This window comes from Solanum stenotomum, unplaced genomic scaffold, assembly GCF_019186545.1.
Source record: "Solanum stenotomum isolate F172 unplaced genomic scaffold, ASM1918654v1 scaffold33960, whole genome shotgun sequence".
Lineage (NCBI taxonomy): Eukaryota > Viridiplantae > Streptophyta > Magnoliopsida > Solanales > Solanaceae > Solanum > Solanum stenotomum.
The window spans coordinates 1-59,806 of NW_026032701.1; the positions used below are offsets into that span (position 1 = coordinate 1).

The 59,806-nt window shown below is 35.1% G+C and overlaps 3 protein-coding genes and 1 pseudogene across 4 annotated transcripts; all 4 read left to right on the forward strand.

Annotated features, from left to right (window-relative positions):
- The first annotated feature begins 5,624 nt into the window (after window positions 1–5,624).
- Window positions 5,625–33,818, forward strand: LOC125852333 (disease resistance protein RGA2-like). The gene is given in 4 exon segments (XM_049532083.1): window positions 5,625–5,644; window positions 30,312–30,742; window positions 31,199–32,824; window positions 32,827–33,818. Coding segments are annotated over 3 exon segments (2,883 nt in total). The 5' UTR covers window positions 5,625–5,644; window positions 30,312–30,315; the 3' UTR covers window positions 33,657–33,818.
- On the forward strand, window positions 8,476–11,323 carry LOC125852332 (putative disease resistance protein RGA1; annotated as a pseudogene). The gene has a single exon (XR_007445001.1). The product of XR_007445001.1 is annotated as a putative disease resistance protein RGA1 (transcript).
- Window positions 33,819–37,623: 3,805 nt separating the features above from the next.
- On the forward strand, window positions 37,624–52,495 carry LOC125852334 (putative disease resistance protein RGA1). The gene is made up of 2 exons (XM_049532084.1): window positions 37,624–37,644; window positions 52,050–52,495. The coding sequence occupies exon 2, from the start codon at window positions 52,052–52,054 to the stop codon at window positions 52,478–52,480; it is 429 nt and encodes a 142-aa protein (XP_049388041.1). The 5' UTR covers window positions 37,624–37,644; window positions 52,050–52,051; the 3' UTR covers window positions 52,481–52,495.
- Window positions 52,496–53,157: 662 nt separating this feature from the next.
- On the forward strand, window positions 53,158–59,800 carry LOC125852335 (putative disease resistance protein RGA3). The gene is given in 8 exon segments (XM_049532086.1): window positions 53,158–53,259; window positions 53,919–53,966; window positions 54,075–54,114; window positions 54,247–54,347; window positions 54,993–55,185; window positions 55,278–55,376; window positions 56,626–57,021; window positions 57,302–59,800. Coding segments are annotated over 8 exon segments (3,465 nt in total). The 3' UTR covers window positions 59,788–59,800.
- The last annotated feature ends 6 nt before the right edge of the window (window positions 59,801–59,806 follow it).

Genomic DNA, 59,806 nt, shown 5'->3' on the forward strand with positions numbered 1-59,806 from the left:
CCTAAATGTTGCAGCCTCCCAATTATAAATGTGGCACGCTTCACACCGATAATTAGAACTCTACAGACACGGCTTCATAGACTCCCTAGGACTCTGGAACTTGCTCTGATACCAAGTTTGTCACGCCCCAAGTCTACACCCTGGGCGGGACCAGCACTCGGAGACCATTGCTGGCCCCAAGCGAACCCTTGGCCTAGCTTTCTTAACTTAGCAGAAACTTAACTCAACAGCATAACTCAATGCAATGGAAGGTTAAAAACAACCCAACTGATAAAATCTGGCCAAAACGGCAACTCAAGTCTCAAAATAGAATATTTACATATATATACACAAAAGAGAGACTCAAACTAACTGACTGACTGTCTATGAAGCCTCTATAACACTGAGATGGATGTTGGGACAGACCCCGCAACATCCTAACAAAACAAAACTAAAAGAACAGAACAACCGAGTCCTCCAGAAAACAAGGAGGCTCACTATTGACCAGTGTAGGATTTTTGGCGACCCTGTGCCGTCTTCAACCTCTCTTGAATCACTTTCACCTTCTCCATAGCTTGGTGAACTAAATCTGGTCCTATCAATTGTGCTTCACCAACTTCAAACCATCCAATAGGAGATCTACATTTTCTCCCATAAAGAGCTTCATATGGAGCCATGTGGATGCTAGAGTGATAACTATTGTTGTAGGCAAACTCAATGAGAGGTAGGTGATCATCCCAATTACCTTTGAAATCGATCACACAAGCCCTCAACAAATCTTCCAAAGTCTAAATAGTGTGCTCTGCTTGCCCATCAGTCTGAGGATGAAAGACAATACTTAAGTTCACCCTTGAACCCAAGACTTTCTGAAAAGATTTCCAGAACTGTGCAGTAAACTGTGCACCTCTATCTGAAATAATGGAGACCGGGACTCCATGAAGTCTCACTATCTCTTGAATATATAACTTGGCATAATCTTCTGCTGAATTGGTAGTCTTTACTGGCAGAAAATGAGCCGACTTTGTCATTTTGTCGATAATTACCCAAATAGAATCATGCTGCCTACGAGACCTTGGTAACCCTGTGATGAAATCCATATCGATCATCTCCCACTTCCATTCCGAAAGTTCTATCTTCTGAGCCAAACCACCGGGCCTTTGGTGTTCAACTTTCACTTGCTGGAAATTTGGACATTTAGTAACAAATTCAACAATGCCTTTCTTCATGCCATTCCACCAATAAACTTCTCTCAAGTCACGATACATCTTTGTGGAACCCAGATGAATGGAATATCTGGAGCTATGAGCTTTCTCCATAATTCTCTCCTGGAGTCCATCTACCATAGGTACACACAATCTACCTTGATACATCAATACACCATCTCCCCCTTGTTCAAAAGCTAATACTCTTTGCTTTTGAACATTTGCCTTTAACTCAAGCAAATTGGGATCTTGATCTTGTTTCTCTTTCACTTCTGACACTAATGATGACTCGGCCCTACTCGTCACTTCTATTCCTCCTTCTGCAGAATCTATAAGTCTGACTCCCAGGCGTGCCAGTCTGTGCACATCTTTTGCTAACTCTCACTTTTCTTTTTCAATATGGGCGGTGCTATCCATAGACAACCTGCTTAAAGAATCAACAACAACATTAGCCTTACCTAGGTGATAAAGAATACTCAGGTCATAATCCTTGAGTAATTCTAACCACCTCCTCTGTCTGAGATTAAGCTCTTTCTGAGTAAGCACATATTGAAGGCTCTTGTGATCAGTGAATATGTTAACATGCACACCATACAAGTAATGACGCCCTATCTTCAAAGCGAACACTACATTAGCCAACTCTAAGTCATGGGTTGGGTAGTTCTTCTCATGAACTTTCAACTGTCTGGAGGCATAAGCTATAACTTTGCCATTCTGCATTAAGACACAACCCAAACCAACTCTAGATGCATCACAATACACCACAAAACCGTGAGTACCTTCTGGTAACGTCAAAACTGGAGCTGTAATCAATCTCTTTTTCAATTCCTGAAAGCTTTTCTCACAAGCTTCAGACCATTGAAATTTCACTGTCTTCTGAGTCAACTTTGTCAAAGGAGATGCAATAGTCGAGAACCCTTCAACAAACCTTCTATAATAGCCAGCTAATCCCAAGAAACTCCTAATTTCAGTTGGAGATGTGGGTCTAGGCCAATTCTGCACTGCCTCAATTTTCCGAGTATCAACTTTAATTCCATCACCAGATATAATGTGGCCTAGGAATGCCACCGACTCAAGCCAAAACTCACACTTAGAGAACTTGGCATACAACTCTTTATCTTTCAAAGTCTGAAGAACTATTCTGAGATGACTAGCATGATCTTCTTCATTCCTTGAATAGATTAGTATGTCATCAATGAAGACAATAACAAACATATCTAAATAAGGTTTGAAGACTCTATTCATCAAGTCCATTAAAGTTGCCGGTGCATTGGTCAAACCAAAGGACATGACCAAAAACTCGAAATGACCATATCTAGTCCTGAATGCTGTCTTTGGAATACCACATTCCCTTACTCTTAACTGGTGATAGCCTGATCTGAGGTCAATCTTCGAAAAACAAGTGGCACCCTGAAGCTGATCGAAAAGATCATCAATCCTCGGAAGAGGGTACTTATTCTTGATGGTAACCTTATTCAACTGGCGGTAATCTATATACATTCTAAGGGAACCATCTTTCTTTCTCACAAACAAGATCGGAGCGCCCCAAGGTGAGACACTTGGTCGAATGAAACCCTTATCTAGGAGATCTCTCAACTACTCTTTCAAATCTTTCAACTCTTCTGGTGCCATTCTATAAGGCGGAATAGAGATAGGACGAGTATCTGGAATGAGATCTATGCCGAACTCTATTTCTCTCTCAGGAGGAATTTCGGGTAGATTATCAGAAAAAACTTCTGGAAACTCTCTTACTATAGGAACTGACTGAATATGAGGTATCTCAACACTAGAGTCATTAACTCGGACTAAGTGATAGATACAACCCTTAGAAACTAACTCTCTCACCTTAAGGTACGAAATGAAACGACCCTTAGGCCCTGCTGAACTACAACTCCACTTTATAACTGGCTCATTCGGAAACTGAAACTTGACCACTCAAGTTCTACAGTCTAATGATGTATAACAAGCATGAAGTCAATCCATACCTAAAATGACATCGAAATCTGCCATGTCTAACTCAACCAAATCAGCCATGGTGCTCTTGTGATTAATAGAATCAGGACAATCACGATAAACTCTTTCTGCTAGAATAGACTCCCCAACAGGTGTAGAAACACAACCTCAAACTTATTTGCAACATATGGAGTTACAAAAGATAAACTTGCTCCTGGGTCTAGCAAAGCATACACATCAAAAGAAAAGACTTTGATGATACCAGTGACAACATTTAGAAAGTTCTCTTGCTCATGGCGACTGGTGATTGCATAGAGGCGGTTTGCTCCTCCACCGGTACTAGAAATAGCTCCTCTAGGTGCCGTCCTGTCTGGTGGAACAACTAAAGAAGACTGTGCTCTATTGCCCCCATTACCCTGCATGTTCTTAGGACACTCCTTCATGAAGTGACCTTCTTGTCCACACTTAAAACAACCTGTCTGGTCATCACGACATTTCCCCCAAAGGCACCAACACATAATTAATAAACGTGTATTATGTCACATAGAGTGCATGTGTCTACTTATTTAATTTTATATAAATTTTAGTATTTTCTTCTATACAGCCAAAATTGGAGAGCATAAATATTATTTAAACTAAATTATATGGTAGAAGCTTTCCTTCAAGAGAAGGCCATCTTCAAGGAAGAACGCTGCTCAACTCAATAGAGGAACCTAATAGAGTGAAGAAGAGTCTTTGTTATATTTTGAGCTTTGTGTCTTATGTGCTTACACTGTAAATTTACTCCTAAGTTATAAAGGATAGTAGATCATTTGCTTGTCTAAGTATTTAGTTTGAGTCGTATTAACTAGGGTTAGTTAGTTGAATCATCTAAGTTTTGGTCAAGCCTTGTTACATCATTGTTTGATGTTCTCTTGGGTATAGTGACATATCGTGGTTTTACTCCCTTGAGCAAGGTGGTTTTCACGTAAAATCATTATGCTCAATTTATTTTCTGCACTTTTACTTCAACTATTGTTCTTCCTGAGTCAAGGGACTTGATCCGTTGACTGATAGTGGATACATACATTCCAAGAGAGAGAGAGAGAGAGATGGGGCCATGGTGGAATAATTGAGTTTCAGCTTTCCATATTTCATTCCAACATCTTACTTAGATTCATTGCTAACTTGCAACAATTCCAGTAATCAACACATATATCTAATTTTAAGTTCAACATATATATGGCTGAAGCTTTCCTTCAAATTCTGCTAGAAAATATCACTTCTTTCATCCAAGGGGAACTTGGATTGCTTCTCGGTTTTGAAAAGACGTAAACAATAGTAAAACTGAATAAATCATCTACATTTATACATAAAAATTGCAAGTTATAGTTTTAATATGTATGCAATTTTATAAATTGTTCAAAAACAAATAATTTGAAACCACACGATATATATAATACCATGTAGGAGCTATAACTAATCCATGGATTAGTAATATATAGGCCCAAATTCCTACCAAACATAGTACTAAATAATATCATACATAATATATAAATTATTTATTTTAATATGGCCTACCAAACGACCGCTAAAAGAAATGAATATTCAACTACCACACAAGAAAAATGTAGGTGGTGGGCAGCTGTGGGCAATCAATAAGGGAAAGAAAATACACGGAATGAGCTAGCAGCCTAGCAGTACTGCAGAAAGCGTGTCTTATGGTTCTGTGGAAGACATTGACAAAGAAAAGTCTTTGTGGTGGGCAGCAATGAAAGCTTTACATGACCCCATGGCCATGTGCAGTAGTTTCCCTCAAATGCACCAACACATAATTCATAAACGTGTATTATGTCACATAGAGTGCATGTGTCTATTTATTTAGTTTTATATAAATTTTAGTATTTTCTTCTATACACCCAAAATTGGAGAGCATAAATATTATTTAAAACTAAATTATATGGCAGAAGCTTTCCTTCAAGAGAAGGCCATCTTCAAGGAAGAACACTGCTCAACTCAATAGAGGAACCTAATAGAGTGAAGAAGAGTCTTTGTTATATTTTGAGCTTTGTGTCTTATGTGCTTACACTGTAAATTTACTCCTAAGTTATAAAGGATAGTAGATCATTTGCTTGTCTAAGTATGTAGTTTGAGTCGTATTAACTAGGGTTAGTTAGTCGAATCATCTAAGTTTTGGTCAAGCCTTGTTACATCATTGTTTGATGTTCTCTTGGGTATAGTGACATATCGTGGTTTTACTCCCTTGAGCAAGGTGATTTTCACGTAAAATCATTTTGCTCAATTTATTTTCTGCACTTTTACTTCAACTATTGTTCTTCCTGAGTCAAGGGACTTGATCCGTTGACTGATAGTGGATACATACATTCCAAGAGAGAGAGAGAGAGAGATGGGGCCATGGTGGAATAATTGAGTTTCAGCTTTCCATATTTCATTCCAACATCTTACTTAGATTCATTGCTAACTTGCAACAATTCCAGTAATCAACACATATATCTAATTTTAAGTTCAACATATATATGGCTGAAGCTTTCCTTCAAATTCTGCTAGAAAATATCACTTCTTTCATCCAAGGGGAACTTGGATTGCTTCTCGGTTTTGAAAAGACGTAAACAATAGTAAAACTGAATAAATCATCTACATTTATACATAAAAATTGCAAGTTATAGTTTTAATATGTATGCAATTTTATAAATTGTTCAAAAACAAATAATTTGAAACCACACGATATATATAATACCATGTAGGAGCTATAACTAATCCATGGATTAGTAATATATAGGCCCAAATTCCTACCAAACATAGTACTAAATAATATCATACATAATATATAAATTATTTATTTTAATATGGCCTACCAAACGACCGCTAAAAGAAATGAATATTCAACTACCACACAAGAAAAATGTAGGTGGTGGGCAGCTGTGGGCAATCAATAAGGGAAAGAAAATACACGGAATGAGCTAGCAGCCTAGCAGTACTGCAGAAAGCGTGTCTTATGGTTCTGTGGAAGACATTGACAAAGAAAAGTCTTTGTGGTGGGCAGCAATGAAAGCTTTACATGACCCCATGGCCATGTGCAGTAGTTTCCCTCAAATGCACCAACACATAATTCATAAACGTGTATTATGTCACATAGAGTGCATGTGTCTATTTATTTAGTTTTATATAAATTTTAGTATTTTCTTCTATACACCCAAAATTGGAGAGCATAAATATTATTTAAAACTAAATTATATGGCAGAAGCTTTCCTTCAAGAGAAGGCCATCTTCAAGGAAGAACACTGCTCAANAGAGTCAAACAGTTTAAGTTTGACCGGAAATTTGCGCATGGGATCTTCAATTTTTATGAAATGAAATTTATATATTTGTAAACTACGTAAAAAGTACTATAAGTCACAATAATTGATAATTCAAAATGTTTAAAAGATCTATAAAAAATTCACGGTCAAAAATAGACTTGTTTGAATTTTGAAATCTGAAAAGTGCCACATAAAATGGGACGAAGGCAGTATAAAAATATTATAAAAGTACATTAAAAAATGAATACAAGTCATGAATGACTAATTTCAGCACAAATAAAAATAGACTTACAACATTTAGCATGGAAGATTAAATTAAAGAAGTATAATAGATAGAGAATATAAAAAAAGGTATAATACATAAATATAAGTCATTTCACATTTAGGTATTTCAACTTTGGGTGTGCACATGTTGATACTTAAACTTGCAAAAAGTTAAACAAATAGACGCACACGTCCTATGTGGCATCCTACATGGCAATTTGCATTCTACACGGTGTCCTATGTGTATTATGTCATATAGGACTCATCTGTCTACCTGTTCAACTTTATATAAGTTTAAGTGTCTACTTGTGCACACCAAAGTTGGATAAATGAGGCCAAGTTAAAAGACAAATTTATGTATTATGCCAAAAAAAAGATAGATAAGAACAAATACAACATTCATATCCGTGTTACGACTTTAATTATAACAATATAATGGTAAAAGAAACACATAATTAATACATGATTTTTTGAGTTCTTGACGATACCTTCTATAATCAATCAAAATTCAAAAGCCTTAATAATGATTCAAGCGCTTTGCTACTTTAACTGTACAATAAAGTGGAAAACCTTGGGTAGAGATTCTTTTCATGAAATAAATAAAAAAGATGATTTGTATTGATAAAAGTAGAAAAATATCAAAAGACATCTTAAAGTTTTAAATTAAATATTTGAAAGTTATGAATATTAAGAGTAACAATTGAATAGTAATTAGATATGAACTATGATAGTGAATATTTAAAACAAAGAAAGAAGAAGAAAAACAATAAATAAGTAATTAAAAGAGAGTAAAACATTACGACAAATGATATTTAAATAAATAGTGTTATCATATTATTATGAGCAACTTTCACATACAACAAACATAAAAATCATATTTGTATGTTATAGCTATAGTTTGCATAATTGCGCTCCATATCAAATTAAATATTTGTTATGGAGCTTTTGATTTGTATAATTCGCTAGATACATCCAATTTTATACAAATTATTTAGTTTTGTATAAATTCATTTATACATTGTAATTTGTATAATAAAATTTGTATTTGTATAATTATAAGTGTATAGGACGAAAATATATGTACGTGTATTTGTATATACACGTTTCTCTCGCTTTATGTAAACACAAATACATTTTATACATTTGTATACCGAATGGGTAATTGTATACCGAATCAGATGACAAAAAAATGGGTTGTTTGCTACGAATTACAAATAAAATAAACAATGCTTACAACATTTAATTTGAATTAATAATTTGCTATTTCATACAATTTTTCCTATTATTCATAGTGAACAAAAAATAACTACATCATAATAATAAAATTTCAAATACAATTCTTTGGTTTTTCCTATACATGAAAGTAATAATTACTTTTATGAACTTTATAATACAAAATGCACATAAATTTTCATAAAGTTAAATACTACAACATTAATTAAGTTATTCAAATTAATTTAGAGAAGGGGAAAAGGTTTAGTTAAGTATTTAGATACATGTTTTCATGTACCAAATAAATGCACATACTTTTATGGATTTTTTCATCTTTTAGTTATTTATTTTACACCTTGTCACCTGTATTATTTATCATAATATTAATAATATAGTAATATGATTATTATTTAATATTTAATTAGTTAAATATTTTATAATATTTGGAATTAATGTAGGGTAAAATGCTACTCTTTATCTCTTTATTGTGAAAAAATCTTCTCTGGTTTTTGCTACAGAGCTTGAATTTTGTAACAATATTCTCATGTGAACATTACTTGTACCAGGTTCTGTATTAACTGAAAAACAAGTTTATGGAAGGGGCAAAGAGGAAGATGAGATAGTGAAAATCTTGATAAACAATGCCCAAGAACTTTCAGTCCTCCCAATACTTGGTTTGGGGGGACTAGGAAAGACGACTCTTGCCCAAATGGTCTTCAATGATCCGAGAGTAACTGATCATTTCCATCCCAAAATATGGATTTGTGTCTCGGAAGATTTTGATGAGAAGAGATTGATAAAGGCAATTGTAGAATCTATTGAAGAAAGGCCACTACTTGGCGACATGGACTTGGCTCCACTTCAAAAGAAGCTTCAGAAGTTGCTGAATAGAGAAAGATACTTTCTTGTCTTAGATGATGTTTGGAATGAAGATCAACAGAAGTGGGATAATTTAAGAGCAGTCTTGAAGGTTGGAGCAAGTGGTGCTTCTGTTCTAACCACTACTCGTCTTCAAAAGGTTTGTTCAATTATGCAAACTTTGCACCCATATGAATTGTCAAATCTGTCTCAAGAAGATTGTTGGTTGTTGTTCAAGCAACGTGCATTTGAGCACCCAGAAGAAATAAATCCTAAACTTGAGGCTATCGGAAAGGAGATTGTGAAAAAATGTGGTGGTGTACCTCTAGCTGCCAAGACTCTCGGAGGTATTTTGCTCTCCGAGAAAGAAGAAAGAAAGTGGAAAAATGTGAGAGATAGTGAGATTTGGAATTTGGCTCAAGATGAAAGTTCTATTCTGCCTACCCTGAGGCTGAGTTATCATCATCTTCCACTTGATTTGAGACAATGCATTTGTGTATTCTGCGGTGTTCCCAAAGGACACCAAAATGGAAAAGGAAAATCTAATCTCTCTTTGGATGGCACACGGTTTTCTTTCATCGAAAGGAAACTTGGAGCTAGAGGATGTGGGTAATGAAGTATGGAATGAATTATATTTGAGGTCTTTCTTCCAAGAGATTGAAGTTAAATCTGGTAAAACTTATTTCAAGATGCATGATCTCATCCATGATTTGGCTACATCTCTGTTTTCAGCAAGAGCATCAAGCAGCAATATCCGTGAAATAAGTGTAAAAAAATACTCACATATGATGTCCATTGGTTTTGCTAAAGTGGAGTCTTCCTACTCTCATTTGCTCGTGAAGAACTTTGTCTCGTTGAGGGTGCTTAATCTGAGTAATTTAAGACTTGAGCAGTTACCGTCTTCCATTGGAGATCTATTACATTTAAGATACCTGGACCTCTCTTACAATAGAGAAATGCGTAGTCTTCCAAAGCAGTTATGCAAGCTTCAAAATCTGCTGACTCTTGATCTACAGTATTGCACCTCACTTTGCTGTTTGCCAAAAGAAACAGGTAAACTTGGTAGTCTCCGAAATCTTTTACTTGCTGGTTGCATTAAATTGAATTCTATACCACCAAGGATAGGATCTTTGACATGCCTTAAGACTCTAGATTTCTATTTTGTGGGAAGGAAGAAAGCTTCTCAACTTGGGGAACTACGAAACCTGAATCTCTATGGCTCAATTGAAATTAGACATCTTGAGAGAGTGAAGAATGATAAGGATGCAAAAGAAGCCAATTTATCTGCAAAAGAGAATCTGCAATCTTTAATCATAAATTGGGATTGGTTTGAACCACGTAGATATGAATCAGAAGAAGTTGAAGTGCTTGAAGCCCTCAAACCACACTCCAATCTGACTTCTTTAAAAATCACTGGCTTCAAAGGAATCCGTTTCCCATATTGGATGAATCACTCAGTTTTGAAAAATGTTGTCTCTATTGTAATTGAAGGTTGCTTAAACTGCTCATGCTTACCACCCTTTGGTGAGCTGCCTTGTCTAGAAAGTCTAGACTTACAATCTGGGTGTGTGGAGTATGTTGATGTTGATGTTGATGTTGATTCTGGGAGGTTTCCATCCTTGAGGAAACTTGTTATATGGGGCTTTAGTAATCTAAAAAGAGTGCTAAAAAAGGAAGGAGAAGAGCAATTCCTTGTGCTTGAAGAGATGACAATTCACCGGTGCCCTGTGTTTGTTATTCCGACCCTCCCTTCATTGAAAGTTTATGAGACAGATGCCTCAAGTTTGTGGTCCACATCTAATCTTAGTGCTCTTACTTCCCTCAACATAAGCAATAACTATGAAGCTACTTCACTACCAGAAGAGATGTTCAAAAGCCTTGCAAATCTCAAATACTTGGAAATCTCTTTCTTTAAGAATCTCAAAGAGCTGCCTAGCAGCTTGGCTAGTCTCAATGCTTTGAAGCATCTGGCTATTTATTATTGTGACGCACTAGAGAGTCTCCCCGAGGAAGGGGTGAAATGTTTAACTTCACTCACACAGTTATCCATAACATACTGTGAGATGCTAAAATGTTTACCGGAAGGATTGCAGCACCTAACAGCCCTCACAACTTTAACAATTAGTGAATGTCCAACACTGGAAAAGCGGTGCGAGAAGGGAATAGGAGAAGACTGGCACAAAATTGCTCACATTCCTAATCTGAACATATATTCCTAGTATTATTATTTGTAATTTTTTCTTTGTTTGTGACTTCTGAGTCTCCCACACAGGTAGCATTCCGTATCTGAGTATATATTCCTAAGTATTATTTGTTTCTTTGTTTGTGGGTCTTTTTGGTTCCTCCCATTAGATGTAATTGTTTGTAGGGTTGTTTGTTTGTGAATCTCTCTCTCATTGGATGTAATTTTCTTTTTGAAACAAATCAATAATCTATTTGTATTATCCGCTTTGAGAATGTATTAGTTATTTGTAAATTGTCAGTCTCTCTGGTTCCTGTCATTGGATGTAATTTTCTGATTTTTCTTTTGAAAACAAATCAACCATTTCTAAGATCCATTTGTGTTAATGTTGTAATTATTGGCTAACATTAATGTTGAATTTCTTTTCAGATCCTTGTACAACCTTATAGCTAATGAGAAGTTCGTTTCCTTTTTCATAAACAACAAAGGTGCCTCAGAGTAACAATTTAAGCTATGTTGATAATGACATTGTTATATTCAGCAATGGTAAAATCAAATTTGTCAAATTAGCAAATATGATGCATATGTAGGGACTCCACATAGGATGCATGTATTATTTGTTCAATTTTATGCAAGTTTAAGTGTCACTTGCAGAGGCTAATCCAGAATTTGAGAATTGCGGGTGCCACTACATTTAATATAAACTTAGTGATGGACATCGAATTTGGGCATACATTCATCCAGTTCGATCCATTTTGAGTTGATATACGAATTTTTTGGTACGTAAATAAATATACGATTATCTAACCATAATGAGTTTTATACAATTCAAAATTCTATTGCAAAAATTAAATGAGAAAAATATAAACAAGAAAAAACTAAAACCTTTGAATAGGCAATTACACCCTCTTTTTTTTTTTTATACGATTCAAAATTCTATTGCAAAAATTAAATGAGAAAAATATAAACAAGAAAAAACTAAAACTTTTTAATAGGCAATTACACCCTCTTTTTTTTTTTTTTTAGATCGAAACCTGGCTAAAGCCTTTTTACTGATGAATGTAAATAAGAGTTACAAAACTCATTTGGGCCTAGTGCCCAAATCAAATAAACACAACAAAGAGAAAGAAAAAAAAAATGGCAGAGAGAGGACAGTGTAGTAACATAGTCATGTCAATCATTATTTTTTNTTACCTTGCAGACTTATTCAAAATTCAGCCTTCTAAACACTGTTTTGAAAAGTTTTCAAAATGCTTTTTTTTTAAGTAAAAACTCAATGTTGCTTGATATGTTTGAGCCTATGAGGCATGAAGTTTCGAGACGTCTAAGGAGTGAGTATTGTTTAGACTCGTTGAAAATAGTATAAGGAGGTTATATACAAAATTTGAAATCGTTTTGGTGGAGATTTAAATTGGATTTGAAGCAGGGAAGACACTAATAAGTTTGAAAAGAAAAAAAGGCACGTGCCTTAGGCTTTCAAATGTGAAAAGTCCCATTTTAATTTTATCAATAGTATGTTAATAGTTTTATTTTTAAAAAGTGAGCTTTTCATATAAAGGAAAAAAAATTAATAGAAGAAGTTTGACACATTTGGCGTACTATATATGAATCAAGAAAGATTTGAAGGAATTTTTTTGTTTCATTTTTCAAAAGCATATACTCAAAGGAATGGACAGGAAGCACAAAGTTGGCAACTAGAAATATTCTGTGTTCTGAGACTCAGTATGTTATCATCACCGTCCACTTGATTTGAGGCAATGTTTTACTTTCTATGCTATTGATAAAATGAAAAAGAAAAATCGCATCAATCTCTGGATGGCACACGATTTTCTTTTATTATATAAGTGGATAATGAAGTATGAAAATCTATCTATATATAAAAGGAAAAGAAAAAATGACACATGTCAACATCATAAATTTTTAGTATTTAAAATAAATTTTAAATAATTAATAATCAATGATTAAATAAATAAATATAGACACGTGCCAATAATTAGAATTAGAACGACACATGTCAACACAACAATTTTTTTTTAATTTTAAAATTTAACTAATTTTAAAGGGAGAAAGGTCTAAAAAATATTCTAAGTTTGGCCGACCACTATCACACAAACTGATAGTACCATCTCCAATCCTGAATATGAGTTGTGGTTTTGCCAAGACCAACTAATTCAACAGGCAATGATGGCATCCGTTGACCCCACCATTGCTCCCACTGTTGCAACTGCCTATTCGACAAAAATAACTTTGGATCTCCTTCATATAGCTTATGCCAATAGGAGTCACACTCGCATCTTCAGCTTACGAGATCAGTTGCAAAACATGAAAAAGGCCTCCAAGACAGTTGCTACTTATCTATAGGAGATCAGATCAATTGTTGATGCTCTTAAAGTAGCGGGCTCTCCGGTGGCTGATGAACTAGCAGTCAAGATCTTGAGTGGCCTAGGTCATGAGTACCGTGAAATCATTGCCGCTATAAGAGCGCGTGACACAGCCCTAACCTTAGAGGAGCTATTCCAGAAACTCACGGACCATGAACTCTTTCTCAAGCATCAAGATATTGACAGGTCATCCTCCATCATCACGGCTGCAGTTGCACAAAGGACCAACTTCCAGCCCCAACATCAGAAAAATAATCTTCGCTTCCCAAATCAATCTTCAAGACCACAAGCTCCACGATAGGCGGCCCCTGGAAATCAACAGAATGGGAGACTACCCAGGCAAGAGGTAAAATGCCAACTTTGCCAAAAGATCGGTCACACAGCTGATGTGTGTAGCTCAAATCGCACAACCACTTTAAAGCTAAGGTCAACTTTGTGTCAAATTATCACTCAAATGAAAATCCTTGGATCCTTGACTCTGGAGCAACCCATCATGTCACAACCGAGTCAGATAATCTTGAAGAATACACTGGCAATAAGGAAGTGTCCATGGGTGACGGTAAAACTATTCCCATTACTCACACCAGTTTAACTCAAATTAAGGCTTCTAACTCCAATTTCATGCTCTCTAACACTCTTTGTGCTCCAGCTATAAAAAAGAACCTTATTTTTGTTGCTAAGTTTTGCACTGACAATCTGACCTCAATCAAATTTTTTCCACACTTTTTTCTTGTGAAGGATCTCAAAACTCGGAGATTGTTGGTACAAGACCGGAATAAACACGGACTCTATGAGTGGCCACAGAGGGATCATGTGTCACCTTCCGCCAACTTCACCTCCACCAAAGTTTCCCATCAACTGTGGCATCGTTACTTGGGTCACCCTCATCTGAAAATCCTAGACTTAGTACTGAATAAATTTTCACTTCCCTCCACCAAAGAAAAGTTTCATTTTTGTAATTCGTGCTCATCAAATAAAGCTCATCGTTTGCCATTTCAACGACTCACTTTAAATAGTAATGCACCACTTCAAACTTTGTTTAGTGATTTATGGGGTCCATCACCCATTTTATCCATTGATAAAAAGTTGTATTACTGCATTTTTGTTGATCATTACACCAAATACACTTGGTTGTATACAATCAAAAACAAAAGTGAAGTCGCTTCAATTTTTGCCAACTTTCATCCTTTAGTGGAAAAATTTTTCAAACACAAAATTGTCTCACTTTATACCGATGGAGGGGGGTGAATACACAAGTCTTAAACAGTACCTACAATGCCATGGCATTGAACATTTGATCTCCCCACCCTACACGCCCCAACGAGTTGCAATCACTGAACGATGACATCGTCACATTGTCGAAACAACTCGAACTCTTCTCAATGAAGCCTCACTACCATCTGAAATATGGTCCTTTGTCTGTCACCATACTGTCTATCTCATAAATAGACTACCTACACCTGGACTGAATAATGATTCTCCTTATAAAAAATTGTTTGGCGAACCGCCAAAATACTCTTCGCTGAAAATTTTTGGTTGTCTCTGTTATCCGTAGCTTAAGCCATATACAAAAAATAAATTTCAACCTAGATCTACACCGTGTGTCTACTTAGGAGTTTCTATTGTTCATCATGCACACCTCTACTTTAATCCTGTGCACTCAAAAATTTTCGTCAATCGTGTGTTCAATTTTGTGAAGATATTTTTCCTTTCACTCAAATGTTCTCACACTTGAAATATAAGTTTTCCACGTTACAATGAGAAATCATAGAGTCCCAAGTCGGTAAGGATACTCATCCGAAAGTCCAATTAAATTTGGACTCCAATCTTGTTCCAACTCTTCCGCCTCATATTCCTATCACCCTAACATTTCCCTCTCATTCAAACACTCCAGAGTCAATAATTGAAAGACAACTACCAGCAGTCTTCACTTTATCAGGTATGATTCTTATCTCTTCCCAACCTCCTTCACTATTTAATGAAGTAGCCCACAACACCTCTCAACCATTATACTATTCCCATCGGCCACCAATCAACCAGCAGCCACCGAAACAGCCAGCAATTATGTCACCAGCCGATGTCCCTCCACCATCCGGTGTGGTCACAAGGTCCAACAATAATATCCTCACACCAAAGAAAAAATCCAGCTTCTTGGCTCACCTTTCTCCCACTCCAAATACCTTTAAACAAGCAGTTAAGCACATTGAATGGAAGAATGCAATGGATCTGGAATACAAAGCCTTATTGAAAAACCAAATTTGGGAACTAGTACCTAGGGACCCAATAAATAATGTTGTTGATTGTAAGTGGTTATTTCAAATTGAAAGGAAAGATAATGGTTCTATTGACAGGTACAAGGCGCGATTAGTCACAAAAGGTTTCACACAATGTTTAGGATTGGACTTTCATGAAACTTTCAGTCCGGTTGTCAAACCAACCACCATCAGAATTGTACTTTCTATTGCAATTCAAAATAACTGGAAAGTGCAGCAGCTTGACATGAATAATGCATTTTTGCAAGGTAACTTACAGGAGCAAGTATTCATGGCGCAGCCGAAAGGCTATGTCAACCCTGATTTTCCCAATCATGTATGTCGTCTCAAAAAGGCCATTTATGGCCTAACGTGCATGGTATGAAGCTCTCAAATCTCACTTGACTAAAATTGGGTTTGTTAAGTCTGAATCAAATGCTTCTCTGTTTATTTTTACATTTGAAGTTGTCACGATGTAATATCTAGTGTATGTTGATGATATCCTCATTACTGGGAATTACCCAAACTTGGTCACACATGTAATCAACTCTCTGGCTTACAAGTTCTCCCTTAAGAACCTTGTTGAACTCAACTATTTTTTGGGGATCGAAGTCAAATATGTTCCAAATGGGATTGTCTTATCACAATCCAGATACATACTTGAGATTCTCTCAGATGTGGATATGGCCGACTGTACGTAAAGGAGTTACGACACCCATGTGCTCAAGTTTACCACCCAAAGCAGGCGATGGTTCACCTCCTGCCAATGCAACCTTGTATCAACGCACCATTGGTAAATTACAATACTTATCATTCACGCGTCCTGATATTGCCTTTGCAGTTAACAAACTATCACAGTTTATACAATCCCCAAGTCTGGAGCATTGGAAAGCAGTAAAATGGGTGCTTCGATACCTCAAGGCATCATCAACGTCGTGCCTGCAAATCTCTAGCCACTCTGATAGTAATTTCTATATGTACGCCGATGTTGATTGGGCAGGTGATCCTTATGACTGAAACTCTACATCTGGTTACATACTTTTCTTGGGACCAAATCTGATATGTTACTCCTCTAAAAAGCAACAATCAGTTGCTCGGTCCTCTACTGAAGCAGAATACAAATCGGTAGCCAATGCACTCTCTGAACTTACTTGGGTACACAATCTATTGACTGAATTATGATATCAAGTCTCGCAAACGCCAAGCATTTTTTGTGATAATATTGGTGTTTCATATCTCAACAAGAACCCAGTCTTCCATACTAAGATGAAGCACATTGCAGTAGACTTTCACTACCTCCGCAACAGTGTGAACTTAGGTAGAGTGGTAGTCAAATATCTTCCTGCTGGGGATCAAATTGCAGACACTCTCACAAAGTCGCTGCCCAAGCCTGCCTTGCCTCGGTGTTCATCAAAGTTAGGTGTTGTTGCACCACACCTAACTTGAGGGGGTGTGTTGACATACTCACTAGTTTGTTAGTTTGTTATTAATTCTTATCAAGTTGTTAGAGTAGATTTAGATTAAGTTGTTAAAGTAGTTCCATAGTTTTAGTCAACTTAGTTACATATTAAGTTGTTACAATAGTTTCTTAGAATTAGTCAAGTTAGTTACATCTTACGTGTATTTAAGTTGATGTTACATTTGAATAAGATTTATTCAAGTTTGTTTTGATTCTCAATCTCTTTACATAGATCATAAGTCTGAGAAGGTATTTGTAAATTTGACTGAGTAGTATAATAGGGATTTCAATTATTAAAATTAGTTTGTACTAATTTAAGTGATAGATCTTATACATTTTTTGTTTATTCATAATAATCCATATAATTATTCTATCATCTTATGCTATTTTTACGTATTATGAGTTCTCAATTTTGAGTATTCTTACACAGGTTAGAACATCCCTCTTACTCGGACTCATGAATTGATCAACTCACTTGGATAACAATATTCATTTCTTCATCATACACTTGAGTAGATTGAATGAACGCAAATGAACATTTGCATTGGTGAAATCAATGTAGAAAACTAGAAATTGATTGTAGATTATTGTTACTCTAATCAGTATTTGCTATTTTTTAATATACTTGCAATTAATCCAATGCAAAGAAGGCATCGAATTATGAGTAAAATATACTAACATTTTACATTGATTTGTAAATTTGTCTAAAATCAATTAAGACTTTTGAATACTTCATATTCATTGTAATTTAATTATTAGTGTTACATTTAACTTTGTTGCAGCAATGTTATCACAAATTTTGATTATATATAGATGTTCAAGGCTTACACCAGTAAGAGGTATATGATATCAATCCTGCACGAAAAACTTTGGTGTGATTATTGTGCAGATACAACACTTTGTATTAAGAAGCATTTTACTTGATTTTTCTGTAAAAAAAATTTTAAAAAAATTATCACAAAAATAATACAAATTGTATGTTATTTAGAGCTTCAAAATTACTACTAGTTTTCTTTGTATAAGGTAATATTTACATTTGAAGGAATGACCAATGAGATCAAAGTTAATAAATAATATTTAAAAAATGTAAGTAATTAGATGATACAACAATAATGTGCAAAAATCAATTATTTTTTGGGGTTTATTAATCAAATGTTATGCACATGACATGAATAAATGAATTTAAAAAATTATAATTTTAAATTTCATGAAATGCTTGATTTTTTTTTTATTTACAAGTATGTTTTCAAGGCTCATATCAACAAGAGGTTTAAGATAACATAAAATTTATCAAATATGATTTATTTGATTAATTGTTTTTTTCCATGAAATGTTCTCAGTTTTTTTGTTAAAGTTATATCTAAGATTTTGTGTTACTTCGTAGAAGTTAAAAGATATATTATGAAATGTAACAAAATTTATTTAATGTGTTTTGAGTAAATAAAATAGATAAAAATTTGATTTTTGTGAAAATTAAAAGCAATTATTATATGTACAAATTGAAATCGTGTCATGCTTGATTTTCTTTTGATTATAGATAAGTGTTCAAGACTTATATTGATAAGAGGTTTACGATATCAATCCTCCAAGAAATACTTTGACATGATTATTGTGCAGATATAATAACACTTAGTATTCAAGTAAAATTTCACTTACTTTTTCTGATTTTTTTGATAAAAAAAATCATTACAAAAACTAATACAAATCGTATATTATTTAGAGCTTAAAACTTACTATTAGTTTTCTTTGTATAAGGTAATATTTATATTTGAAGAAATGGCCAATGAGATCAAGGTTAATAAATAATATCTTAAAAATTGAAATAATTAGATAATACAACAACAATGTGCAAAAATCGATTCTTTGTTTTAGTTTATTCAAAAGTAATGAGCATGATATTAAACAAAAATATTATAATAATTAGTAATGATGAATTTAGAGAAAAAACCTTTTAAAATGATTATTTTCACCTAAGTGGCTGTCTAATATCAAGTCATTTGGCAGTTTTAGAACAAAACTGAAACAAAAGAAAAAATTTAATAAACAACAACTATTTGGAAATTTTTTTAAAATCTCATGGAAAAATAAAGAAAAAATAAGAAAAGGAAAAACATTAACAAAGACATAGCTATAAATACGTAGATAAATTTTTCCAACAAAAAAAATAATGATAGAAAACAAAAACTAATCTAAAGCATCTCGAAAATTCCTCACCACTTACCTAGCTATCCTTATCTCTCAAAACTCAATTATATACTTTAATCTTCTACCTATATAATAGGAAAGACAAAAGTGTCACACATTACAAAATAATTCAATTCAAATTTTGAGTTTATATAAAATGAATTTAGTATTTCAAATCAATATTTTGTAGTAAGAAAATAGCATCAACATAAAAAAATTTAAATTATAATTTTTTTAAAAGAATAAATTTAAAATATTGTAAATTCGTATTTTGCAAAATATTGCAGCATTCATCATCAGAATAATTCTAAATTTTTTAGTTTGAATATTTATTTAAAAGAATTCTCTCAAAAAAAATATATAATTTTAATTTGATAAATAATTATGTAAAAATTTGTCAAATAAAATTGCCAAAAACAAAAATGGGTAGTTATATTATTTTAACAATTTCGAGATTTTCTCAAAAAAATAAGTCTTAGTTAAAAAATACTAACAAATTACAAAACACCTATATCATGTAGTGTTCTCTTCTATTTATCTCCCACTTCGTATAAACTTTACTTATATTACTTAAATTGTAGATTTATCAAACCTTTTAAGCTTATCATTAAATAATATAATTTCAACTCTTTTTTAGAGATAAGGTGGTTTACACCCTTAATCTCAACTACATTCTTTTTCAGAGATAAATGATTTGCAACTATTCTTAGTAATCTTCAAATTAAATTATATAGAAAAATATTTTTTTAAAATAATTTTAGTATAGTATCTTTTTTTTTAATTGATAAGTGAGCACCATTTTTTTTTATACATTCTAATTTTATGAAATTGTATTTGATTAAATAAAAAACATTTTATTTTGCAAGATTGAACGAGAGAGGAGTGTGCTAAAGAGGTTGCAACTTGTGTTGCAAATTATATAGATTTAGCTAAAACTATCATAAATATTTTTAATACTAGATTTTAAATTGATCTATTAATTAAAAACGTAACCAAGAACCAAAACCTAAAACCCTAGCATATCAGGCGGATGCAATGGTCGTAGACACCGCCGGTGGGAGCAGCCCACCAGAGGAATATCCACCCCTACCTACGCAATCCAATCCAAACGTGCAGCAGACTAATACAGGAGATAAAAATATGCTGCAATATGCACATATTTTAAAACCAAAGAGCATCAACCCTACACATCCTATGATCCCCGCTAAACCAGTGGTCATGCTTCATGGAGAACCAAACATCACTTGGAAGGCATCAGAGGTTAAAGCACTGATCAGACAAGAAAATTTACAATATGCAATTATTGGAAAATTTTCTTATGGTAAACCTGACATCATAGAACTAAGAAGGACAATACCAGGACAATGTGGAATTAAAAGCGAATGCACGATAGGAGTCTTGGATACGAGACATATTTTGATCAGACTCACGAGTCTGGAGGACTATGTGCATCTATTATCCACAACAGCTTTTTATGTAAAGGCTAGAGAGAATTTCTGGCAGATGAGGACGTTTAAATGGGATCCATGGTTTGAACCAGATGCTGAAACAACAATTGGTGTGGCATGGATATCTTTTCCAAATCCACCCCCAAATTTCTTTGCGAAGGAAGCCATATTTTCAATAGCTGCAGCAGTGGGGAAACCATTAACGGTGGACATGGCAACAAAGAATCAAACGAGACCGAGTTGTGCAAAGGTCAAAGTTGAAATAGATCTGACGGCCAAACTACCACAAAGGGTGAGAATTACAGAAGAAGATGATGATACAGGACACACCAAATTTAAATGGATTCAAGTGCAATATGATCATATGCCCAAATATTGTAAGGAATGTTGTCTACAAGGGCATGATGAGAATACATGTTGGTCATTACATCCTGAATTATATGAATCTCGAAGTATTGAAGACAAGAAAGAGACGTGTGAGGAGAAGGATACTACTGCAGGCAGAATGGGAGGGAAAAACAGGGTTCTAACAAGTGGAAAGATAGTGGGGTACAAACAGAATAAACAAGAGTGGATGATAAGGAGAATAAACAAATATAAGAGAGACAGGTATGGGCATATTGAGGGGAAGAATGATGTACAAGATGAAAATCCCTTTGCGGCGTTACAAGATGAAGAAGAACAGCAGACTGAATCAAAAATAATCAAGGAAAAGGAGGAAGCAACAAAAGACTGGGTGAACAGAACCTTCAACGAGAAGGAGAATATTGAGAGGAGCAAGGAGGGATATGAAAAAAATACAAGTGAAGGTAATTTCTATGAGGAGGCAAGCAAAGAGAAGGATATGAGAAATGCTGAAGTTGATCAGCATGAACAATAGCAAAGAGACATACCAGAAAGAGGGGAAAAGAAACATATAGTACATGAAGAAAAGATACAAAAAGAAGAACATTAGGAGAATGAGAAAGCTGTAGTGCCTTATGAAAATAACAATGATGAGGCACTACCACTGGCAATTCATAACGAGGGGCAAGAAGACAATCTAGAGATTGTAAGTGGCGACAAAGAGGACTTGAGGAATAACATTGAGAGTATTGCTTTAGAAGGAGACTTGTCTCCTAAACAGAAAGGAAAATTAAAGGAGTCACTTATCAAACTGAAGAAACAAGGGGGGGTGGATCATGCAGCCCAAGCCTCGTCAAGGTCAAAGAGGACGATCATCAAGAATACTAGGTATCAATGAGAGCTTTAATATGGAATATCCGGTCAGTAAACACCCAAAAATCATTTACTAGGCTGGTAAATTTACATAAAAGATATCAACTTTATTTTATCGGACTTATGGAACCCTTTGAGGAAAAGAAAGAAATGGAGGAGTACAAAAGAAAATTGGGAATGAAATATGCACTGGCAAATGGGAATGGAAAGATTTGGGCCTTTATTGATGAGACTATGAATTACACAGTAATAAGGGATGAAGAGCAGATGTTAACACTCAAGTTACAAAGTCAAGGAATGGATCTCGAGATGGTAGTGTCACTAGTGTATGCTAAATGCACGCAAAGTGAAAGGCTACAATTATGGGATTCGATGGAATCAATAGCCAGCAGTACTAATCTTCCTTGGTTGGTTGGAGGAGACTTCAATGTGATAAGCAATGCGGAAGAAAAGTTAGGAGGAAGGTCTGTCCCAGAAAGTGAAGTTGAAGATTTTAATCATTGCATGAATGTGTGCAACCTTGATGACCAAGGCTTTAAGGGCAGCAAGTATACGTGGTGGAATGGCAGAACAGATGCAAATTGTATTTTCAAAAGACTTGACAGAATTCTGGGCAATGGGATACAAAACATTTTCCCAATTTTGGAAGTGGAGCACTTGGTGCGAAGTGGTTCTGATCATACACCGCTTCTAATTACTTTCAATACCAGTAATGCAAATGTGGTGAGACCATTTAAGTTCTTGAATTTCTGGTTGAAAGAAGAATCATTTATGGAAGTAGTGAAGAAGCATTGGGAAGCTGATTTTGAAGGAGACCCTTTTAGTTTATACCATTATAAATTAAAACGGGTAAAGAAAGCTTTAACGCAATGGAGCAAAGAAACTTTTGGCAATATTTTCCAGGAAATAATCACTTTGGAGGAAGTTATTAAAGTACAGGAAGCAGAGTTTGAGAGAATGCCATCAGAAACCAATAGGGAAAGTCTTCATAAATACCAGGCAGAATTGAAAAAACAATTGCATCGAGAAGAGGAATTCTGGAGACAAAAAGCCGGAATGCNAGAAAGTGAAGTTGAAGATTTTAATCATTGCACAAATGTGTGCAACCTTGATGACGAAGGCTTTAAGGGCAGCAAATATAAGTGGTGGAATGGCAGAACATATGCAAATTGTATTTTCAAAAGACTTGACAGAATTCTGGGCAATGGGATACAAAATATTTTCCCAATTTTGGAAGTGGTGCACTTGATGCGAAGTGGTTCTGATCATACACCGCTTCTAATTACTTTCAATACCAGTAATGCAAATGTGGTGAGACCATTTAAGTTCTTGAATTTCTGGTTGAAAGAAGAATCATTTATGGAAGTAGTGAAGAAGCATTGGGAAAGAGATTTTGAAGGAGACCCTTATAGTTTATACCATTACAAATTAAAATGGGTAAAGAAAGCTTTAACGCAATGGAGCAAAGAAACTTTTGGCAATATTTTCCAGGAAGAAATCACTTTGGAGGAAGTTATTAAAGTACAGGAAGCATAGTTTGAGAGAATGCCGTTAGAAACCAATAGGGAAAGTCTTCATAAATACCAGGCGGAATTGAAAAAACAATTGCATCGAGAAGAGGAATTCTGGAGACAAAAAGCCGAAATGCAGTGGTGTAAGGAAGGGGAGAGGAATACCAATTTTTTTCACACCGTTGTTAAAGGTAGAAGAAATAGATTGAGGGTAAGCAGGATACAAAATGATGAAGGTGAATGGTTAGAAAATCAAGAAGACATAGCGGAAGCAGCAGTTGCATTCTACAAAAATCAGTTCACTCAGCAGACTACAAGTGTTGATTTTGAGATGCTGAATGAACTACCAGTCATGATTACAGAACAGGATAACCAGGAAATACAGGGCTTACCAACGAAGGAAGAGGTTAAAAGGGCTGTTATGGGGTTAAATGGAGATAGTGCAGGAGGACCGGATGGCATGACAGGAGCTTTTTATCAACATACATGGGAAATCATTGGAAATGATATACACAACATGGTCAGAGCCTTTATGGGAGGAGCAGAATTACCACGCTACATCACTCACACCAATTTAGTGTTGCTCCCAAAGAAAGTTCATGTAAATACTTTCTCTGATTTGAGGCCGATCTCGTTGAGTAATTTTGTAAACAAAATATTTTCAAGAATTATGCACGAGAGACTCAAAACTGTATTGCCACACATTATATCACAAGAACAAGCAGGGTTCATTTCGGGAAGAAGTATAGCAGAAAATGTGCTACTGGTTCAAGAAATTGTTACAGAAATTAGAAAAAGGGGAAAACCCCCGAATCTGGTGATTAAATTAGATATGATGAAAGCGTATGATAGAGTGGAGTGGTTATTCCTGACCAAAGTGCTTCGGAGGATTGGTTTTGGAGAAAGAATTATTGATATGGTGTACAGACTGATCAGTAATAACTGGTATTCGATTCTATTGAATGGCCAACCAAAAGGATTCTTTAGATCATCTAGAGGAGTGAAACAAGGAGATCCTCTCTCACCTACCTTATTCATTCTTGCGGCTGAGGTGATGTCAAGAGCTTTAAATGCTCTTATACAAAGAAAGGAGTTTAAATGTTATGGTATGCCGAGAGGAAGTCGCAAAGTGAATCATTTGGCCTTTGCAGATGATATGATTATTCTATGTAAAGCGGAGGTGAGAACAATGCAATTGATCACAGAAACTTTGAAGAAATATGAAGACATATCGGGCCAGAAGGTGAACAAAGAGAAAAGTGCAATTTACTTGCACCATAGTGTTTCTGGAGGAGAGGCAATAGTGGCGGAAGTAGCAACAGGTATTTTAAGAAAGGAATTTCCTTTTACATACCTGGGTTGCCCTATTTTCTACAAGAGGAAGCAGAAGGCATATTATCAGCAAATGATACAAAGGATTGGGTCCAAGATACAAGCCTGGAAAGGCAAACTGTTATCCTTTGGGGGCAGAGCAATTTTAATTAAACATGTATTGCAAAGTACTCCTATACACTGTCTATCAGTCATGAACCCACCAATCAATGTATTAACGCATGTCCAAAAAATGATGGCTCAATTCTTTTGGAGTAGTTGCGTAGGAGGGAGGGGAAGACAGTGGACAAAATGGAGTAACCTATGTTTACCAAAAAAAGAAGGGGGTTTTGGTTTTAGGTTGATGCAAGATCTAGCAATGGCTCTGTTTTGTAAGTTATGGTGGAACTTTAGAACAAAGCCATCGATATGGAGGGAATACATGGAAAACAAGTATTGCAGGAAAACACATGTTACTGAAATTATGTGGAAACCGGGAGGAGGGGGATCACAAGTATGGAAAAAAATGCTTCAAGCTAGAGATCTCATTGAACACCAAATTTTATGGAAAATGGAGAAAGGATCAGTATCAGTCTGGCATGATAACTGGACGGGCCTAGGGGATTTGTACACTATTACTGGAGAAGAATTTCAATGTGATGATACATATAAAACAGTTAGGGATTTAACTAGACAAGGGGAGTGGGATACAGAGGTACTACATGAGATACTCCCACAGGAATTGGTGAACCATATTCTGCAGAATATTCATCCTCCAAAAGAAGAAGCAACAATGGATAAACCTTGTTGGATGCCAGAGACAAAGGGAAGTTTCTCAATTAAATTTGCTTGGCATTATATCAGACATAAGGCGGAGGAAAACAAAATTTATAAATGGATGTGGAGTAAGGGTGTACCATTTAAAATGACTTTCATAATGTGGAGATTATAGAAATTTAAAATCCCCGTTGATGACATAATGAGAAGATGGGGTCTTGAAGGCCCATCCAAATGCTGGTGTTGTGAAAGACCTCAACATGAGACACTTGCCCATGTGTTTCTGAAATTTGATTCAGCTAATAGGACTTGGTCCTATTTTTGTTCTTTTGCAGGTCTTAACATGGAGGGCCTCCAACTAAGAGAAGTTATAATGTTATGGTGGGGGACAAAAATTGGGACAAATATGAGACCTTTTTACAGAGCTCTTCCTAGTTTTATAATATGGGAATTGTGGAGAAAGAGAAACAGGATGAATCATGAAGGAAAAAAGACATCAGTAGCAAGAGTCATTCACAATATCACCAGGAACATGTATATGCTGGTAAGACTCAGGAAACCCGTTATGACATGTCCTGTTAACTGGCCAGATATGCTCTTAGAATGGACAAGCTACAAACCTAAAATGAAAGTGAAAAGGGTCTTATGGGAATTCCCACCGAATGGGTGGGTAAAATACAATACAGATGGAGCTTCTAGAGGAAATCCGGGTCTTAGTTCCTATTCCTTCGTTTTAAGAAATGCTAAAGGAGATGTAGAATACGTGGAAGGAGCAAGTATAGAAAATACTACTAATACAGTCGCGGAAGCTAAAGCTATTCTGGAGGCATCCAAGCATTGCAAGAAGTCACAACATAATCAAATAATCATACAGACTGACTCAATGCTTTTGTACAAGGTATTAGAAAGGAAATGGGCATGTCCATGGATAATTGCAGAAATGGTGACAGGGTTTCAATCATGTCTACAAGATAAACAAGTTATTTTCCAACATATTCTAAGGGAAGGAAACAAGCTAGCAGATCATGTGGCAAACTTTGCTATTGACCAAGGGAGCTGCACATTCACAAATTTTAACAGCATGGAGACACCTGCGAGGAGACTCATAAATAATGACAAATTACTATGCCCATATTTAAGAGTATCATCCTTAAGGGGATAGGGGACAAGGGAAGGCTACAACATATTTTTTCCACAAACATCAAAATTACATAGAAGTTGAAGGCAACAATTTCAGTCAACAAAATGATCTCAGCAAAAGGGAGGATCTGGAGTCAAGATGGAGCTTTTAACCTGGAGATGGAGGAACCCTTGCACTCCATCGCAAAATCACCTGCTGATTGATGGGAATCAGAGACCAAAAGAGGGAGAAAAGAAGAAAAGAAAGCAAGAGGAAGAAACTTTTGAACACAACTGGAAAAAAGCATAAAGGTTAGTAACATGGAGGCAACATTGTTGTTCATGTACAGAAGCAGTGAAGAGAGCTAAGGCGAAGAGGCGGAGATAGCGGCGAAAATCCTATCTTAGAATATTAGGTTTACGAAAGGGCCTGGTCTATTTGTTGTTTTTTCCATTTTTAGTAGTGGGCTTGACAAGGTTGGACACTAGCTGTTGGGGTGTAAGAAGGTGTAATTTCTTGTTTTGATTTTGGAAGCTATGAATAAAATATCCAAAACTTAAACCAAAAAAAAAAGATCTATTAATTTAAGATTTAATTAATTAGCACATGTATCAATTCAACACACGCCACATATGTTATCAATTTTCATTATACTAGAAGAAGAAGAAGAAGAAGAAGAATTGTTAGTATAATGTTTAGTGTCTTTGAAGAAAATACCCTCATTGCACAAAATTATGGTGATTTTTTGTTAGCATAACTGTATATATGAAATGAAAACATTATATATTATTATACATGCACTTTTGTTACTCAATAATAATTTGTATTAATTATTTTAAATCTAAAAAATATTATATTTTAAAATATTCGCGCAACGCGTGGGTACGTATACTAGTAATTATATATACTTGAAATCTTTCTTCCAATAGAAAAAGATTAAAAAAAAGTGCTATTCTTAGAAACTCTTTTTTGTAGACATAGTTGAAAGATTACCCCATCATAAAAGAGATGCCAAAAAAAATGTTTTAAATCAATCCAACGGTCAGTTATTGGATTGAAAAAACAAAGTGTGAACAATTGAGAGAGATGGGTCTATGGTGGAATAATTGAGTTTGTGCTTCTTACTTTCAGCTGTCCATATTTCATTCCAACTAATTTAGATAAATAAACTAACAAATAAAACTAAAAATCAAAAATAAAAACTATAAAGGAAACAAATCTATATCTATCAATATCTATATTTATATACTTCATATACAGCTAGATAAAAGAAAAGTGACGCAACACTTTTCTTTTACCTAGAATCCCATGTCATTTTTTATTTTTTGTTGACAATATTTCTATTTTATTATTGTACAAAAATGAATGTGTCAATTATTACTCTATTTATTCACATTCTTTAATATAAAAAATTAATTGTCTTTATTTCCATAACTCTTATGACTTTTGATAATCATAACTCCTAATGACTTTTGATTATCATAACTCCTAATTCAATACTTCTTCTGTCACTAATTACTTATCCACTTTTGAATTGACACACCTACTAAGAAAACAATTATTGACATAGTGCGTTTACCATTTTACCCATATTAGTTATGAAGTGAATGAATTAAAAATTTAAGATTTTCAAGAAGTTCTACCTTTTTCAAATTAATTAATTGAGGATATAGCAGATAAATTTTTTTGTCCTTTCTTGATTTGTCAAAATAGACAAATAATTAGGAACAACTAAAAAAAGCGAACAAGTGATTATGGACAGAGGAAGTAAATTTCAATAATATCTGCTTTCACCGGTATTAAGAAAATAATGTCATAGAATAAAGTAATTTAGAAAGTATACCTAAAATGATAATATTAATGAGCAGTCAAAATTTGTTGAAGTTTGAAATTTTTCTTAGCAATATTGGAGTGTATTTTACCTAACTTAGTCTTTAACTATGATTAAGAGGATTGTTAAATTAATTTAATCTAGATATTTTAATATTACAAGTGTCATTTAGAAAATTGAGAAAAGGTGTTATGGAGAGGAATCAAATTCCCTTTGACTGATAAATACTCCCCTTGTTCACATTTGGCGTACTACGTATCAAGAAAGATTTAAAAGATTTTTTTTTTTAGAAAATTACCCCAAAATAAAAGAGATGCCAAAAAAAATGTTTGAAAAACAGTTTAAAAGTTTGCAATTATTACAACTCCATCAACTTAAGGTTTGTGCTTCTTCCTTTCAGTTGTCCGTAAAATCCACTTATGTTCGGTAAGTGATTTGTCGGGACTTGATTGTTTGATAGTACTTCACTAAAATGATCATAACTTCTTGATATGGATTCGAATTGAATAACAACTAGATGGTTGACAAGGGCTTTAGTTTGATAGATTATGGTCCACATAATTCTTCATAGCCTAAGAGATATGCTTGTTTGAATTTGACACTTGTATAAACTTATACCAAAACTTGAATTTGTGCTAGAGTTCTTTTATCATGACCTTAATTCACATTCAATACACTTTATGCTCTTAAGCATTGTAAACATTTTAATACAACAAAACATTAATTTAGGTACCACCACGAAATTTACACATTCAATGAGTTGGACTAATTGAGAAATTGGAAAGACAAAAAGTGGTGTTCTTTTGAAAAAATTCTGCAGATAAAGCTAAAAGATTGAATATTGAATTGAAAAAAAAAAACGAAGTGTGACTTTTATTGACAAACCAACCCCACAAGAAAAGACAGATATGAAACTAGCTAACAGTTTCCATGAATATGCATACCATTTCCAATAGGTCGAAAGAAGATAAAATTGATAGGAAAAATCCTTTTGGCCAGAAAATTTGGTCAGAATTTGGCCAGAATGATATTTTATCTATGTTATTTTAACTTTTTAAATATTTTTACCTTTTTAACTTCAATACCTTTTAACTAAAAAATGAAAAAAAGATTAGTTTATTTTAAAATAAAAAAGATATTATATTTTTTTTTAATTTCTGGCCAAAATTTCTGGCAATTTAGCATTACCCTTAAAAATACTTATTTCAAGATGCATGATCTCATCTACGATTTGGTTTTGATGAATTGCTCACATCCAAATGTGTATATCAGTTGATTTTACCAGAGTTGGCCAATTTATTTCACTTTCCCTAAAACAAGCTAAAACCTGGAAAAAAAAAAAAGAAGATATTAATCTCACTGATTTTTAAGTGACAAAAGAATTAAAGAAATGATCATATTGTATGCTGACTTCCTGTAAGAACAACTCTCTTGAACCAGGCATTTTGGATTGGTGTGCTATATATAGCTTGAAGGTATTCTAGTGCCCTCAATAAACCGTTTATTGTGAATATACGTTTATCTCTTAAACTAAACGAATGCTAGCTTAAGAGAACCTTTTATTTTTACCCAAATAATTCAAAAGTGTTTAAAAGTTAATTTAATTTTAACAGGTTCTTAGAAACTTTTTGTAGACATAGTTGAAAGATTACCCCACCATAAAAAAATGTTTTAAATCAAATTCAACAGTTAATTATTGGATTGAAGAAACAAAGTGTGAATAATTGAGAGAGATGGGCCCAATGGTGGAATAATTGAGTTTCAGCTTTCCATATTTCATTCCAACATCTTACTTTGATTCATTGGCTAACTCACAACAATTCCAGTAATCTACACATATATCATCTAATTTTAAGTTCAACATATATATATATATGGCTGAAGCTTTCCTTCAAATTCTGCTAGAAAATATCACTTCTTTCATCCAAGGGGAACTTGGATTGCTTCTCGGTTTTGAAAATGAGTTTGAAAATATTTCGAGCAGGTTTTCTACAATCCAAGCAGTGCTTGAAGATGCTCAGGAGAAGCAACTTAAGGACAAGGCAATTAAAAACTGGTTACAGAAACTCAATGCTGCTGCGTATAAAGTTGATGACCTATTGGACGAATGTAAATATGAGTCAGCAAGACTCAAGCAGTCTCGATTAGGGCGTTATCATCCAAAGACTATTGCTTTCCGTCACAAGATTGGGAAAAGGATAAAAGAGATGATGGAGAAACTAGATGCAATTGCTAAGGAAAGAACGGATTTTCATTTGCACGAAAAGATTATAGAAAGACAAGTTGCTAGACCGGAAACAGGTGCTCATCTTAAATTAGTATTACAACAACTTTGTCTATATTCATTTTTTTGGTAATTATCAAATTCATTTGTGTGTTTGGGGTTAGGGAAAGTTAAGACTTTCCCTATATGTTAGTCTCAAGTGTCTTAACTCTTCACTAACTTTGATGATTGATATATAGCTTATTTTCTAAAACTTCTTAAGATTGTAGAAGAACTTTACTCCTATCAAACACAAACTCAGTAATTACTCTAAGTTTATGTCATAGAAAGTAATTTCATAAGTGAGAAAAGCTAGGAAATCCTCTAGCATTTTTCACTTTTCCAAGTGGAACTCAGCATGATTTTCTCATGTCTCCTGCTCCTCAAACTCATCCATATCTCTTTAAAGCGTGCAAATATCATTATCTATTTTCTGCTGACTCCTAATTATCTTGAATGTAACAATATTCTCGTGTGGACATTGCTTGGACCAGGTTCTGTTTTAACTGAACCACAAGTTTATGGAAGAGACAAAGAGGAAGATGACATAGTGAATATCCTGATAAACAATGTTAATAATGCCCAAGAGCTTTCAGTCCTCCCAATACTTGGTATGGGGGGGCTAGGAAAAACGACTCTTGCCCAGATGGTCTTCAATGATCAGAGAGTAACTGAGCATTTCCATCCCAAAATATGGATTTGTGTCTCAGATGATTTTGATGAGAAGAGATTGATAAAGACAATTATAGGTAATATTGAAAGAAGTTCTCTTGATGTCGAGGACTTGGCTTCATTTCAGAAGAAGCTTCAGGAGTTGTTGAATGGAAAAAGATACTTGCTTGTCTTAGATGATGTTTGGAATGAAGATCAAGATAAGTGGGATAATCTAAGAGCAGTCTTGAAGGTTGGAGCAAGTGGTGCTTCTGTTCTAACTACTACTCGTCTTGAAAAGGTTGGATCAATTATGGGAACATTGCAACCATATGAATTGTCAAATCTGTCTCAAGAAGACTGTTGGTTGTTGTTCATACATCGTGCATTTAGACATCAAGAAGAAATAAGTCCTAACTTTGTGGCTATCGGAAAGGAGATTGTGAAAAAAAGTGGTGGTGTGCCTCTAGCAGCCAAGACTCTTGGAGGTCTTTTGCGCTTCAAGAGAGAAGAAAGAGAATGGGAACATGTGAGAGATAGCGAGATTTGGAATTTACCTCAAGATGAAAGGTCTATTATGCCTGCCCTAAGGCTTAGTTATCATCATCTTCCACTTGATTTGAGACAATGCTTTGTGTATTGTGCAGTTTTCCTAAAGGACACTGAAATGGAAAAAGAAAAGCTAATCTCTCTCTGGATGGCGCACGGTTTTCTTTTATCAAAAGGAAACATGGAGCTAGAGGATGTGGGCAATGAAGTATGGAAAGAATTATGCTTGAGGTCTCTTTTCCAAGAGATTGAAGTTAAAGATGGTAAAACTTATTTCAAGATGCATGATCTCATCCATGATTTGGCTACATCTCTGTTTTCAGCAAGCGCATCAAGCAGCAATATCCGCGAAATAAATGTAAAAGGTTACCCACATAGGATGATGTCCATTGGTTTCGCTGAACTGGTGTCTTCTTACTCTCCTTCTCTCTCGCAAAAGTTTGTCTCATTAAGAGTGCTTAATCTAGGTAACTCAAAATTTAAGAAGTTACCATCTTCCATTGGAGATCTAATACATTTAAGATACTTGAACCTCTCTAGCAATAACATAAGTCTTCCAAAGCAGTTATGCAAGCTTCAAAATCTGCAAACTCTTGATCTACAATATTGCTCCAGAATTTGTTGTTTGCCAAAAGAAACAAGTAAACTTGGTAGTCTCCGAAATCTTTTACTTGATGGTTGCAATAAATTGACTTGTATGCCACCAAGGATAGGATCTTTGACATGCCTTAAGACTCTAGATTGCTTTGTTGTTGGAACGAAGAAAGGTTATCAACTTGGTGAACTAGGAAGCCTAAATCTCTATGGCTCAATTAAAATCTCGCATCTTGAGAGAGTGAAGAAAGATAAGGATGCAAAAGAAGCCAACTTATCTGCAAAAGGGAATCTGCATTCTTTAATCATGAGTTGGGACAGCGGACCACTGAATCAGAAGATGTTAAAGTGCTTGAAGCCCTCAAACCACACCCCAATCTGACTTCTTTAACAATCAATGGCTTCAGAGGATTCCGTCTCCCAGAGTGGATGAATCACTCAGTATTGAAAAATATTGTCTCTATTGTAATTACCGACTGCAGAAACTGCTCGTGCTTACCACCCTTTGGTGATCTGCCTTGTCTAGAAAGTCTAGAGTTACAATATGGGTGTGTGGAGTATGTTGATGTTGATGTTGATTCTGGATTCCCCAGAAGAATAAGGTTTCCATCCCTGAGAAAACTTTGTATAACATATTTTGGTAATCTGAAAGGATTGGTGAAAAAGGAAGGAGGAGAGCAATTCCCTGTGCTTGAAGAGATGGAGATTCGCTATTGCCCTATTCTGACCCTTTCTTCTAATCTTAGGGCTCTTACTTCCCTCAACATTAGCGATAATGAAGAAGATACTTCATTACCAGAAGAGATGTTCAATAGCCTTACAAATCTCAAATACTTGAATATCTCTGACTTCAATAATCTCAAAGAGCTGCCTACCAGCCTGGCTAGTCTCAATGCTTTGAAGAGTCTCCAATTTGAATTTTGTGACGCACTAGAGAGTCTCCCAGAGGAAGGGGTGAAAGGTTTAACTTCACTCACCGAGTTATTTGTTACATCCTGTAAGATGCTAAAATGTTTACCGGAGGGATTGCAGCACCTAACAGCCCTCACAACTTTAACAATTAGGAGATGTCCAACACTGGCCAAGCGGTGTGAGGAGGGAATAGGAGAAGACTGGCACAAAATTGCACACATTCCTAATCTGGAAATATATTCCTAAGTATTATTTGTAATTGTTTCTTTGTTTGCGAGTCTTTTTGGTTCCTGCCATTGTGATTGTATGTAATTTTTTCTACGGTTGTTTGTTTGTGAGTCTCTCTCTCATTGGATGTAATTTTCTTTTGGAAACAAATCAACAATCTATTTGTATTATACGCTTTCAGAATCTATTACTTATTTGTAATTGTTTCTTTGTTTGTAAATTATGAGCATCTTATTGTATGTAATTTTCTGATTTTATTTTGAAAACAAATCAATGATTTGTAAGATCCATATGTATTATACTCTCTCCATCTCATTTTATGTGACATTTTTCGGATTTTGAGATTCAAACAAGTCTATTTTTTACCGTAAATTTTTCATAGATCTTTTAAACATTTTGAATTATCAATTATTGTGACTTTAGTACTTTTTACGTAGTTTACAAATATATAAAATTTATGTTTAAAAAATTGAAGATTCCATGCCCGAATTCTCAATCAAACTATTGTTTGACTCTCAAAAAATGAAAAGTGTCACATAAATTGAGACAGAGGGAGTACTTGTTAATGTTGTAATTATTGGCAAACAATAATGTTGCTGATTATCACTTTCTGAATAAATGTTGTGTCACGTGAAAAAAACACCAAATAGANTTTATTATATATAAACATGACATTTAACTTGATTTCCGCGGACAATCATGATTTTAACTCTGGATGTGCACAAATAGACACTTAAACTTGTATAAAATTGAACAAATTTTATAAAATCATACAATATGACACTGAGAGTAATTGATACCGATTACAGTCGTTGTTGCTTTTCGATTCTCTGTCATTCTCCAATTGATTTTATTTGATTCTCCCTCTCTTTTTGGTTCTGGTTGATTGACATGCTTGCTAATTGGGTGTCTGTTGTAATATTGTATATCCCAAACAAATATTGTGTTATGAAGTTAAATATATTTCTAAAACTATCCTGAAAGTAGTTAATATACTTTTCAGTGTTGTACCATGTTTTTAATAGAAAATATTAAAATTTAGGTGAAATTTACTTTCTAGTTAAATTGGTCAAAGGTGAAAGATTTTCAAGTGAAAAAGTTTTTAATAATTTGACTTTTATGCTATATAATTTAAAGTTGAACAACTTTTTAATAAAAAAATAATAATAAAATATATGATTAATACAATGGCTTTTATCTATCTATCTATCTATATCTATCTATATTACCTTAAAAACATGAACTCTTAACTTGAATGTTAAATTACTATAATATCCCTAACTTAGGTTGTGACTTTTCCAATGAGTTATGACTTTTTTCAAATGGTTAAGTCCTTTTTCGATGAGTTGTGATTTTTTCAAAGTGTTGTGATTTTTCGATGAGTTGTGACTTTTCCAAAGAGTTGTAACTTTATTAATAAGTTGTGACTTTTCTAAAGAGTTGCGACTTTTTCAAAGGGTTGTGACTTCTACGAAAAGTCATGACTTTTTAGATAAGACACAAAAAAACATTTGTTCATATTACCCTTTTTTGACTTTATATAGAGGGGTTTCCTCTCAATTTTCCACCACAATTTCTTTTAATCTTCTACTCTTCTTCTTCTTCTTGCACTTTAAAATTTTGTCTGTGATTTATTGTCGTTGAGTGAGTTCGAAGGTTTGTGGAATATGAGGAACCACTATTCTGATGAAGTAAGTCGATCTATCCTAAGAGGGTATATTTCATAACCTCAAGTACTTGATCAGGAAAATAATTTTGATGATATAATAATTATTTTTTCGCTTAATATATACATTAGTATGTAATGTTCCAATATACAAAGTTAACATGATGTAATCTAAATTCATTTGTTTTTGTTAACAATTTCTCTTGTGATGTAGATATATGCTTATGAATATCTTTTTCCAAAATTTAGAGAATTCTCACGATTTATTTTTGATGCTCTAGAGTCAAGACAAAATAATGACTTTATTTATCAATGTTACTTGTGTGATTTAGACTCTCAAGAAGTTTTCTTCAAAATAGTTATTACAATATAAACATTGCCCTTTTGTTTACTTATTTACTATTTCTTTATATTTCAGTATTTTGGACGAAGAAAAGTTCATATGACTTGTAATAACGCCAATTGAAGTTTGTATTAGTTTAATTTTCATTATTTATTTAATAGCTAATTTTATGAGATAAATATTTTCATTAATGCAAATATATATTTTTATTTGGGTAGGTAGTTGTATTTAAAATTTTAAATTAAAAGTATTATATATGTCACAAATGTATTATCAAGTTAACAAGATCTTTTAACTTCAAAATATATTATTTTAAAATGTTCCGGGTTCTTTTCTTTTCTTTTTTTTAAAAAACTCACAACAAATGTGAAAATATGTGAATATATAAAATGTAGTTGTTCTATTCACATGTTCATATGACATCTAAACAATTTGATGTGAAGTACACATGCAAAGCACATATGGTTAGATGACAATAAAAATACAAAACAAATAATGTCTATAAGGTAATATTAGTGAGATAAGACTAACTACATGATTGAACCTCATCAAATTGAAATAAATATATACATTATTGCAATTAACTAATAAAAATTTTCATTGACCATCTTCATAAATTTGCGTGAATAAAAGATATATATATATATATATATATATATGACGATCCATATTGAACATTCACAAAACAATCTGCAATATTATTTTTTTACAAAGCTTATTATTCAAATATTCGCTTAAATAAGCAACTACTTACTATAACATATATTTTTGAAATTGGTAATCGTGCAACGCACGTGTCAAAAAAACTAGTATCATGAAAAAAGAGAAAGAAAATAGATGACAACAATATCCAAAAATAATATTAAAGAATTATGATTTATATATAATAAAATTAATTTTAAAATTTGATGAAAAAATAGAGAGAAGAAAGAAGATGATGAAGTGAAATGATGTGGTGGTGGGTTCATGGGGACATAATAAAAAAAGAATTCTCTTAAATAATCCTTCCATAACTAATGATAAAAAAAAATTATTTTATTTTACAAATTGCAGATAGAGAAAGAGGAAATGGGGCGGTAATTACAATGTAGGGAATCAAATCTTATCAACAAGTTGGGAGTTCAAGTAATCAACCAATTGAGCTACTAAGATCCCTCTAATTAATGATAATTGTGATTCATTTAGCATAAAAAGTTTCATTGCACTTACTTTTAGAGTTTTGAAAACACTACTTCCTCTATTCTATATTAATTAAATTTGTGAGGCAATGCAGACTAATTAAGAAGAACATTTAAAGACATAATTTAAATTATACTTTTTCACTATTATTTTTTGTGAAATTATAAATATAACTTTGTAAATAGTGCAATTTATCTCCTAGAAGCAAATTTCACTAAAGAAAAGGGCAAATATATATAAAAAAAACTAAATGTTCATTTTGAATTTTGTACGAACCATGAAAAAAAATCCGTAGAGGCAAAAGGTTAGAATCATTTTAGCCGCCAATGACTTGTTTCAGCTTTAATTAATTAGGAAAGAGGAAACTGCCAATGAGGGCAGTAGTTGTTGCCGACGAAAAAAGATAATACTTGCTCGGTTCTATTTTTATTTTTATTTGTCATTTTTAATCTATGACAAATTTTTTTTTTATATTTTATCCTTAGTATTAAATAATTTAATAGGGATAGTTTAGTAAAATATTTATATTAATAATTATTTTCTTAATGAATTTGTCAAATCAAATAATGACAAATAAAAATGAACGGAGAAAATAGAAAACAAAACAAAAGAACAAGTTGACAACTTGAGAGATTAAAAAAAGGACCAAAACGCCTTGGATTTTGAGATTCCATATGTGAAATTTCCATGAAATAATTGAATTTGTATTATTATAAGTAAAGCTTTCTATTTCATTCCAACTAGCTAGCCCATCTTGGTTTCAAAATTACACATTCATTCATAGTCACAGATCTAATATTCTTAATAGTGAATTCCACATATGGCTGAAGCTTTCATTCAAGTTGTGCTAGACAATCTCACTTCTTTCCTCAAAGGAGAACTTGTATTGCTTTTCGGTTTTCAAGATGAGTTCCAAAGGCTTTCAAGCATCTTCTCTACAATCCAAGCCGTCCTTGAAGATGCTCAGGAGAAGCAACTCAACGAAGCCACTAGAAAATTGGTTGCAAAAACTAAATGCTGCTACATATGAAGTTGATGACATCTTGGATGAATATAAAACTAAGGCCACACGATTCTTGCACNAACTTTAATTGCGAAACGTCTAAGATGTGGGAAGATATTAATGGATAGTTTTGTATTTGTTTTTTTTTTAATCTGTTAATGGTTAAAATTTGATCCAATTATGGACTCTTTTGATTAATAAAAGGAAATATAAATAATAAAAAATGTGAATACAAATTATTTTTGAAAATATTGACATTTTGTCATTTTAAATAAATATGTTAAAGTGTTGTTATTTTGACTAAATATGTTAGGTACAATGACTATATAGCTAATTTTAAATTATGTGTTTTGACCCATTTTAATCCAAAAGTTGTTGGCTGCTTTACTTTGGGCTTTTGGGCCCAATTTTTCCACTTTCGTATACATTAGATGTATACAATCCCGTACATCGGCTCCAAACTCCTGTACGCTGAATCCATGAAATTTGTTCTTCACTTTTGAGGGCTAGCCGACTCAATAAAAGAATTTTGGAGCCTTCGTGGCCCCCTTGGAAATGCAAAGTGAGAGTCCGCAAAGACTTGGGCAGATTTCACATGCAAACAAAAGGTAAATAAAGATTAGTATACTAAGAGAAAAGGAATGAGATTGGAACAGTTCATACAATTAACAACAATGAAACAATGACTTAGACTACATCAGATGCACCGAAAATAAACCAAGAAACAAAGAGAGGAGTTGCTCACTTAACAACTAGTACCTTCGTTGACTTTGCTCAAGGTGAGCAGCAATAGAAATTAAATGGATGAAACAAAGATTCTCAAATAATAATAAGACTATTGATTTATAAATGACCATAAAGCAGTGGATTGAATGGTCATATTCTAGCCTAAAATAAAAACTAATCTCAAATAAAATAAAAAAAGAACTAGTGTCACAACACCAGTCATCACATATGCAAAATATAGAAGCATGCATCTAAAATGAAGCTAATCAAACTGATTTGCACATGGATCAACCAGTGAAACTTTTCCGAAAAATCTAACTCAAAAATCACGTTTTAATCCAAACAAACACATGGTCATGTAAAGAGAAAGTGCTGCCTCCAGATAGCTTTTAAAAACAGAAATGTTCACATTGATTTTTAGCTATTCTTAAAGAGAACATATAGTTGAACACAAAAAGACATTTGGAGTCCCAAACTATAAACCACGATCTTTCTAAAATAAAACTTGATTAATAGGCTATTAAAGGAGAAGAAAAGAAAATGAACCAAACGAGCAAGCTTAATAGAGATATACGAAAACACAAATTTGGTGAATCATGAGAAGACTCAAACTTAAACCCAAACAAAAAGCTCGACTAATCTATCCTATACGAGCTTCATATTCATCAAATACACGTGAGCAAGAGACAACACTCAAATGATGAGGTTCGGACAAAAGAATATGAACTTAGCAAGGACAAGGCAATGAAGGCATACAACTAAGAAAATATAATCTTGACAAAATGAAATACAACCTCTGAACCAGAAATAAACAACCCTTGAAAATCAATACAAGCACACTAATACCAGCAACAAAGCATTGAGCTAAATCAACAATTAGACAATAAACTAAACTTAACTACTGAATAAGACTTGATAACGGAATGAGGAGGCATACCTCTTTCGGAGCAGCGACGTGGGACAAACGAGCTTAAAGAAAACACTTCCACCACTGACCTTGACTTCGCCGAACTCCGACGAACTCTAGCAAAACTAAGGATTCTGGGCTTGATTTTCTGGGCTGCGCGAATGGGCTCACGTTGGAATTTCTGGGTTGCTTCGTTCGTTCTGGGTTTGTCGCGATTCTGAGTTCGCGTGAAAAGGAAGAACGAAGAGTACAGGGGTCGTCTGGTTTGGGAGTTGTACGCTGATGTTGTATTGGGTATTGTATTATGTTGGGCCTGGGTCTTTTATATTAGCAGTGGGCTGGATCAATTTGGTGTAAAGAAAAGGGTGGTGGGCTGAAAAAAGAAATGAGAGGAAAGGCTCAAGACTTGGTCCTAAAATGGGTTTAAGGTAAGGTCAAAGATGGGTTAGATCTTGGAGTTTAAGAAATAGTCAAATTGAATTAAATTAACAAATTCGGCTAAATCCTAAATAAAACGAATTAATATTAATTAATTAACGGGCTTCTTAATCTTAATCAAATAAAATAATTAACTTAATTATAAACTAAATAATTTAAAATATAAACTATTATATAACTAAACTAATTGACTAGATATTTAATTAAAACAAAATATATATTTTTTTAGACAATTTTTGAATATTCACAAAATATACTAATTATATATATAATTATGTAAAACATATATATTATCTAAAAATTATAAAAAGTGACAAAACTAGTTAAAATAACTTGCAAACTATATTATTATTATTTTTGAAATTTTATAAAACTAATTATTTTAAATCATTTGAAATTGAAGAAGCTCGGAATGATTAATTTATATTGTGGAGGTCTAAAATTGGGTGTCAACATACTTCTGAATATCTTTTTCCAAAATTAAGAGAATTCTCACGATTTTTTTTTATGCTCAAGAGTCAAGACAAAAGAATAACTTTATTTATCAATGCTACTTATGTGATTTAGACTCTCAAGAAGTTTGCTTCAAAATAGTTATTACAATATAAACATTGCTCTTTTGTTTTACTTATTTTCTATTTCTTAATATTTCAGTATTTTGGATGAAGAAAAGTTCATATGACTTGTAATAACGCCAATTGAAGTTTGTATTAGTTTAATTTTTATTATTTATTTAACAGCTAATTTTATGAGATAAATATTTTCATTAATGCAAATATATATTTATATTTGGGTAGGTAGTTGTATTTAAATTAAAGTATTATATGTCACAAATGTATTATCAAGTTAACAAGATCTTTTAACTTCAAAATATATTATTTTAAAATGTTTCGGGTTCTTTTCTTTTTTTTTTTTTTTTTAAAACTCACAACAAATGTGAAAATATGTGAATATATAAAATGTAGTTGTTCTATTCACATGTTCATATGACATCTAAACAATTTGATGTTGTAACATCCGACAATTTGAAATAGCTATGAAGAGGCGTAGAATTGGAAATAGTCATTTTTGGAAGGAATTCAAAAATCTGGAAAATTTGGTCAAGTATGGAAAATAATGAATTTTTGGCCAACTTTGAATAGTTATAACTCCTATATCAGGATGATCTAGGTGTAGTTCCAGTTATGTTTGCAAAGTTCGTGGAATGGTCTTTCCAACGCCGCCAAGTTTGCTCGATTCCGAGTTCGTATGAGTGAGTTATGTCCTTTGGAAGTTGGGCAGTTGGCAGGGAAGTCTGTCCGGAAATGTGTAAGGGTATTTTGGTCTTTTCCCTAGCCTTTCCTTTTGGATATATATTAGTGTGTTAGACTGATTTTGATCAGTTTTCCGCATGTTAAAGAGTGAGAGTAAGGGTTTGTGAGTGAAGAGAAGAAGAAGAGGAGAAAGAGAAGATCAAGCAAGGTTTCGTCAAGGATCGTCTGGATATCGTCGGGGGTGATCCCAATTAGGTATGTGAGTCCATAGTGTTGGGTTGGTTCTTTCCCCCACACGCCAAGCTCGTTTAATTTCGAGAAAAGATTGATTTTGTTTGTTAAAGCTGTTGGTTGTGATTGTGTTGAAGTCTTGTTGATTTGGGACATGTTTCCGGTGGTGTTTGTGAGTTGAAATCTATCGTATGTTGAGGGTTTTGATGATTCTAAGTGTTTGGGGGAAGAATCTTTGTTGTTGAGAGGCTTTAGAGTTGGAGAAACTAAGGAGAAAAGTCAGTTTTTTGGGGAAAAAGGGTGGGGCGTCGCGCCTGTCAGCATGCCTCAAGAGGGGGTCTGAACTTTCCCCCTTGGGGCGGCGCGCCCAGTAGTGCGCCAGCAAGCCCCCTCTGAAGTTTTTGGTCTGGTGCTCCGCGCCTCTCAGAGCGCCAAGTTTTCTCATTCCTTCCCCACTTTTTCATACATGTTCCTAGGTGTTGTACCTATGTTTCCTAGTTGTTTCCAACACTCCAAGGTACGTTTAAACGCCAAGAACTCGTCCATATCATGTGATCAAACACCTTGAATTCATAATTCCAATTCAAGGAGAATTAGTTTCCAAGTCAAGTGAAGTTAAGAGTTGAGTCTAGAAGTTCAAGAAGGGAGTCAAAGAAAGTCTCTAAAGCTTTTCAAGAGTCTTTATTGAACATTTTAACTTCATTTTAAGAGTCAAGAGTTTCAAGTTGAGTAAAGAGTTTAAAGTTGAGTTCATTTCTCAAAAGTTATTAGGGTCCTATGTATTCCCAAAGAAGTTTCTAAATGTTTTTTACATTTGAGTAAGAAATGAACTATGTTTCCAAAGGAGCCTTTGGGCTAGTTTTCAAGAAAAGGAACATCGATTCCAAGTGAGCCTTCGGGCAAAGTTTTGAGTAATTGTCTCAAATAAAGAAAGATGTGTTTAAAACACTTATGAGCTAAAGTATATTTTTGGGAGTAATCTTGAGCACCGAGTGGGGACACGAGTTCATATTAACTCAACTCTCTATAAGAACCATACGCCAACATGGGATTTAATGGGTCATACTTTTTAGATGATCACGTAAGTTAAGCTAGTGGATCCACTTAGTAAAGTTAGCTTTCTATATCACGGCAAGGTATAGGATGGTCCTTGGGCAACGTGAGGTAAAACGTTGTATCACCACTAGGGCTCATAGTGGTGATTGTCGGTTAAAAAATCTCCCACAAAAGTTATATTACTTTTATATAAGTGAAGTTGAGTTTGTTATTGTTTTATCATTAACGAACTAAGTTGTTTGCCATGTTTTACAAGCTTTATATATTGCATGTGTCTTATTGCTTTATATATTGAGTTCAGTTATTCATGAGTTGAACATAGCTAATGTAAGAGTTCCCTTGTACTGCTTCCAAGCTTAAGTTGTGGTTTAGCTTTTCAACTCGCATACTCATACATTCAATGTACTGATGCCAGTTAACCTGCATCTTATTATGATGCAGACACAGGTACCCAGGGTCAGCATCCGGTTCGCCGTTGATCCAGTTGAGTACTTCAGAGTCAGTGGTAAGCCTCTTTGCTTTTCGGAGGAATCAGTTATTTTGTTCTCTTAAGTTTTGTTTTATTAGGATGTCGTGGGGTCTATCCCAACATCCATCTCAGTATTTTAGAGGCTTCATAGACAGTCAGTCAGTTAATTGAGAGTCTCTCATCTATGTATATATGTAAATATTCTATTTTGAGACTTGAGTTGCCTTTTTGGCCAGATTTGATCAGTTAGGTTGTTTTATAACCTTGCATTGCATTGAGTTATTCTGCTGAGTTAAGAAAGCCAGGCCAAGGGTTCGCTTGGGGGCCAGCGATGGTCTTCGAGTGCCGGCCACGTCCAGGGTATAGGCTCGGGGTGTGACAAACTTGGTATTAGAGCACAGTGTTCAAGAGTCCTAGGGAGTCTATGAAGCCGTGTCTGTAGAGTCCTAGTTATCGGTGTGAAGCGCGCCATATCTATTATTGGGAGGCTACAATATTTAGGAAGATTTCTCATTTCTTGCACACTCATCTCGTGCGTTAGAGTTGATCTCTAAAGAGTTTCTTTCTAATTCATGCTTGCGCGTGTTTCAGATAGTCATGCCTCCACGAAGTGTTGGCAGAGGGCGTATTCCTAGACATTATGCTGATGAGCAAGAGTTACCTTATGCCCCGGAAGTGCAACCACAAAGGAAAGTTTCTAATGCCGAGTTCAGAGAGGCAATTAGAATTCTGAGTCAAGCTGTAACTAATCAGATTGGTCAGTAAAGGGAAGCTCGACATGAAGAAGCTGACACGTCAAGGATTCGTGAGTTCTTGGGGATGAATCCTCCGAATTTTATGGGTTTGAGCACTACTGAGGATCCAGAAAACTTCATTGAGGAGCTGAAGTAGATTTTCGATGTGATGCATGTGGCAGATACTGAGCGGGTTGAACTAGCTGCATATCAATTGAAGGATGTTGCTAGGACTTGGTTCGACCAGTGAAAAAGGGGCAGAGTTGAGAATGCACCACCTGCGAGTTGGGCATGTTTTGAGAAAGCTTTCTTGGGGCGTTTCTTTCCCCGATAATTGAAAGAGACCAAGGTATGTGAGTTCCTCACACTTAAGCAGGAGTCTTTAAGTGTTCATGAGTACAGTTTGAAGTTCACACAATTATCCCGTTATGCTCCGGAGATGGTTACGAACATGAGGAGTAGAATGAGTTTGTTTGTTGCTGGACTATCTCGGTTGTCGAGTAAGGAAGGTAGGGCGGCAATGCTTATCGGAGACATGGACATATCAAGGTTGATGGTCTACGTGCAGCAAGTTGAGGAAGAAAATCTGATGGACAGAGAAGAGTTCAGAAATAAGAAAGCTAAGACCGGTAATGAGTCCGGGCAGCAGAAAAGTAATGCGAACCGTCCGTCCTTTCATCAAAGGCAAAGGGGACCTACTCCATCATCTGGTAGTGCACCTGCACCCAGAAATAAAAGTGAGTACACTGGGCAGAATTTGCAGAACTTCAGAGCTGGACCTGTACAGTCTCAGAATAGTATGACACAAGGAAGTAACCGAGTTCTTGCATGTGCTAGGTGTGGCAGAGTCCACCCAGGGAAGTGTCGTCAAGGCCAGATAGGTTGCTTTAAGTGTGGACAAGAGGGTCACTTCATGAAGGAGTGCCCAAAGAACAAGCAAAGTAGTGGACATCTGGGCAGTAGGGCCCAATCTTCTTTAGTTGTTCCACCAGATAGAACGGCACCTAGAGGAGCTACTTCTAGTACCGGTGAAGGAGCAAACCGCCTCTATGCAATCACCAGTTGCCATGAGCAAGAGAATTCTCCAAATGTCGTCACTGGTATGATCAAAGTCTTTACTTTTGATGTGTATGCTTTGCTAGACCTAGGAGGAAGTTTATCTTTTGTAAAGCCTTATGTTGCAAATAAGTTTGATGTTCTTCCTGAAAGACTTTGTGAACCCTTTTGTATTTCTACACCTGTTGGGGAGTCTATTCTAGCAGAAAGAGTCTATCGTGATTGTCCTGTTACTATTAATCACAAGAGCACCATGGCTGATTTGGTTGAGTTAGACATGGTAGATTTCGATGTCATTCTAGGTATGGATTGGCTTCATGCTTGTTATGTATCGATAGATTGTAGAACTCGAGCAGTCAAGTTTCAGTTTCCGAGTGAGCCAGTCATAGAGTGGAGTAGCATTTCAGCAGTGCCTAAGGGTCGTTTTATTTCGTACCTTAAGGCGAGAAAGTTAGTTTCGAAGGGTTGTATCTATCAGTTAGTCCGAGTTATTGACTCTAGTGTTGAGATACCTCCTTTGTAGTCAGTTCCTATAGTAAAAGAGTTTCCAGAAGTGTTTCCTGATGATCTACCCGGAATTCCTCCTGAGAGAGAAATAGAGTTCGGCAAAGATCTCATTCCAAATACTCGTCCTATCTCTATTGCGCCATATAGAATGGCACCAGCAGAGTTGAAAAAGTAGTTAAGAGATCTCCTAGAAAAGGGTTTCATTCGACCGTGTCTCACCTTGGGGTGCTCCGGTCTTGTTTGTGAGAAAGAAAGATGGTTCCCTTAGGATATGTATAGATTACCGCCAATTGAATAAGGTTACCATCAAGAATAAGTACCTTCTTCCGATGATTGATGATCTTTTCGATCAGCTACACGGTGCCACTTGTTTTTCAAAGATCGACCTCAGATCAGGCTATCACCAGTTAAGAGTAAGGGAAGGTGATATTCCGAAGACAACTTTCAGGACTAGATATGGTCATTACGAGTTTTTGGTCATGTCCTTTGGTTTGACCAATGCACCAGCAGCTTTCATGGACTTGATGAATTGAGTCTTCAAACCTTATTTAGATATGTTTGTTATTGTCTTTATCAATGACATACTAATCTATTCAAGGAATAAAGAAGATCATGCTAGTCATCTCAGAATAGTTCTTCAGACTTTGAAAGATAAGGAGTTGTATGCCAAGTTCTCTAAATGTGAGTTTTGGCTTAAGTCAGTGGCGTTCCTAGGCCACATTGTGTCCAGTGATGGAATTAAAGTTGATACTCGGAAAATTGAGGCAGTGCAGAATTGGCCTAGACCCACATTTTCGACTGAAATTAGAAGTTTCTTGGGATTAGCTGGCTATTATAGAAGGTTTGTTGATGGGTTCTCGTCTATTGCATCTCCTTTGACAAAGTTGACTCAGAAGATAGTGAAATTTCAATGGTCTGAAGCTTGTGAGAAAAGATTTCAGGAATTGAAAAAGAGATTGATTACAGCTCTAGTTTTGACGTTACCAGAAGGTACTCAAGGTTTTTTGGTGTATTGTGATGCATCTAGAGTTGGTTTGGGTTGTGTCTTAATGCAGAATGGCAAAGTTATAGCTTATGCCTCCAGAGAGTTGAAGGTTCATGAGAAGAACTACCCAACCCATGACTTAGAGTTGGCTGTTGTTGTGTTCGCTTTGAAGATATGGCGCCATTACTTGTATGGTGTGCATGTTGATGTATTCACTGATCACAAGAGCTTTCAATATGTGCTTACTCATAAAGAGCTTAATCTCAGACGGAAGAGGTGGTTAGAATTACTTAAGGACTATGACCTGAGTATTCTTTATCACCCAGATAAGGCTAATGTTGTTATTGATTCTTTAAGCAGGTTGTCTATGGGTAGCACTGCCCATATTGAAGAAAGAAGGAGAGAGTTGACAAAAGATGTGCACAGATTGGCACGCTTGGGAGTCAGACTTATAGATTTCGCAGAAAGAGGAATAGCGGTGACGAGCGGGGCCGAGTCATCACTAGTATCAAAAGTAAAAGAGAAACAATATTAAGATCTCATTTTTCTTGAGTTGAAGGCAAATGTTCAAAAGCAAAGAGTATTAGCTTTTGAACAAAGGGGAGATGGTGTATTGAGATATCAAGTTAGATTGTGCGTACCTATAGTAGATGGACTCCAAGAGAGGATTATGGAGGAAGCTCACAACTCCAGATATTCTATTTATCCGGGTTCCACCAAGATGTATCGTGACTTGCGAGAAGTTTATTGGTGGAATGGCATGAAGAAGGGCATTGCCGAGTTTGTTGCTAAGTGTCCAAATTGCCAACAAGTGAAAGTTGAGCACCAAAGGCTCGGTGGTTTAGCTCAGAGGATAGAACTTCCGGAATGGAAGTGGGAGATAATCAATATGGATTTCATCACAGGGTTGCCAAGGTCTCGCAGACAGCATGATTTTATTTGGGTGATTGCCGATAGAATGACAAAGTCAGCCCATTTTCTACCCGTAAAGACTACCCTTTCAGTAGAAGATTATGCTAAGTTGTATATTCAAGAGATAGTGAGACTTCATAGAGTCCCAATCTCCATTATTTTAGATAGAGGTGCAAAGTTCACTGCACAGTTTTGGAAATCTTTTCAGAAAGGTTTGGGTTCCAAGGTGAACTTAAGTATTGCCTTTCATCCTCAGACTGATGGGCAAGCAGAGCGCACTATTCAGACCGTAGAAGATATGTTGAGGGCTTGTGTGATCGATTTCAAAGATAATTGGGATGATCACCTACCTCTCATTGAGTTTGCCTACAACAACAGTTATCACTCCAGCATCCAGATGGCTCCATACGAAACTCTTTATGGGAGAAGATGTAGATCTCCTATTGGATGGTTTGGAGTTGGTGAAGTGAGTTTGATAGGACCAAATTTAGTTCACCAAGCTATGGAGAAGGTGAAAGTGATTCAAGAGAGGTTAAAAATGGCACAGAGTCGCCGAAATCCTACACTGATGTTAGGAAAAGGGCGCTAGAGTTTGAAGTAGATGATTGGGTTTATTTGAAGGTTTCACCCATGAAAGGGGTTATGAGGTTTGGTAAGAAGGGGAAACTTAGTCCCCGATATATAGGACCTTACCGCATAGCCAAGAGGATTGACAGTGTTGCATATGAGTTGGAGTTGCCGCATGAACTAGCAGCGGTTCATCCGGTATTTCATATCTCCATGTTGAAAAAGTGCATAGGCGATCCTTCATTGATCCTGCCTACTGAGAATATCAGGATCACGGATAGCTTATCTTATGAGGAGATTCCTGTTCAGATTTTAGATCGTCAAGGTCGTAGGTTGAGAAAGAAAGATGTAGCATCAGTCAAGGTCCTTTGGAGGAACCAATTTGTTGAGGAAGCTACTTGGGAAGCCGAAGAGGACATGAAGAAGAGATATCCACATCTCTTTGAGTCCAGAGGAAATGCCGATTAAGGTACTGATTTCCTTCTTAGTGCTCTTTAAATTGTAGTGAGCATGTTGTTGTTATTTTGCATGATTGCTTGTTGGGTGTTTGAGTTTGATGTTACACCCTTAGCCTTGTTAGAGTAATCTCATTCGAGGAAAAATGTTCCCAAGGGGATATATTGTAACATCCGACAATTTGAAATAGCTATGAAGAGACTTAGAATTGGAAATAGTCATTTTTGGAAGGAATTCAAAAATCTAGAAAATTTGGCTAAGTATGGAAAATAATGAATTTTTGGCCAAATTTGAACAGTTATAACTACTAGCTCAGGATGACCTAGGTGTAGTTCCAGTTATGTTTGCAAATTTCGTGGAATGGTCTTTCCAACGCCGCCGAGTTGGCTCGATTCCGAGTTCGTATGAGTGAGTTATGCCCCTTGGAAGTTGGGCAGTTGGCAGGGAAGTTTGTCCGGAAATGTGTAAGGGTATTTTGGTCTTTTCCCTAGCCTTTTATTTTGGATATATATTAGTGTGTTAGACTGATTTTGATCAGTTTTCCTCATGTTAAAGAGTGAGAGTAAGGGTTTGTGAGTGAAGAGAAGAAGAAGAGGAGAAAGAGAAGATCAAGCAAGGTTTCGTCAAGGATCATCGTGGATATTGTCGGGGGTGATCCCTATTAGGTATGTGAGTCCATGGTGTTGGGTTGGTTCTTTCCCCCACATGCCAAACTCGTTTAATTTCGAGAAAAGATTGATTTTGTTTGTTGAAGTTGTTGGTTGTGATTGTGTTGAAGTCTTGTTGATTTGGGACATGTTTCCTGTGGTGTTTGTGAGTTGAAATCTATCGTATGTTGAGGGTTTTGATGATTCTAAGTGTTTGGGGGAAGAATCTTTGTTGTTGAGAGGCTTTAGAGTTGGAGAAACTAAGGAGAAAAGTTGGTTTTTTGGGGAAAAAGGGTGGGGCGTCGCGCCTGTCAGTGCGCCCCAAGAGGGGCTTTGAACTTTCCCACTTGGGGCGGCGCGCCTAGTAGTGCGCCAACAGGCCCCCTCTGAAGTTTTTGGTCTGGCGCTCCGCGCCTCTCAGAGTGCCAAGAGCGCCAAGTTTTCCCATTCCTTTCCCACTTTTTCATACATGTTCCTAGGTGTTGTACCTATGTTTCCTAGATGTTTCCAACACTCCAAGGTACGTTTAAACGTCAAGAACTCATCCATAACATGTGATCAAACACCTTGAATTCATAATTCCAATTCAAGGAGAATTAGTTTCCAAGTCAAGTGAAGTTAAGAGTTGAGTTTAGAAGTTCAAGAAGGGAGTCAAAGCAAGTCTCTAAAGCTTTTCAAGAGTCTTTATTGAACGTTTTAACTTCATTTTAAGAGTCAAGAGTTTCAAGTTGAGTAAAGAGTTTAAAGTTGAGTTCATTTCTCAAAAGTTATTAGGGAACTATGTATTCCTAAAGAAGTTTCTAAATGTTTTTACATTTGAGTAAGAAATGAACTATGTTTCCAAAGGAGCCTTTGGGCTAGTTTTCAAGAAAAGGAACATCGATTCCAAGTGAGCCTTCGGGCAAAGTTTTGAGTAATTGTCTTAAATAAAGAAAGACGTGTTTAAAACACTTATGAGCTAAAGTATATTTTTGGGAGTAATCTTGAGCACCGAGTGGGGGACACGAGTTCATATTAACTCAACTCTCCATAGGAACCATGTGCCAACATGGGATTTAATGGGTCATACTTTTTAGATGATCACGTAAGTTAAGCTAGTGGATCCACTTAGTAAAGTTAGCTTCCTATATCACGGCAAGGTATAGGATGGTCCTTGGGCAATGTGAGGTAAAACGTTGTATCATCACTAGGGCTCATAGTAGTGATTGTCGGTTAAAGAATCTCCCACAAAAGTTATATTACTTTTATATAAGTGAAGTTGAGTTTGTTATTGTTTTATCATTAACGAACTAAGTTGTTTGCCATGTTTTACAAGCTTTATATATTGCATGTGTCTTATTGCTTTATATATTGAGTTCAATTATTCATAAATTGAACAGAGCCAAGGTAAGAGTTCCCTTGTACTCCTTCCAAGCTTAAGTTGTGGTTTAACTTTTCAACTCGCATACTCGTACATTCAATGTACTGATGCCAGTTGGCCTGCATCTTATTATGATGCAGACACAGGTACCCAGGGCCAGCATCCGGTTCGCCGTTGATCCAGTTGAGTACTTCAGAGTCAGTGTTGAGCCTCTTTGCTTTTGGAGGACTCGTTTATTTTGTTCTCTTAAGTTTTGTTTTATTAGGATGTCGTGGGGTCTGTCCCAACATCCATCTCAGTATTTTAGAGGCTTCATAAACAGTCAGTCAGTTAGTTGGGAGTCTCTCATCTATGTATATATGTAAATATTCTATTTTGAGACTTGAGTTGCCTTTTTGGCCAGATTTGATCAGTTAGGTTGTTTTATAACCTTGCATTGCATTGAGTTATTCCATTAAGTTAAGAAAGCTAGGCCAAGGGTGTAGGCTCGGGGCGTGACAGATGTGAAGTACACATGCAAAACACATCTGGTTAGATGACAAGAAAAATACAAAACAAATAATGTCTATAAGGTAATATTAGTGAGATAAGACTAACTACATGATTGAACCTCATCAAATTGAAATAAATATATACATTATTGCAATTAACTAATAAAATTTTTCATTGACCATCTTCATAAATTTGCGTGAATAAAAGATATATATATATATATATATATATGACGATCCATATTGAACATTCACAAAAGAATCTGCAATATTATTTTTTGCAAAACTTATTATTCAAATATTCTCTTAAATAAGCAACTACTTACTAAAACATATATTTTTGGAATTGGTAATCGTGCAACGCACGTGTCAAAAAAATTAGTATCATGAAAAAAGAGAAAGAAAATAGATGACAACAATATCCAAAAATAATATTAAAGAATTATGATTTATATATAATAAAATTAATTTTAAAATTTGATGAAAAAATAGTGAGAAGAAGAAGATGATGAAGTGAAATGATGTGGTGGTGGGTCAATGGGGACATATAGAGAAAGGGGAAATGCGGCGGTAATTACAATCGAACCTTATCAACAAGTTGGGAGTTCAAGTAATCAATCAACTGAGCTACTAAGATCCCTCTAATTAATGATTATTGTGATTCATTTAGCATAAAAAATTTCATTGCACTTACTTTTAGAGTTTTGAAAACACTACTTCTATTCTATATTAATTAAATTTGTGAGGCAATACAGACTAATTAAGAAGAACATTTAAAGACATACTTTAAATTATACTTTTCACTATTGTCAAATCATAAATATAACTTTGTAAATAGTGCAATTTATCTTCTAGAAGTAAATTTCACTACAGAAAAGGGAAAATATGAAGAAAACAAATTAAATATTCATTTTAAACTTTGAACAATTTAATTATTTTGAACAATAAAAAAAATATCAAATATTCAATTAATATGATAGAGAAAGTAACTTTATTTTAGAGGCAAAAGGTTAGAATCATTTTAGCCGCCAATGACTTATTTCAGCTTTAAGTAATTAGGAAAGAGGAAACTGCCAATGAGGAAGAGGAGGGGAGTAGTTGCTGTCGATGAAAAAAAGATAATACTCGCCCTGTTTGATTCTTATTTTTATTTGTCGCTTTTATAACTTATGACAATTATTTTTTTCATATTTTATCCTTAGTACTGAATAATTTAATATTTCATAAATATAACTTTGTAAACAGTGCAATGAGATATTAAAAGGACCAAAACGCCTTGGATTTTGAGATTCCATATGTGAAATTTCCATGAAATAATTGAATTTGTATTATTACAAGTCAAGCTTTCTATTTCATTCCAACTAGCTAGCCCATCTTGGTTTCAAAATTACACATTCATTCATAGTCACAGATCTAATATTCTTAATATGGCTGAAGCTTTCATTCAAGTTGTGCTAGACAATCTCACTTCTTTCCTCAAAGGGGAACTTGTATTGCTTTTCGGTTTTCAAGATGAGTTCCAAAGGCTTTCAAGCATGTTTTCTACAGTCCAAGCCGTCCTTGAAGATGCTCAGGAGAAGCAACTCAACGACAAGCCACTAGAAAATTGGTTGCAAAAACTCAATGCTGCTACATATGAAGTCGATGACATCTTGGATGAATGTAAAACTAAGGCCACACTGTTCTCCCAGTCTGAATATGGCCGTTATCATCCAAAGGCTATCCCTTTCCGTCACAAGGTTGGGAAAAGGATGGACCAAGTGATGAAAAAACTGAATGCAATTGCTGAGGAGCGTAAGAACTTTCATTTGCAAGAAAAGATTATAGAGAGACAAGCTACTAGACGGGAAACATAACAGGCATGTCTAACGTATGAATATTAGGAAATCACCCATTTAACTCATCCCTGACTCATTTCCTCCGCTTTGAGTTCTTTTCTTTACATATAAAGATAGAAGACTCGATCTGTTTTGCTTTTCTTAACGAAGCAGCTCAGATATAAGAGGTTTTCTTCTGTTCTGTTTCTCTATGGACTGCATTTGGGGTCTTAATCCAATAACAAACAATAAACATTACAGGCATGTCTAACGTATGAATATTACGTTCTTGATGGCAGTAGTCTTTCTAGATATGAACTGAGTGTAAATTTTGTCTTTAAGGAAGAAAAAGAAATGATTAGGCTGGATTTTTTCCAATAAATGAAGAAAAAGAAATATTATGTTCTGCCTTTCGAATGTTTGCCGTGGTTTCTTTTATATCACTTTGATCGCCTTCCGAAATGGGAATTCCATCCCGACTGGACAAAAGGTGTGTCTATCCACATCATGTAGCTCTCATGCTGCCTTGAGAAGACTATATTTCTTGTGGATTCTTATCCCAAGGCCCTTATGAACAGGCCAATACTTGCTTGAATTCCTTAATATAAGCTGATGTACTTAGTCTTCTTGACCTAACTAGTTCTTGCTAACAGTAAATTTCCCATAATTGAAGGCTCTTATCCCTCTTACTGCAAATTCATATATTACATCTGGAAATGTCAAGCTACCGTTTGTACCTTTTTATGCACATCATATCCGATTACCATCTATCAGACTGTGTTTCTGTTAAGCTCTTGCACTTCTCAAGATTTATGTTTGTAAATGTGCAGCTGAAACTTTTTATGTGGCTCTTATCAACTGCCAAATCTGTCCACTTTTGAGGCTTAAAATCGGAATGTAGACAATAAGTGAAAACATGATTAAACACTCACTAAAAGACATAACAGTTCATGTCCATTTCATGATATTTTTTTGGTTCTAAAATTCTTGAAATGTATATACACTACCACTCTAAACTTTTTCTATTTCAAATGTCCATTTTATGAATAATGCTTCTCTTGTTGCTCATTGCATACTCATTTTATTCACTTCACTTTCTCAAGTCTGTGCTGCAGTTCTTCAATCANCTCAAGATTTATGTCTGTAAATGTGCAGCTGAAACTTTTTATGCGGCTCTTATCAACTGCCAAATCTGTCCACTTTTGGGGCTTAAAATCGGAATGTAGATGATAAGTGAAAACTTGATTAAATACTCACTAAAAGACATAACAGTTCATGTCCATTACATGATATTTTTTTGGTTCTAAAATTCTTGAAATGTATATACACTACCACTCTAAACTTTTTCTATTTCAAATGTCCATTTTATGAATAATGCTTCTCTTGTTGCTCATTGCATACTCATTTTATTCACTTCACTTTCTCAAGTCTGTGCTGCAGTTCTTCAATCATAATTCCGGAATTTCATGATTAATAGGCTAAAGAAGCAACTGAATTGGCATTGAAGGATAACAGACAACTGATGGTCAGTCAAATTTCCCTGTATGTCTTCAAGTGATAACAACACTAGAAAAAAATAATACAGTATCCATACTTTCCGTGGACTTAAAGAGCAAAAGCTTTCTTGTACCAGGAAATTGAATTTCCAACTGCTGGGTTGGGTTCTGTACCAGGTTATACCTGATTGTCCTCCTTACTTGGCAGTTTCTCCTGATTTGGGCTTGTGAAGATCGGTATAATCTACACTAGCTCACTGATTTCCCATTCATGTCAGGTGATTTTAATCTCGTGTTAACTATCAACAGGTGACTGTGAGGGTGGAATAGAAATGACTGGAAGTATACAACTAATACGTGAGTTCTGTGATCTCTTGGTTATACCGGAGAAAGCCACAAAGACCAGAATTGTAAGTCTCTGGTTCCGAATGAATTTTATAGTATACACCGTGAGTCTCGAAAAGGCTCTCTTGCTGGCTATTGCTCTTTTCATTTGGTTTACTCCACTTAGAGACAAATATACATTCTATTGGAGGAAACAATCATCTGGTAGTTCGGAAAATAAATAAGAAAAATTTTTAACCATAAAAGAAGTACTCAGAAAATTAGGCGGGGAAAGCTGTTACTTAATCCTTAACTGTTGTACTGTACTGCATAGAGTGTGGGCTTAATTCTTCTATTTGCCACATTAAACAAAATAAACCAAATTTCGGCTATTGGCAGAATCGATCTCTATTGTGTCCATGCATGAGCTTTGCCATTGTTAATTATTTCTCTATATCGCAGCATCAATCTACCTTGATTTCTTGTTTCGCATGTAACCTGTCATTACAACTAAGACAAGAAGCTGAAGATGTTTCATATTTATGTTAAACGAATGGTGCTACAAAACTAGTGGTGGTGCTTTTTCCTCGTATCATATTGCTCCGTAATTGTTTCATCTTCTTGTACTTCAAAATTAGTGTTCCCTGTTAATGTTTGTAATCACCTCTTTTCCCAATTAGCACTTTTACTCTACCAGGTGCGATGTCTCAAACTTGCATTAAACCTTTCAGTTTTTCCCAGAGGCTAATGAAGTAAAATTCGCAAGACAATCAATTTTTGGAGGAGCATCTTTTAAGTTGGAGTATTTGACAAAGCCTTCTTTTTTCGAGGATTTCGGTTTCACCGAAAAGGTCAAGATGGTTGACCGTGTCAAGCCAGAAGATGAACTCTTTATCGTCGCCTATCCATACTTTAATGTCAATGGTAACATCTAGCTCTCGCACCATATATAGTGTACATCAAATGATCGATTTCATAGAAATGTTATGATGGCATCATTTATTTCTGAAATGTAGAGATGCTTGTCATGGAAGAGCTATACAAAGCAGCAGTGTCAAACACTTCTAGGAAACTGATTATATTCAACGGAGAGCTTGATCGAATAAGATCTGGTTGTATCCTTTCTTACCACCAATATTTTTTTCCTTCAATCTGATCAAAGAATAAATGTTCCTTATTGCTCTGCATGATTATCTGCATATTGTGGCAATGAATAACTTTCTGCAACGGAAATAGGATGGACATCATAGTATATATATATTTCTGCCTTTTAAGAATTACAGAGAAGAAATGAGATCTTCTTAACAATTGTTCCATGTTAAGTTACTGTATTCCCTGCTATCTTTGACAAAAATAAGATTATCCACCATTCTTCTATCCGAAGCTGGCTTCACTATCCAAGACTCTTTTTCCTAAGATGGAGACGGTATATTATATTCACAATTTTAAAGGACGAAATGGAGGAGTCCTGTTTAGGTAATCTCTTTTACCAAAGCTTCGAATGACTGAACTATTTGTTAGATTGTTTCGTTATCACTTGAATTTTGCTCGTTTTCTTTTTTACTTTGACTGTCTTTTGAAAACTAGGTGTTTCCCTGGTCCTTGGAAAGTTTTCCGAAGAGTAGGAAGTGCCTACATCTGCTTGCATCAGCAGGAATCAATGCCATCCTTGAAAGAAGTTGCTTTGGACATCCTTCCATCAGCTTGATTGTTTTGTTTATAAATTGCGTGGCGAAAATGTTCAGTTTGCCTTCTTTCTCCTGTAATTGGATAATAAATTGTTAATTCGTGCATTCTCCAGATCTCTAAAAGTGTGAATATATTGATTTCATTACCCCTGTAGTACATTTGTATATTAACCTTCATAATCAAGTTGTTGAACATCTTACTACCAGAAACTTGCCAATTATGTCCCATTCCATTGGAAAGCTGTTGGGATATAAGGAATTCCAACGCCGTTCAAACGGTTCTTGATCCTCCAGGAAAATAGCTAGTCAGAGAAGGCTCCTGTCCTTGTGTATATGAAGGGACTTGAGTCCTTTTTGGCACAAGTAGTTGAATGGATGACTATTTGAATGGGTCCAAAATAGCTAGTTGTAGGCATTAAGTTATTGGTAGATTAATCAAAATGCACAAAGTTGATCACCAACCACAAGAAAAGATAATATATTAATTATTACAAGTCCATGCCCTGCTCAAGTCAACTTTGAACTGTCCATATTTCATTCCAACATCTTACTTTGTTTCAAGAATAATATAGATTCATTGTTTACTCGCATAATTTTGTGTTACAATTCCAGTAATCTAGTATATTTTATAGTGAATTCCAACATATGGCTGAAGCTTTCCTTCAAGTTCTGCTAGATAATCTCACTTTTTTCATCCAAGGGGAACTTGGATTGGTTTTTGGTTTCGAGAAGGAGTTTAAAAAACTTTCAAGCATGTTTTCTATGATTCAAGCTGTGCTAGAAGATGCTCAAGAGAAGCAACTGAAGTACAAGGCAACAAAGAACTGGTTACAGAAACTCAACGTTGCTGCATATGAAGTTGATGACATCTTGGATGACTGTAAAACTGAGGCAGCAAGATTCAAGCAGGCTGTATTGGGGCGTTATCATCCACGGACCATCACTTTCTGTTACAAGGTGGGAAAAAGAATGAAAGAAATGATGGACAAACTAGATGCAATTGCAGAGGAACGGAAGAATTTTCATTTGGATGAAAGGATTATAGAGAGACAAGCTGCTAGACGGCAAACAGGTGCTCATCTTAATTTTATTTTAAAACGAATAAGTATTACAAATTGCCGAGGAACGAAGGAATTTATATTCATTTTTATTTTTGGCAATTATCAAAGTCATGTGTGTTTTTAAGCTGAGGGGAAGTTTCAAAGATTTTCTCTAATCTTAATGTTTGTCTCACTCTCTCAGCATGATTTCTCAATTCTTTTCTTCAACTCCCCCCTATTGTGCAAATATCTTCTCTATTTTCTGTGGACTCCTAATGAGCTTGAATGTAACAACATTCTTGTTTGGAACAGGTTTTGTTTTAACTGAGCCAAAAGTTTACGGAAGGGACAAAGAGGAGGATGAGATAGTGAAAATCTTGATAAACAATGTTAGTGATTCCCAAGAACTTCCTGTACTCCCAATACTTGGTATGGGGGGACTAGGAAAGACGACACTAGCCCAAATGGTTTTCAATAATCAGAGAGTTACTGAGCATTTCAATCTAAAGATATGGGTTTGTGTCTCAGATGATTTTGATGAGAAGAGGTTGATTAAGGCAATTGTAGAATCTATTGAAGGAAAGTCACTGGGTGACATGGACTTGGCTCCCCTCCAGAAAAAGCTTCAGGAGTTGTTGAACGGAAAAAGATACTTTCTTGTTTTGGATGATGTTTGGAATGAAGATCAAGAAAAGTGGGCTAATCTTAGAGCAGTATTGAAGATTGGAGCAAGTGGTGCTTCAATTCTAATTACTACTCGTCTTGAAAAAATTGGATCAATTATGGGAACTTTGCAACTATATCAGTTATCAAATTTGTCTCAAGAAGATTGTTGGTTGTTGTTCAAGCGGCGTACATTTGGCCACCAAACCGAAGCAAGTCCTAAACTTATGGAAATTGGAAAGGAGATTGTGAAGAAATGTGGGGGTGTGCCTCTAGCAGCCAAGACTCTTGGAGGTCTTTTACGCTTCAAGAGGGTAGAAAATGAATGGGAACATGTGAGAGATAGTGAGATTTGGAATTTACCTCAAGATGAAAATTCTGTTTTGCCTGCCCTGAGGCTGAGTTATCATCATCTTCCACTTGATTTGAGACAATGTTTTGCATATTGCGCGGTATTCCCAAAGGACACCAAAATAGAAAAGGAATATCTCATCACTCTTTGGATGGCACACAATTTTCTTTTATCAAAAGGAAACATGGAGCTAGAGGATGTGGGCAATGAAGTATGGAATGAATTATACTAGAGGTCTTTTTTCCAAGAGATTGTAGTTAAATCTGGTAAAACTTATTTCAAGATGCATGATCTCATCCATGATTTGGCTACATCTATGTTTTCAGCAAGCGCATCAAGCAGAAGTATCTGCCAAATAAATGTAAAAGATGATGAAGATATGATGTTCATTGTAACAGATTATAAAGATATGATGTCCATTGGTTTCTCCGAAGTGGTGTCTTCTTACACTCCTTCGCTCTTTAAAAGGTTTGTCTCGTTAAGGGTGCTTAATCTAAGTAACTCAGAATTTGAACAGTTATCGTCTTCCGTTGGAGATCTAGTACATTTAAGATACCTTGACCTGTCTGGTAATAAAATTTGTAGTCTTCCAAAGAGTTTGTGCAAGCTTCAAAATCTGCAGACTCTTGGTCTATATAATTGCCAGTCACTTTCTTGTTTGCCGAAACAACTAAGTAAGCTTGGTAGTCTCCGGAATCTTGTACTTGATCACTGTCCATTGACTTCTATGCCACCAAGAATAGGATTGTTGACATGCCTTAAGACACTAAGTTACTTTCTTGTGGGCGAGAGGAAAGGTTATCAACTTGGTGAACTACGAAATTTAAACCTCCGTGGTGCAATTTCAATCACACATCTTGAGAGAGTGAAAAACGATACGGAGGCAAAAGAAGCCAATTTATCTGCAAAAGCAAATCTGCGCTCTTTAAGCATTAGTTGGGATGGACCACACAGATATGAATCCGAAGAAGTTAAAGTGCTTGAAGCCCTCAAACCACATCCCAATCTGAAATATTTAGAAATCATTGGCTTCAGTGGATTCCGTCTCCCAGACTGGATGAATCACTCAGTTTTGAAATATGTTGTCTCTATTCTAATTAACGGTTGTGAAAACTGCTCGTGCTTACCACCCTTTGGTGAGCTGCCTTGTCTAGAAAGTCTAGAGTTACAAGATGGGTCTGTGGAGGTGGAGTATGTTGAAGACTCCGGATTCCTCACAAGAAGAAGGTTTCCATCCCTACGAATACTTCATATAGGTGGCTTTTGTAATCTGAAAGGATTGCAGAGAATGGAAGGAGAAGAGCAATTCCTCGTGCTTGAAGAGATGAAGATTTTTGATTGCCCTATGTTTGTTTTTCCAACCCTTTCTTCTGTGAAGAAATTAGAAATTTGGGGGGAGGCAGATGCAAGAGGTTTGAGCTCCATATCTAATCTTAGCACTCTTACATCACTCAAGATTTTCAGTAACCACACAGTGACTTCACTCTTAGAAGAGATGTTCAAAAGCCTTGAAAATCTCAAATACTTGAAGTGTCTGGATATTCGTTATTGTTACGCACTAGAGAGTCTCCCCGAGGAAGGGCTGGAAGGTTTAACTTCACTCACGGAGTTATTTGTTGAACACTGTAACATGCTAAAATGTTTACCCAAGGGATTGCAGCACCTAACAGCCCTCACAAGTTTGAGAGTTACTGGCTGTCCAGAAGTGGCAAAGCGGTGTGAGAGGGGAATTGGAGAGGACTGGCACAAAATTGCTCACTTACCAAATGTGTATATTGGTTAGTCTTGATCTGTTTTTTTTT

Bases quoted from the DNA above. Each gene is read 5' to 3' on its own strand.
- LOC125852334 (XM_049532084.1), top strand. From the start codon at position 52,052: ATGGCTGAAGCTTTCATTCAAGTTGTGCTAGACAATCTCACTTCTTTC.